The 56,020-nt window shown below is 39.5% G+C and overlaps 3 protein-coding genes across 3 annotated transcripts; 1 reads left to right on the top strand and 2 right to left on the bottom strand.

Moving 5' to 3' along the window:
• Positions 1-17,760: 17,760 nt before the first annotated feature.
• Positions 17,761-26,412, bottom strand: ints15 (integrator complex subunit 15). Its single transcript, XM_034103630.1, has 8 exons — positions 26,327-26,412; positions 25,500-25,700; positions 25,198-25,419; positions 23,550-23,715; positions 22,441-22,718; positions 20,903-21,134; positions 20,130-20,169; positions 17,761-18,176 (listed from the first exon to the last, which is right to left on the bottom strand). Exons 2-8 carry the CDS (start codon positions 25,692-25,694, stop codon positions 17,951-17,953), a joined length of 1,359 nt encoding a protein of 452 aa, XP_033959521.1. The 5' UTR covers positions 25,695-25,700; positions 26,327-26,412; the 3' UTR covers positions 17,761-17,950.
• Positions 26,413-27,171: 759 nt separating this feature from the next.
• Positions 27,172-38,777, top strand: rgs11 (regulator of G protein signaling 11). Its single transcript, XM_034104691.1, has 17 exons — positions 27,172-27,243; positions 27,489-27,585; positions 27,771-27,821; positions 29,318-29,424; positions 29,624-29,675; positions 29,971-30,029; positions 30,192-30,268; positions 30,341-30,422; positions 33,431-33,496; positions 34,734-34,757; positions 34,864-34,925; positions 35,198-35,311; positions 35,413-35,528; positions 36,900-36,987; positions 37,070-37,208; positions 38,012-38,094; positions 38,183-38,777. Exons 1-17 carry the CDS (start codon positions 27,181-27,183, stop codon positions 38,319-38,321), a joined length of 1,419 nt encoding a protein of 472 aa, XP_033960582.1. The 5' UTR covers positions 27,172-27,180; the 3' UTR covers positions 38,322-38,777.
• Positions 38,778-40,881: 2,104 nt separating this feature from the next.
• On the bottom strand, positions 40,882-55,750 carry pgap6 (post-glycosylphosphatidylinositol attachment to proteins 6). The gene is made up of 13 exons (XM_034104690.2): positions 55,600-55,750; positions 54,525-54,708; positions 54,139-54,340; positions 53,284-53,411; positions 52,627-52,892; positions 51,038-51,384; positions 50,127-50,223; positions 49,055-49,169; positions 48,406-48,548; positions 47,734-47,912; positions 47,128-47,274; positions 45,115-45,231; positions 40,882-44,997 (listed from the first exon to the last, which is right to left on the bottom strand). Exons 1-13 carry the CDS (start codon positions 55,661-55,663, stop codon positions 44,680-44,682), a joined length of 2,307 nt encoding a protein of 768 aa, XP_033960581.1. The 5' UTR covers positions 55,664-55,750; the 3' UTR covers positions 40,882-44,679.
• Between the last annotated feature and the right edge of the window lie 270 nt (positions 55,751-56,020).

Here is a 56,020-nt window from a genome sequence, read left to right as displayed (position 1 = left end):
GTTTCTGCAGCATTTACCGACCGCTGCAGTGCTGCTCTTCCACGGGAGTTTATTCTCCCGTTAGCTCCCGGTTAGCTCACACTGCAGCGGCCGCTCTAAAGTATTCACTGTCCGACTCACACAAGCAGCTGATGCATATCCCCAGCTCCCCTTAGCCTAAGTGAATGTGTGTCAGTCTGAATTGACACTGTTTGGTATCACAACGCTGTTATGAAAGTTTCTCTGGTATAAAACGGGTGATGTTAGCATAGCAACCGAAGCTAAACTGACTACTTGCATCCGATAGCTGCAATAATACAAAACAACACGTCTGCCTCTCTCCACAATGATCGATAACAGTGAACGGATGGTCAAAGTAAGGCACAAATAAACAGAATCACACGAAGCCTGGTTAGTGTTGCCTGACTTTATAAAGTGTGTTTATAGGCACTACTGCTTGTAGGCAGACATAACAGTCGACCCATGGGAGGTGGGTTTAGTTTCCTGCACGCCTCGACGTAAGAGAGACGTAAGCGACGTCACCAACACACTCTCACTCCCTAAGCGTCCAATAGCGACGTTTGGTCAGTGTCCGTGGCGTCCAATTGTGACGCTCCTAGGCTCCTTCAGCGTCATAAAGGGACGCAAATAGCTTTCAACTGATTGCAATGTATTCCCATCTGCGTCGGGATTTGACGCTCATGGAAGCACGGCATTCGTTTATGTCGGCTGCCCTTAAAGGTAATGTGAGCGTCCATTCCCAGGAGTAAAGGATGGCAGAAGACACTACACTACCCAGAATCCCCAGCTATCGTTTGGACTACACCATGTGCTCTTGACAAACCCCGTGATAGTCCTCAAGCTCTGTGATTGGAGAGTGTGCTCCGAGGGTTAAGCAGATTCTCGAACAGCACTTGAAATGGGATGGAACCACGGCAGACTGTCCAAAACTGGATTTTAACGGGTCCACCGCGTCCCCCCTCCCCCACCCCGTCCCCAGAACTACACATGCTGGCTATTCTGTTTCGCAACATGTTCTCTATGGCACGTCTCTACTGGGAGTTGTAGTTTTAAAATACGTTTTCGTATTTCCCATAATAAGAAGTTGCCAGTATTAAACTGTGTACATCCCTGGAGGTTTAGGGGACAGGAAACACTCACATTTAAAACATATAATTAATAAATGGGTGAAAATTGCTTGTGCCCAATATTGGCAGTATTAATATATATACCCACACGCCAGCTAAGGTCAGAAGAGCTTTATTTAACAGCTGGTCTTATGTGTGTGACCCCTGTGATAACATTACATTACATTAATTGATAAGCCTGAAACATGCACTTGTCAAGGTTCAGAGGCACATTTTGCAAATATGGCAGTAGCCATCGATCAGCTTAAGATAAGATATACTTTATTGATCCCAAGTTGGAACATTTGCGTTACATCAGCATGTGTAACAGTTAAATATGCAGTTGTGTTTATTTGAAAATCATTTAGTATAATCACATACATTCTGTGTTTTATATTCAACAATTCTGTGTTCTTTATTTATTGATTGTTCAATACCTGACAAGGCCGGAGATGAAATATCTACACACATCTTATAAGAGTAATACATTATGTATAATATCAGTTAAAATAAGTGCTTCAACATAGTTAACATTGCTGGAGGTATGCACAAATATTGATAGATGTCTTGTAATGCACTATTGAGGAACCTGCAACCCAAGTTTTTCATTCAGTGCAGAACTACACCACAGTTGTGCAGACCAATATGTCAATAAACCTTAGAAAATCTTGAAATCTTGAACGGGATGTGCAAAATAGTCATTACATACAGTCTTTAATTAACAATTAGTAGAGAATAACGAGTAATGAATATACTTTATAGGGATCGTATTAATATCTAATAATAAAAATATTGAAATTCAATAACATGCTTTAACCACCAGGTGTCCCTTGATATCAGCTGTGCACCTTTATGGTGTAAATACAGCCTATCTACCAATTGGATCAAATATAAAAGTGAGCCGAATTAGTGTTGATACTGCAAGGAGACGTATTGTGTGAAAAGAAATGTAAGATGTTGTTTAATGGCTGATATATTTATGATCCACGTCACGTTTTCAGTTCCTCATGTTTGTCTTCTCATCAGGGCTCTATAAATACAGAACTACGGCAGATATGTAATATGTAATGCAGCCAAACCGTGTATTACAATGCCGTTATGTGATGACTTTCAAAGAGAAAAGCAAGCACACTCGGAATAAGGTATTATTATTATTATTTTGGTCTGTTTCCGGTATTTGTTAATGACGATGTGCTCTGAGATGTGAGACTGGAATTGCACAGGGGGGAAATAACGTAGGCTATCTTTAGATGCGGATTTTGTTAAACTAATATGTTTAGGCTGTGGACCAACACTATACATTGACGGGGAAGGGGGTAGCAATAAAGATAACACCATGAAACAGTTACACAACATAACAGAAATAATATCGATAGCAGCGTCCCTAGCAACCACCTTGGTAACAATGAAAACGTCGCGATTTCCTGAAGTAATCTTCGTAATAACTAGCAAACTAAAGATCATGTACATCCACTGCACACATAATCTGAAATAACAACTCATATTTCTTGCATCAAATGACATCAAAACGAATTTTAATGGCCAAACTGACTTTAAAATAGGCATTTTACACCCAGAATAAAACGAATTTCGGCCATGTTTTCTTTTTCTGCAGGGAGAAATTTGAAGATCACGTGACATAGACGCCAGCCATCGGAATGAATGGTGAAAAAACGGGGTTTGTCAAACAGAGCACATGGTGTAGGCCAAACGATAGCTGGGGATTCTGGGTAGTGTAGTGTCTTCTGCCATCCTTTACTCAGAAAACATATTTGTTTCTCCGAATCGAAGGGGAAAAATACAAAAGCATTGCACACAATTTAAACCAATCAATGTTGTGTAATTAACAAGGATAATCTGGTGTTTTTTAGTCGATGAGTAGTGCAGATATCACTGTAAAATCAATCGACAGTAAGAGGAGTACTTACTTCCGGGTGTAAAATTCTCCGTTATCCAATGGGAATGGATGCTCACATTGCCTTTAAGGGCAGCCGGCATAAACGAATGCCGTGCTTCCATGAGCGTCAAATCCCGACGCAGATGGGAATACATTGCAATCAGTTGAAAGCTATTTGCGTCCCTTTATGACGCTGAAGGAGACTAGGAGCGTCAAAATTGGACGCCACGGACACTGACCAAACGTCGCTATTGGACGCTTAGGGAGTGAGAGTGTGTTGACGTCACCTCTTAGCTCCAAAGCTCTTGCCTCTGGACCGACAATTTTTTGGAGCTGGAAATGAAGCGGATTCCGGAGCTAAGAGCCGGCGCAGCTCCGGTGTGAACTGGAAAACCCAGCGCTTTTCAGGCTCTAGCTCCGAGCCGGAGCTGAAAAGGCGCTGGTGTGAAAGGGGCATAAGAGCAGCGGGACCGGCTTTACAAGGTTTCGGTGAGTAATATGAGTGCAATGTGTAACGTCAATGTCAGCTAGGCTAGCTAACATTAGCTAACAATGTACACTAACGTGTTTTGTTTCAGGAACTAGTTTTCTCCTTAAGAAATTCGTGGTCTCTGTGTATGCTGTGGATAACATTAGTGTTCACAAGAACAAGGTAAACTCCCGTGTTTTGTTTTAGTTGCTCTTCAGATTGAAGCGGCCAGTTTTATATCGACTATACTGTATGTGTGATCTCCTTTTACATCTCGTTGTGTCATTTGAGTGTATTTGCTGTGTGTAGATTCAAGGGTTTTGGTTATCTTGTCAATTTGTTTGGTTATCTAGGCACAGCTGTGTGTGACTCCCTCTGGTACACCGGTATGTGTTTTCCTAATGTAGAGAGCATTGATTAATTAATTAACTACACACTGAGTCTAGATCCTGACCAAGTCCTTTTTTATTGTTGATCAAATGTTTTTCAAAAATATATTCATACACATTTAGAAAAATACAATGTACAATCACAACCAGTACAACACAAATTACAAAAAATACAGAAAAAACAAACAATAACAACAATCAGACAAGAGGACAAAACTATGGAAAAATAACCCCTCCCACCCCCAGATACGGACCATCCTTGTATTATTGCTCATTCAATCTATTATAGCATGCTAACAAACATGGTATTTACTTTATTTGTACAGATCTGCATGGGAGACGACGGCGCGATGCAGAGCGCTGTCTGTGATTGTGCACGGGGGATGTACAAATGCAGCCACGCTGCAGCATTGGCAATATGTGCCATGTGGCAGATCAGCTCCACAGATGTTGAGTGCCAGTGGAGGAAGCCTGGCACTTCCAAAGTGGTCCAGCCGGTGTCTCAACTTTACCAACAGTGAGAGGAGACATACAACCCACTGGCCAGAGACATCGCCACTCAGGATGTAGACTGGTTCAGGTCTGCACTGAGGGGCGCACAGTGTGGCATGGCATGGCTTTTGTCACCTGAGCCAGAGCCGCGGCCTCAACATCAGGCCATTGTCACCGTGCCGGAGCTGGTGAAGGGGCATGGGGGTCGGGGGCTTGAGGCAATGCTTGCCTCAATGCGACTGAGCAGAGACCAGCAAGCTGCCATCCAGACAGTGAAGTGTCCACCATCATTATACATGATGGTGTATATAGGATATATATATATATATATATATATATATATTTGTATACATATCTGTAAATTGTATAATTTTATTTGATTTAAAAGTATTTTTGATCTCTCTGTCTATAAACACAAACTGAGTAAGATTGACAATAAAGTTGACTTTGAAAAATATATATATTCTTTATGAAAATAGTTGACTGTTGGAGAAATTAATTGATTTGATTTTCTGAAGTTAATTTAACTTTAGCGACCATGTAAGGTCATTATTAAAAAGGTACAATCAATTTGTTTAGGGTTGACTAAAATAATGATAAACATTTCATTTGGATAATTTACTGACAGAATAAGAAACTCAATGATGCTCTACTCACCTGTTCCTTTTTATAAAGTGAAACAGTTAAAACGATAGATTTTAGTAAACTTAAAAACAACCTTCTCAAAAAGCTATCAAGGAATATACCGAATACTTATTTTAGAACGTTATTACATATTATTTGTATATAGTTTGAATGATCCATAATTGACAGAAGCTTGTGTTTACACTGACCTGTTACTCATATATTAATGTCTTTGTAACTTCAGTAAACCACTACCTCATTCATCACGGTTCAGTAAACTAAGTGATACATGAACCAGTTTAATCATTATAATAACGTAGGATTGCAACTCTTTGAAACTGTAGGTGGCTCTTAAAAGAGCCGTTGTGTTTGGGTGTGCTGGTCTCAGGTCAGTCTAAGCCCTCTCTCCGCGGATGCGGCGGGCCAGCTGGATGTCCTCGGGCATGATGGCGACCCTCTTTGCTTGGTTCATCTTACTGGGGGCAGCTACATGGATGTCGGTGCAGTCCACAGTCCTTGTGCAGTTGAAGGCAGAATGGATTTATTATTGACTCAGAATGAAGCACAACTTCATGTCATACAATACATTGACTTTATTTGTAATTGTGTAAAAATAAAGCATTGATTAGCAAGCAGGACCTGCAGGAACAGAGCATGGTGATGGATGGAGCTGGGAAGAGAGAAGAATAAAGAAAACAGAACAACTTTATTATCGGATTTTAAAAATTCAATTTCAAAACAAGTTGTCGCTCCTACAGTTTTCTAGTGTGTAAAGATGATTTCACTTGACCTATGCACAATATCACACTCAATACATGTGTGTCTCTGGGGGGTGCATTGTGCCTTTGATGTATATAAATAATATACCATAACCAAATACTATTACGTACAGTGGAAATCAGGTTGCCAGGTCAGTCCAGTGTGCATGTTCCTCAGGGTCTCAGCAGTTACAGGTGAGGGAAAGGAAATAAAAGAGAAAAAGGTCAGTAACAACACTTTGAATAATTATCTCTTCTAATAATTTTCTCTCAGTAATCACTCAACTACTGTCTTTCCAACAAACAGATTGACTCACCCTTACTGTCATCACAATGAAACACGTCCAGAAGAATGTCATGCAAAGCTATCAGTACTTGAGATTATATTGGCCCCAAAAAGAACCTTGAAAGGGATGTGTGTTTGTGTGTTGGTCAGGGAGTGTATTGTGTGTGTCAGGGTGTCTGCAGTGTATGTAAGAAGGTTTATATATATAGGATTACTTTAAAACAGTCCCAAATAATACATGTTCACTTCAATACAGTTCAAGATAATACCTGTTTACTTTAATACAGTTTAGAACAATATCTGTTTGCTCTAGTTCACTTCATGTAATAAAATAATAATTTCATGGTAAGGCTACCATTACTAAAGTAATGTAATGCTAACTAACGTGCTCGCTACTCGTCGCTACTAGCTAACTTGACTGTGTTCCATGCACAACATGTGTATTACCTGATATGTCTGATCCGGCGACTCCTGGTCCTTTCATCAGACGGGAATCGATAGAACGAACAAGTGGTATGATCACTTATGTGATTCCAACCTGGTACAAAGCACACAGGCATCTTGTAAAAGTGAACTTATTTTTAGCAATCTCTTATTTATTGGAGGGAATAAATCAGTTATGAGATCTTCTTCTTCTTCGCTTTAATTACGAGTCGCAACCACTTGGAGCATTATCGCCTGTGACATCACTTACGCGAGCCAGAATGGGATTTGGGATTTGTAGTCTTTGTAGTCGCGTATTTTTCATAGTCTTATATTTCAACAGTTTTACGACAAAATGTGACTTTTTTGACATGGAACTTATTGTTTAAGATTGACAAACATCATATGTGTAGTTCGTGGCACAATTCAAACGGGATCAAAAGATACGTGTTCTCTCTCCATTGAATTCAATGTAAATGTTTCGCTTCCGGGGTCCCATGGGCCGGAAGTAGATGGGCGTGACTTCGCCTCTCTATTACGGCTTCTACAGATGACATTTTTTTATGGATTTTTTGTCAAAGCACTTAAGATATTCATTGCTATCGGAATGTTAAGAGCATTCCATGGAATATAACAAAAAGTGTATCTCGAGCCGGTTTCTGAAACTTACCTACCCCACCTTTAACAGATAAGATGTGATCATTTATTTTAAATCAGTCAGGCCTACAGCATGGCCACATATCTAAAAACAGAGGCTCTGTCCTAATTACCTGATTGCATCCACCTGGGTTGGCTCAACCAAATAACTTTATATAAGTTTACTTTAAACCACACTTAAAATAATAATATAATTATACATATGTAGGCCTACATGTCAACAGTATAGCAACTAATACATGTTTTAAATAAATAAACATTAAAATGTGCAAGACACCTTGAATGAATATTTAAAACTTACACAAAATCAGATTCTTGTAAAAATTAGAGTACATGCATTGTTCCATCTGTCAAGCTAAGATATACATATATCGACCAATGGGTTCCAGAGAAACGGAAAAAAAACGGCCATTTCCACCCAAATCACCTCAGAGGTGGAGTTTTTTTTTTGCATCAATCTTGATACAGGGTACTTATTATATGTTGTACTTTGGATTCCTAAAGCTTTTAGTCTACCTTACCATCATCCAAGGGTCGTTTTCACTATAAGTAAAAAATCATTTTTGGACAGACACTATAATTTAAAGTTTTTTACTATTTTCAATCTGAATTTTCTTTAAAATAAAAAACATCTATATTGATTCTGACTTTTCTACATCCAACTCACAGATGTATCATTACTTTGAGAAAAAAGATTATTAATTTTCCCCTTTTAGAAGTCTAGTTATGGTCATTTGTTCTGGAAATGTCATTTTCGAGCCTGAGACCTGAAATACAGGCTCAGTGCTTAACAGGTTAACTAAAGGTATGCGGCTGCTGTGGTGGGGGAAAGGTGAGGCTGAACTTATTTATTTAATGGAGACATGTTGAACGTTTTTGTCACTTCATGCCCTCAAGAGGCATTTTGTATAATTATTTTGCTTAATTTTTTTTTATCTTCAAGCTACGAGATGTCTTCCTACGTTTGATATGAAAAATTATGTCTCAGGAATGTAGGGTTTGGGAATTATGGCAGGTTTAAAAGAAAATTCAAAATATCTGTCCTCGAGCTGTGACATCACGCACTCTAAGAATTGTTTTCTTCAAGGTTGTGTCTTCCTGGTCGAATGTACTTATTGTAAGTCGCTTTGGATAAAAGCGTCAGCTAAATGCAATGTAATGTAATTAATGTAAAATCTGTAGAAGGCCTCTTTACCAAGGTCTGAACAACTTTTAATATCTCTAAAAGTAAGAATCAGATTTAAAAGTTGTGTTACACGAATAATGTCAGAAAGATGAGTAACATTTTCAAGTTGGAAAGTTTTGGAGTGAAAGTATGAAGGAGCAGTTAGCAGTTGAAGAAGGAGCAGTTAGCAGTTAAAGTTGCATGAAGATTGTTGAAGTCTGAGTTTCTCCATTGACTTCCATGTTAAAAATGGGATGTATTATGGGATGTATCTCTGCAATTATGAAAGTTATGAATGATAAAAGTAAAAAAAAAAAAAAAAAAATAATGTATTTAGGCCTATATTATTTTTTATTTAAAAAAAAAAAAAAACGTTTGCATTTATAATGTACAGCAAACCAAAACAGAAGAGCGGCGCTCAAAAGAGAAAGGACAAGAGAGAACAAGGAGATGTAAAGGCTAAACAGACAAAATTAGACAGTTTTTTTTGTTATACATCGTCCTCGAAATCGAACACTAACGTTGGTAATGTTGACGTGCAGCGGCAGCCGGAGCCGGAGGCTAACGATAGCTCACCTGCCTCACCATCATCTAGCTCCACAAGTGAAGCTTTATCCGTGGCTGTGTGACCTTCTTCTCCAGCCATGAGCCAGGAGGAGAGGATGGATTTGGCTGTGCCCGGCGGTGGTCCTACAGTTCCCGCAAGGGCCCCGCCCCCAACCGATAGGGGACTCTATGGCGCTATTGAGACCCCCCGACGCCAAGATATAAATAAACAACAGCTATGTGCGTTAGCTTCACCTTAGCATGTGTTCTTTGCAGATGTTTGTTGAGGTTTGATTATAACTGATTTTAGAAAAGTAATGAAGTAACGCGTGTCGGGGCAATGTTAGTAACTGTAGTGTGATTACTGAATTATAAAAGTAACGCGTTACACTACTCTGTTACCGACAAAGTTACACCCAACTCTGATTATACTATACTGCTCTTTTGAAGATCAAACAGATACAGTTGAAATAAGGTCATGGTTACTAGTGTAGTCGGGAAGTACCCATTGTTCCTTTGTAGCCTACACGTTCATTTTTTTTACTTACAAATTTGACCTACTTGTTTACTAGAATATTTTTATTTAGTAAAACACCTACTTCATTTTAATGGGAAAATAGCAATTTGCACTCCTCTAGATTGATTTAATGGTTTATTTATATTATAACCATTGCATGAAACATATATATTAAATAAATCAAAAAGTAAAAATATGTGCAGTTGACATTTCATATAATTTCCCACTTTTTGTAATACTATACTATACTAATATTATTTTAATAACATAATTAGAAATGTTATAATTACACCAAAATCTAGTTTAGAGAAAGCCACCTAAGTTGTGGATTACCTTGAATAGCCCCCAGTGCGTCACAGACAAATTGGGGACTTCCATTCCGAAGCCTTGAAATGAGAACAAACATAACACCAGTGTGCCACAGACTGTTCACTTTTCAGAAACAGACAGAGTTTTCTCTATGCTGCAGCTGTGAAAATATCTGCTTGGAAAAGGAAAGTGAGTGTAGGCCTTTTTAGTTTGGTCAGCAAAGATTTTTTCCAGTAAGGTTGTCTGGGTCTATTCCGGCTCCTTTTTCTATGATCCACAAGTAATACAGTAATATATAAGGAAAACTTAGTTTGCCATATTTTGAAAAACTTCCAACGTCTGTAGCCATCTCTGGTCAATTATTTAGCACAAAAGAGGATACATTTGATTTTACATAACAGAAAAACACACAACTCCTATTCCACAAGCTTATTTGAGACAATATCGATAATTCGGCGCCTTGCTGTGTCCATACAGACAGGGTTGACATATCAGCAGCTCCTGGGATTGGGCCTTTGAGGTGGGTCGATGCAGAGTAGGCGTCTGTGGTGGTAAATTATTAGTAAGTCTTTGTAAACACGTTGTTCTTTTACTTTTTTGATAGCTGGTTTTGCAATAACATTTATTTACCATCATGTTTAATTATTGATTCTTGGACCAAAACAGCCTTAGCAAGGTTGTGTGACCGTCCTTTTAATTTGGGGTACTTTCAGTAATTACATGTTTATGGCTATTCCTAAGCTGCTAATGTATATTTTGTGCAAACCATGTTATTGTCAGAGCTTGGGTTTTAATATTTTTCCCACAGCGTGATCTTCCCACAGTTTGGGTCAAATTCCCTGCTTACAAATGTTCAGACAAGCTGATTAAAAGATCTATATTCTCCATGTACATTAAACACATTGGTTCTTTACAAGCTATATGTTCTTACCCTTATAAAGCCACTGTATATCTTCTGCTAAACAAAACACTGGACATAATGGCAATTTATTCCTCTTCTCTCTTGGAAAGGATTTAGAGTTCTGAAAGTTTAACAGCATTGTCCACGGTGAGTCGTTGTCCTAGTTTTGTGCGGTCCCTAGGCCAAGAATGTGAAGTCCCAGTAGAAGCTGTCAGCAGGTTGAATGAATTTCTTTTCTTTGTAATTATTACTTGACACTCTGTGGCTGGTGTCAAGCAACAGGTAATAATGGCTTAGCCTGTGTTGTTGATCACTCTGGAGCAAATATGTTAGAGCAGACAGCACAGCTAACAGATTTCCGCAATATCTGTACTGTGTGAAAAAGGGAATGTTTTCTCACAGAACATTTAAATTCAAGGTGGAGGTGGAGATGGTTCTAATCGATGACAACAGAAGCAAAAGTGTATTTTTTTTAAGCACTTCCTATGACACCCATCAATTTAATGTACTATACAGATACTTATAAAGAGGTATAATCTACCTATAGCAGTGTATAATAAAAGTTCAAAACTTTTTTATATTCATTATGCGTTAGGATAATCTTTTTATAACATAATACTTCAAAATTACTGGTCTTGCACCGACAATTGTTTGCAAGGATAGAAGTTGACAATAATTCCAATAGTTGTAATACATTCTTAGTTTTAAAAATGTAATATAATTACAGTTATTATGCATTCTAGTGCTGTAAGTTTGTTTGTTTTAAAGTAATGAGAAAATCCTTAAATCTAGTGACCACAGAGAGACTTCTCTCAGTGTGATGTCTGTAATGTATTATAGCTTAGGCTTGTTATAAAGTGTTGATATCTGTTTTGTTAATGTCAACATGTAACCAGCTAAGTCATAATATCCCATCTGGTCAAGGAGATGTTCGAAAAGTTAACCATTAATATTGTTGAGGAACCACTCCATAACTGCCTACAAATTTGAATAACGTCTGCAAATAAACTTGATTTCAGAAACGATTTTATCCCGTACAGGAAAATACACTCAGATCCCACTTTTAAAGTAAATCTAATTCAATCCAACATAACTTTCTTATGAAACTCATATTGCTCTTGTTAAATGGGTCAACATTAAAAGTAGTGTAATAACAATAACTCATCTCTCTCGAGTTTTCTTTTTGTGCTTTGCCAAAAGCCACTGTGTCAAATGTCCTACCTGGGTTGCCGTACAGAGTTGTCCAATATGGCGGACCATCTGCAGATAGGGCAGGGGGACGGATCGGGTAGTGACAGTCACTACCCGATCTGCCGCCGTGCCCTATCTGCAGATGGTCCGCCATATTGGTACTGCGCATGTGCGAGATGGTCCGCCATATTGGACAACTCCGGACGGCAACCCAAGATGGACACTTGACACAGTGGCTTTTAGCAAAGCTCAAAAAGAAAACTCGAGAGAGATGAGTTATTGTTATTACAACGTGACTTCACTATTATTTAACAACTCTTTTTATTGGGTTATTTTATTTGGGGTTAAGTACATTGTCAGAATAAGTGAGAAATGGATTTAACTTCTGTTAGACAGCTATCATACTGAATACATATTTACTGTGAATGTATGCAAAAATGTATGACATATGGCTGTCTAACAGAAGTTACATTCATTTCTCACTTATTCTAACAATGTCCTCAAATGGGACTTCGCCACTCTATAGAGTGGCGAAGTCCCTCCCCTTCCGGTGGACCTCCATGGGACCTTATTTCTAAAAATGTATGTATTGAAGTCAATGGAGAGAGAAAGATTATCTTTATTATTGACAAACATCATATTCATGGCACAATTCAAACGGGATCGAAAGATACGTTTTCTCTCTCCATTGACTTCAATACATTATTTTTCCGAAATAAGGTCCCATGGAGCAGAAGTAGATGGGCGTGACTTCGCCACTCTATAGAGTGGCGAAGTCACGCCCATCTACTTTCGATCCCGTTTGAATTGTGCCATGAATTACACATATGATGTTTGTCAATAATAAAGATAATCTTTGTCTCTCCATTGACTTCAATACATAATTTTTTCGAAATAAGGTCTCATGGTCAACATGTGTTGTTGTGGGAGACCAGAGATGTAGTTCATTGAGCGTTTCACACAAACAAAAGTGTTACTTCACAGTTTTACGACACTTTTTTTTTTTTTTTACTTGCAAAATTATCTTTTAAATTGACAAACATCATATGTGTAATTCGTGGCACAATTCAAACGGGATCGAAAGATAATATTTCTCTGTCCATTGACTTCAATACATAAGTTTTCCAAAATAAGGTCCTATGGAGGTCCACCGGAAGGGGAGGGGCTTCGCCACTCTATATACATCCATGGTTAAATGCCCAGCATTCGGCGCCACTCGATGACGTAGTGTACTTGAAATAGTGGCTCTGCAGCATGTATACTCGACATTGAGAAACGGCCATTATACTTAGCAAATATTAACCGCTTAACATCTTCATGCTAGGAACGAGTGCAGACATTTTGAGGGGCTGTTGCTAGAAACTCATATAACCCCCATTTGATTTGAAGTTAAATCAATATTTAGGGCTGTTAGTGGCATGGTACTTCTCCTTGATGTTAGCTTGTCACTGTTAGCACATTAGCATGTATCCACCTCTCAGCATTGCTTATCAAACACACTTCATGGACCATCAAATATGCTTTGGTAAATGAAATACAATTCTTTAATGTGAAAACTGTCCTGCTGCTAGTAAAACCGACACTGATCTCAGAGAATCCTTCATTTTCTCTGAAGACGTCGGACCTGTGCGAGAAAGTAAGTCCGTTTCCCTCAATGCTTTGAAATCCCATAATAAAGAACTCTTCAAAAACAATAAACACTAAAGTCAATAATGAGAGCAGACTTTGCAGGATGTAAACTCAGAAGCAGTGATCCTTTCTTTGAGAAAAGCAAACAATGTTGGTCTCACATTATCGCAAGCTGGATTTAAAGTCTTTCATAGATCAAGAGTCCTGGTTGAGTATGGGACAGAAGAAGCTGGTAATGATACCTTATGCTTATATCCACATTCACTGACAGAACAAAGCCAGGTGAAGGAGATGTATGTCCTTTCTTTGTCTTCCTCCAACGAAGGTGTTGATGTCTCCTCATTTTTCAATCGATCACATTACATGATATTAAACGTTTTATCGAAAGCGATGAACATAAACGTAATACCGTCGACATGCGTACTGAGCAATTTGGGGTTAAGTAAGGACACCTTGACATGTTGACTGGAGAGGGTGGGATCCAACTGCTGACTACCTGGTTTGAAGAGCATCACACTAACCCTCTGTTCTGTTATACATGGCAGTGAGAGAGTGTTAAACAGTGAACACCTGTGATGGAGTCATGCATAATAACAACATGGAGGGGGAAGCAGTTATGAAAAAAGTGATATACTGTTCTCTATTTCTGCTTTTGGTTATCTCACGCAAAAATGTGTTTTAGAGTTTGTAGTCCAAACTGACGGTTAAGTTCTGAGGGACTCTAACTAAAGGTTCACCCATCTGGTAATGATTAGCTCAGAAAAGAGTTTGTTGAGACTCAGACTTTGTGTTTGGCCTTGGGTAAGGATTTGACAGGAAACCAAGATTTTGCAGCTGCACACTCCTGCAACCACATCACACACCTGCAAGCAGGAAGTGGAACCAAACTAAACGTCTGAAACTCAGACAAAACCAGCTCTGGCTAGCATGCTTGGTGCTGTGGTGGTACTCTGGCAAAGCAATGTTCTAATGTAGGCTGAGTTTCCAGACTAAATGGGGCATTGTTTGATCCCACCATGAGAGCCACATATGATCGTAACAACTTTACATATATTAGGTGGAAAATTAGATCATATAGCTAATATACCAATAAATAAGGCAGGCTTGTCTTGGGCATAAACTAGAGGCATACACGTTCCCTTTTACTTTTTATTTTCCTTATATTCTCCTATAGCCTGTAAATCTTTATTGTGATATTAACCTGAAAATGACCATTATAGATAATATTTGTTCACAGTTAATTGTGGTTTTTGCTTTTCCACAACGATATTCTAAGGACAGATGGTGTTGTATGGTGTACACATTGTAAAGCACACTGAAAAAAAGGTGTAATTTGTGATATAAGGCTATATCAATAAGATATGATTCATTTATTTACTGTCTTAAGATGTTATTTTGTCTTACATCACTTGTAAGCCCCATCTAGTCTGGGTCCACCTACTGTACACAGTTCCTGTAAGAAATGAACTCACTCTCTCGATCGCGCCTTTTTCACTCGAATATTATCTGTTGTCGCCTTCGAACAGCCGAACAGTAATGCATCACTTTCTCAGAAACAGATGTCCTTATCAACGTTCCACCCATGAGCCCTACTGAGCCCTGCACTGATAGTGCAATCTGCATTACGAGAACAGAACAACCTGCCTCTAACGGAACCCCACTGCACAATGTGTGAGAGACAATGGGAGGCAATATTGTCTTCGTTTTCCCCTCCTTACTTTGGTGTTCGCGGTCAAATGTGACCAGTCCTGTTTAAACTGCTATTACATTAACACAACAACAAAAAAAGTGTGTGTGTGTTTGATCTGATCCGGATGGTTACTAATTCCTTTTCTTTATGGCGGTCATTTTTGACCGGGAACACCATGGGTGTTACAAAGTTGACTAAATCATCCAAATGCAATGAAAGTGTTGATTAGCAATTTGATATGTTCAAATGTCTACTGTGAAGGATATCATGAAGCCTTAATGCAATCGAAAGTAAAACAAAAAAGTTAAGATTGATGAAAGTAGTAAATCGGTCAGATTTGACCCGAAGACAACAGGAGGGTTGAAGAGAGTACAGTTGCAGCATTGTATGACGTTACTAAATAAATAGGGAAGTAGTGATTTCTAATTATGGCAACGATACTGAGCACACAAAGGTACAGAAGAGTATTAGGGTCTGGAAAATGGGCAACAAATTGAGGAGGAACATTTTGTTTATTTTAGTTTCGAGAATACGTTTGAAATGTTGAGAATAATGTTCAATACCCTTTAGAACAGGGGTGTCAAGCTCAAGGCCCGGGGGCCAAATCCGGCCCGCGACTTCATTTTATGTGGCCCCATAAGAGCTTGCAAAGAATATAATGTGTTTATTATACGGCTACATGCTATTTTACAGAAGCACGTTGCCCATAAACTACATGTCCCACAATGCATCTCAAAGTTGACTTTTTTTCTCAGAATTTGACTTTTTTTCTTCAAAATATGCATTTTTTCTTAGAATTTGCCTTTTTCTCAGAATTAGATTTTTTTCTGCAACTGTCTTTTTTTCCTTTTTTTTTTTTAGAATGTGGCTTTTATTTTTAAATCATTTTGTGACATTCTCACTGAAGAGACTTGCAATGATTTGCCCCAGACTTCTGCTTTCAGATGTAGTTAATTATGAAGTTATTACCCTATCCGATAATAATCCAATGCAGAGGCAATAATGTAATATAATACATTATTTTATATATATGAATTATTTGTATATGTATTTTTATATAGTCTTAAAGTTACAACCGGCCCTTTGAGTGCAACCATAATGCTGATGTGGCCCACAATGAAATTGAGTTTGACACCCCTGCTTTAGAACAAACTCCCAAAAAATTGGAAAGTAAAAAAAAAAACACTTGGAGAATAAATTAGAAATCGTAGGGATTAAGTAAAATATTTTTGAAGTTTCCTACATTAATGTATACTCCTATTGATAAGAGGACCAATTTGTGTATATATAAATATATGTACCCAATAAAATATCAATTTAATTGGTATTTGCTATATATATGTACATTTGGGAACGCTTCATGGAGGGGGGAAGGGTGGGATTGGGGTTTTACAACTTCAATGCTCAAGCATTTGTGCCGTTATGAAAAACTGATAAATATGGTTTAAAAAAAGTATTGAACAAACTCTAAAATCACAGAAATAAATTGAAAAATAATTTAGAAAATAAACACAAAATGTTGGAATAAAATGAATAGTCAAGAATAAACTCGAAATGTCAAGGATTCATTTTCATCAATTCAAACTTAGCTCATACGGAACATCTGACTTTAATCTTGAAATTAAAAGTAACAAAATAAATCTCTGTTTGTTTCCTTCTCCGCGCAGGCAGAACACACACAAAGGTATATTATGAGGAAGTAAGGTAAAGAGGAAAAAGATGGGTGGGGATGATGCAACTCTCCTCCTGGATGAGAGCAGCTGGGGTCCTGGGGGGCTGCAGATGGATGATAAGCTATCTGTCTAATGGCAGCGCGTGTTATACAGATATAATATTCCTATATTTTAGAGGTAATACAAAGCATTCATTCATATTATTCTTAGCAAGCACAAAATATGTATTGTGTTCTTAATGTGGAGAAATATATGTTATGTTATATATATTTTTCCACATTAAAGGTGGGGTCGGTCATTTTGGAGAAACCAGCTCGAGTGCGCTAGAATTTGAAAACACACAGCCGGAAAAAATACAGAGCCCCTCCTCCAACACACACGAACGCGCACATGACCAATGAGGGCACGAGATAAGTTTGTGCACAGATGGAAGGCTGACAGGCAGGTAGGCCATCCAGTCCGTTTAGCCGGGCCGGCTCAGATGATTGGTCGTGCTTTTTACAGCGCTACGGCTTCCACAGTTTTATGTATTTATTGTCAAAGCATTTTATGTATTCATTGCTATCGGGATGTAAAGAGCATTCCATGGAATATAACAAAGTGTTTCTGAAATAAATTACATTCAAAAACTAACTCCTAAATGAGAAATCACATATAAATATTTAGGAAAATTCATTGATTATCATCAACTTATTTTTACAACCATATTACTCCGTTATTAGACCCCTATTACACCATTATTGTACATGTATTACACCTACGTTACTACTGTTATCACACACATGTTACACATATGTTACACATGGACACAGCTTGTCAAATTACCGTTTCCCCCGGGACACAGAAACCATTTAAGGTTTAAAAAAGAAACACATAAGATTTGCATAAAGCATAATCAACCTTTAGGGGAAATCCTCTCCATGCCATCTTGTATTTTCCAAAAATTCAAATGATGCCCCCAATAACCCATTTTGAAAGCTGGTGTGCTGTATTGGAGACAGCAGTGACACCTAGTGGTTGAAGGAACAACATCATCAGTTAGGTAAAAAAATATTTATTGGACAACGTTAGCCTCACAGACTTTTAGCAAAAGCAACTCTGCCTGTTTACATCGTTATAAATCACTCGCATCGTAATAAATCACTCACACATCATTCAACTGACAAAAGCACCTCCCGTCCACACACACATTAACACACACCTTCACATTGCAAACACATCATCTGCGTTAGTGGCTGGGTCTGAAGGGGAAAGACATCCCCGTCATGAAAGGCTGAGCCGGGTACTGAGGGTGAGAGGAGGGGTGTGTGGGTAGAGGTGGGTGTGTGGGTAGAGGTGTGTGTGTGGGGTGTGAGGCGATGGGGGAATGCGCTGCGTGCGGGCTGAAGGCCATTGCAGGAGAGTGGATGTTGTTGTAGTACATCACGGGGCCGGACAACACCAACTGGAGCAAACTGGGGGGAGAACAAGGACAAAAAGTAAGTAAATGTTTGTATGGAAGAAAAAAAAAAATATATAAATAATAGTACAATTTAAATCTGTTACGGTCTTGACTTGAATTTAATTTAATAAGTAATTTTTAGGTACAAAACAAAAAACAATGATTGAGAAACATCCACAATACCTCCATAAAAACAACAATTAGCCGTCAACAATTTAACGACTAATTGTTGTCTAAAGACGCTACTTTACAAGATCTAAAAATACTTGCAACTCGACTTGTACCTCAACCCCCGTGGTTTCTGACTTGAGCTTTTTGCTATCTTCCCCCAAGCCTAAAGATTAAAGAGTGTGACATGTGTAATGGTAAACTTACTATTAGGGTAGTTTAACATTGTCTTATTAGTGCAAACTTTATATTTGACCTTATATGGGCACATCAATTGCAACAGTTCCCAGAATGATGTGTTTTGCTTGTAACCTCTGTGGGCACTTACAACAGTTCCTATAATAATGTATTTTAGCTTAGAAACTTGTCAATCAGCACTTTCTCCTGTTTCCATAACGATGTTGTGACAGGCATGACTTTGAAAACGCTAGGGGATATGGGTCAGGTCATGTCCTCTGCCTACTGTATGAATGACATCTAAGGTCACCCAAGGTCTGAACTTCAGAAGGGGGGCTGGGTGCCAAGTACAGGGCGATGGGCAAGTTCCTGTTTAGCTTCTTTGTCTTATAATTAGGGTTGCCAGAAACTGACCATGATCAAAATCGATTATTCGGCAGCCCTGGCGAATAATAATCGATTATTTGTTTGATACTTCTGACTTGTGTATCTCCGCAGTATTTGCCCACCCCTAAGATTTCCATAACACATGAAATGAGTCATTCCCCTTCATTTCCTGTATCGACTATTGATAATACTATTTATTCTTAGGTCATGAAATGTGTGTTTTGTGACTCAAGTCCAAACCTCTGCATTTTAAGCACAGATGTGAAAGCTGGGGATCGTTTTATAGATTTCGTTGGGAGATTTGACGACAGTTCACCTAATTCCTCACTTCATTTCAACAAATGTGACAACAACCAATCAGGTTACTGGAGACCCCCATGAATAATTCATTTGACTGATAATGAGTGGGAAAAACTTCATTTGCATACAAAATGGTGGTCAACAAAAATGAGCAGGTGGAGACACAATGTTATTTGTTTACGACTTGAAACTCAAAACTAACGTCTTGTGACTTGCAATAAATGACTTCTCACCTATGATCAAATCTAAAATCTCATCAGGGATCTACATTGTGTAGGATCCTGTTCTAAACTGCACAAATATTCAATGGTCATTTTTATTATACACACATGCATTTCCAAACATTTGGACTACCTATGTTGCAAATGTATTATCTTTTCAATTGACACACGGCATCTATTGCACGTCTGTCCGGCCTGGGAGAGGGATCCCTCCTCTGCTGCTCTCCCTGAGGTTTCTCCCATGTTCCCTTTAAACTGTGGGTTTTCTCCTTGTACGATGTGAGGGTCTAAGGACAGAGGGTCTAAGGACAGAGGGTCTAAGCACAGAGGGTCTAAGGACAGGAGGTCTAAGGACAGAGGGTCTAAGCACAGAGGGTCTAAGGACAGAGGGTGTCGTATTGTCATACTGATATTCTGTACACACTGTGAAGACCACTGAGACAAATGTAACATCTGTGATATTGGGCTATATAAATAAACATTGATTGATTGATTGATTTTGAAAGAAAAAAGATTTGGTGGGGTACAGATGTGTTCAAATGGTGGTCAAACCCGAAAGACGTCGGGTGTTGGAGTTTTGCAGCTTTCGCCATTTCAATTAAGGAATACATTCTATTGTAACCCGAGCCACTCCTCTCTAGATCTAGATGAAACCAGGCGACCATGGACAAGATCTTAGGGCCAATGGGCTCAAGACAGAGGATGGTTCTTACTTGTTGTGTGGCAGGCGGGAGCAGATGGCTCTCAGGTCCTCTGCAGAGAAGGCAGCAGAATAAGCAAGATGAGACAATCCATATGACGAGGGATCAAACCTGTTAGTTACTTGTTCATTCATCAATTCAAATCTGTAGCTTTCCACACAGCTAAATCATTAGCCTAAAAATCATGTTGGTTTTGGTGCGTTTAATATATATAAGAAATGTGAAAATGCAATAGCTAGGAAACAGATAGAAGGGTGTAAGCAGATTTTAAACATAGCATGATTTGTGTAGCTTTAACTAGTTCTGTAAAAGGGCCTATTTGTTTTATGACACCTCACACGGATGGAATCTTTGAGGTCTTTATAAAAACACAATGTATCCCAAGAACATTCCTGGAAACATCAAAGATAAAGAAATGTAGATACCGGCTTCATTGAGTGTGATAATAGCATAACAAATACATAAAGACTTGGAAAAGTGTTTGTTGCTGTATGTGTGAAAATAACAGGATAGAGAGCGATGAGGCCACTGTGCCGCAGGGGGTCAGCAAGCATCGACCAATCAGAGGGTCAGGAGTTCGACCCCAGCACCATGTAGAAGTGTCCTTTGGGAAGATACTTAACAGCTTTGGATAAAAGCACCCACTAAACATTATGTAATGTACACTCAGCTCAGTTTTAATATTTGAGGCCCAGTAATGCAGCTTATTCTGCCTTTGAGGCCAACGATGACAAGTGTAATGTATATGTTATGAATGTCTTCTATGCTTCTACCCCTTCTCTCACCTCTGGAGCAGAGCAGCGCCCCGTTGGCCATGGACACCTGCAGAGCCTGAGCCAGCCGGTCCAGGGCAAGCTGAGGCAGCGCTCGGGTATCTGTGGATGGTGCGTGTTTGTCCGCCTGGTCCAACAGCCTGGAGAGGTCAGAGGTCAGCGAGGCCAGAGACTCCATCTGCAGCAGCGCCAGGCGACCGTAAAGACCCTTCTCATTCAGGATGTTCGGCAACAGCATGAGGACCTGAGAGCGGTGGGAGGAGGCAAGTTTAAAGATCTCATTCTGCTTTCAAAAGTTACATTGGAATTCAAGATAATGTATGTATCTGCATGCTCGTGTGTGTGAGAGGGGATGTCGTATTATGGGATGTCAACTAGGACTGCCCCTAATTAGTCCACTATGACTTCTGTGCTTTCACACGTCAGTTGGAAAACCCCTCAGATTTCACTCACTAAGGTTATGTTGTGTCTTTCTGAGCGAGGACAGGACGAGCCCACAAGGGGACATGAGGACTCCGAAGCAAAAAAAGTCTCCTCTGTTTCAAAGTCATCGGAGAGCAGCTTCCCGAGTGCCGGCTTTATAACAAAACACAGAGCTTAATTATCCCGACAACGTGTGTTCCCCTCTCAGACTCGGAGGGAAAACGCAGCCGTGAGTCCGGCAGTAGCTATAAGATGTAATCATTCTGACCTCAGAAAACCATCCATTCAGCCTTTCACTTCATGATGAGGGATTCTTGCCGACGCGCATATCTTCAGAGTTTCCGTTTCCTATGTAGTATTTATTGGGTTGTTATATTCAGATATGAAATATAGACAATAGAACTAAAATGCTCAGTGTGTGTGTCCTCGCTGCTTGTCCCGACACACATTACAAATCCTATACATATATTTGATGTAAGGCATAACGTACCCTGCTGTTAAAAATAACGTTCTTTATCAGCCTTTGAAACTGAAACCGTTTTCAGTTGAAAAAACAAGTTAATTTGTTAATTGATTGCCTGAATTGACGACTATTGGTCGACGAGAAACATCTTGTATCGAGGGCGCCCTAATGTCGACTGTTTTTGATCATCTGTGTTTTTTGGAAGACATTAAATCATGTAAGAGTTTGAAACATTAAACGTAAGACACTCAAAACTGCACTCACTGCACACAAAAATACAATAGAGTTATTGCACATTCCTTCTTCTTATGTTTGTATAAATCTTTTATTTTATTAATCCTTTACTTATACATTTTATAAAATCTGAAAATGTATATTGAGCAACCATTCTTGCCAACATAACGTAATTATATATTTCTTAAATGTAAAATGTAGTGGTATTTATAAACCATAGACCTGTACTTTGATCTTTCTGTATAAGTGCGTGTTGATGAAATGAGTAGCTGAACAGAAACTGCACATGGAAATGAGCCAATAGCTACTCTTTGAGATGAACGGATGCCTGGTCCTTGTTTGATAAAGACATCATGAGATGATCCTCATGGTGTTGGTGTGTTGCAGTCTGTACATACATGTGTACTGCGGGTAAATGGATCTCACGCACCTGTAGGACGCTCAGATGAAGAGCAGAGAACAGAGGCCCCACCTCCCCCTCTCTCTCTGTGCTGCTATTGGTCAAGGCCTGCTTCTTGTCTCCCTTGTATGCTAGGGGGGCTTTAACGCACCAGCGCATCAAGCCCCCTAAAGGTGTGACATCCAGTGAGCTGATTGGGTGATTGCCGGAGAGGGGCGTGTTCAGGAAGTTGATGAGGACTAGACGAGGGTCGTCTTGGATCCACGACACAATCATCTGGAGGAGTTCTAACGGGGGGGTGAGCTCCTCTGAAAACACACGCAAAGATAAGAGAAGTGAATAAAAAGATGAGAACATTGTGAGGAAACGTTTCAGGGACTTCTCTCGTTTAGATAAAGCTATTGCACATATGCAAGTTAACTGGAAGTGCATTCATTCCTATGGGAACCTCTGTGATCTTCATTGGTTTTGCCAAATTCCTCCTTTCATAATTATTTGTATCAAAAAGGTACCTGAAAAATGTGAGTTAGCTAGCATTTTGGGCTTAGCATTTGATGCTAATGTCTTGTGGACTGGGCTAATAGTCAAATAATGTTCCCATATAGCTGACACATACAAGTTCATTCAGTTCTATGCAAACCTCAGTCATCTGCTCTGACTTTGATCAACTGCCTTGAGTGGGTGCAAAAGTGAAGACTTCAGTGGCAGTTTAAGGAAAGACCATATGCTAAAAAAGTGTGTGAAATTGTTGAATTGTGTAATTGCATAATAAAACAAATTCAGCTAGTTTAATTAACACTTGAATTTAAATTTTTTTATTTTTGCTAAAATTGCAGATGGTTAGCACAGCCTACGCCACCCAAATCAAAGTTTGATAAAAGTGGGATTATTACATTAATTTATACTTTCTCTTGTTCTGTAGTTGTGGTCCTGTTTCTGTTTGGCAATGTTCACACAAGGGGGCGTACACCATACAGAATTACTGTCACAAAACTGTGTGGAAACACAGTGTTAGTCAACAAACAATTGACTAACTGCATTCCAGCCACCCCAAACAATATTTACAAAGGGAATCTCTGTTTTTATCGTTTTTTAGGGCCCAGTTTTAGATGTTTTTTGGTGCTTTGGTGTTGTCCCACCTGTGGTGAGGTCGTAGAGCGTGGTGACAGCCGTGATGAACTGGCAGCAGAAGCGCGGGCTGGCACTGTGGATGTTCTGCAGCGTGGGCCCCGAGCCCGGCACCAAGCTACAGTAGTCGTCTACGAGAACCTGAGCCAGCCGCACACAGTACACACGGTGCGTTCTCTGGGGACACAAACAGAGTCATGTTCAGTACATACATTTGGAGTTAGAAGGGAGTTGACATATCTCACATGACTTTGAGTACTCAATCAAGACAAGCCTCCGCCTCAAGGTCTAAGCTCTAAGACTAAAACTGCATAGAAGTATAAAAACTGTTTAAAAAAGGTATAACATGCAATATATATATATATATATTTAAATAAATAAAGCTATTTATAAGCTTCGCATCGGGCCGAACCACGCCTCTTAGCTGTGATATAATGACCATATATCACGGCCTGAAGTGTGCTATTGCTTTCATAAAACGGTTACAAATTATGGCAATATGAAAGAAAAATACACACTCCAATATAAATAGTTATTAGTAAATAATGATGTTAAAATAAAACAGTCCCTCCGTTGCCTTCTGCATAAAACATAATGCGAGGTGGTTGCTATGCAACAACACTAACAGCTAGCGAGCATATTAGACAGACAGCGTTGATCTTTTATTTGGCTATTTATTTACATTGCAGTGTTTCCCCTACATACAAATAGCGGCGGCCAGGCACCAAAAAATGTTTTTATAAATAATGGTACGTTTTTTTTTAAATAAATAATAATTGACCCTTTTTGATTTTTGATTGTTTGTTATGTGAATTTGTAGTATTTGTGTTACTGTATTTTCAAAAAGGTGTATTTTGCTAAATCTTGAGACATTAGCCGCGTTCACACCGAGTACTTTGCTGTACTTAGTTCCCGGCACTTAGTGCCGCTTAGCCACGTCAGTATTCTGGTTGTCTGCTACAAATGGTCATTAATATCATTTGTATCCAGTTTCAAGGCCCTTTTCACAATATGCTTTGTAGATATAAGTCATTTTCTTTGTTTTTATTTTAACCATGAGAATGATTTTAGTCATTGAAAGTCTGGATTTAAGTATTCTTAAAAACATGCAAAACAAACCCTCGCGGCAGCCAAAGATTGTAAGTGAAACTGATTTTTAATGTTGCATAACTGTCTTACACAAACAAGCTGGGCCATCATTAGTGGCAACTCAGCTAACAGCCCCAATTATCTGGCGAGCTGCGATGGAAAACGCAGATTTTCAACAACACCGCTTTATTTGGTGTTTTTACCAAATGTGATCAACTGGTCTGTTTGTTTTGGAGAGGAGACATCTACATTTCATTCACCCCTTGTTGAAAACCTCCTGAACAATGAACAGTTAGGAATACTAACCGACAGTGGTTGACTGCTAAGACAAACTCCCACAGTGTTTCCCATACATCGATTCATTTGTGGCGGGCCGCCACAATTAAATATCGTATATAATTGTTTTTGTGCCCCCAGAAATAGAATCAAATTCTGTGGGAAACACTGTCCCATGTTCCCATGCTTCCTCGTGACGTCACCAAACTGTCTTATGTTATTGTCTTGTGCCAGATATTTTCACATCGTGATTTAAATGCACATTTAAATATGTATGCATGTTTGACTCCTCACCTGTAACCACGAAGCAGCACATTCCAAGATAGGAACCCTGCCCACAGCAATTGCCATGGAGACCAGTTTGCCTAACAGCACCATCCGGCTTTCGTCTGCCTGGTTGCCTTGGAGACTAAAGAGGGCGGAGAACATAAGCTGACGGACAGTATCACGACTCTGCTCCTGGAAACAGCTGCACATGATCTCCAACAGCTGGAGCTCCTGGAGGGCACTCATCCTCTGAAAGAAACACACAGACAGTTAAATGGCTGCCTCTATGTGTGTGTTTATAAAGTGTATGTACATGTGGCGGTCATTACCCTGGCTGGTGTGTTTCTGTCCTTCGGTGCATGAAGAATGAACTCCTCCACCAGCTCCTGGGTTTTGGAGTCCACCTGGGGGGGCTGCCGGCCGGACTGCACAAGGTTACAGATGTAGATGTCCAGGTGGTACAGCAGCTCCTTGGCTGCACTCAGCACGTCGCGAGGCAGCAGCGACTGACGGATGTCGCCCATCACCACCTGAAAGAAACCCATACAAACTTCAGTTCAAAGGTTTTATTGTCATATGCACATAAGCTACAGTGTAGAAATGGCAATGAAATTCTTCTGACCCGAGCTCCTCCAACAATGCAACATATATAATAGAATACAATACAAATAAAATGGGACACATTTAAAACCATGTAAAATTGATGAAAGTTTAAAATGGACAAGTTAAAAAAACTGCTTAAAAATAAGAATGTAATGCTGTAGTTAACTGGGATTTTTAACATTTAATTAATTGGCATTATAGTCATATAACAACACAACAAACACAATGCATTAATCTTCAGCCATTGTTTACTTTTCCATTCACGTAAGACGAACAACGACTGTAAAACGACCAATAAAGAGAAAGTAATTCCAAACTCGAGTTTTAACGTTACATATCTATCACTTTATATCAGGGTTTCAAACTGTAGGTTGTATGTTAACTCTTTCCAGGCTGAGGAGCTCCACAGTCAGTCGCTCTCCTCCATCCTGCTACAGCTAGGGCTAGCAAGGTTAGCTAAAAATACTGGTTTGTAACCCGCAGCAGCTTCAATGCGCGTTAGTTATGGTCTGAGCATTTTCAATGAAACACAAGTATTTAGCTAAGCTCTTACCTCTGGGAAAAGCCCTTAATATACTCAATAAATTTGCCGACGTAGTGAATTGTCTCAGGGCGACGAGGGAACCACTTCCTGCTGTACGGAAGCCCGCGTGGGATAAAACTAGACGTTTTAACGCGCGTGATAAAATGTCAATACAGAAATGTATTTCATAATTAAAATCCAAAAAAGCGATGTTACGCAATAAAGAGATATTATTTATTTAAATTAAATAAAAAAACACAACTACATAACATTTTATATTTCAATGTAAAACGATTGAAATATGTATTTATTATGGCTCTACACTTACAATATATCCTAGTTTAGCAAACAAATACTTTAGGGTTAAATGTTTTTAATGTATTCATAGTCTTAAACGGGCATACAAAAAAACTTTGCTCATTAATTTGTATTAATAATATTTTAAAATAAAATGTATTAGCCTATTTAACCAAACAAAGTTTAAAAACCAAACTTTATGTTTGTCAAAAAAATACCTGTAAGTGGTTCTCTATATCTAAATGTGCTATTGATATTATTTGTATGCTAACTGTTTTTAAATATGTTTTTTTTCTCAGCATACTTGCAATAAGTAAACATACTATACTATAATAAACTAAATACTGAAACGGAGATATAAACACATGTTGTTGTTTTCATTCTGTACAGGAACTTTATATCATATCCAAATCACTTTGGCACATTAATCCTTTCTAATCTACACAGGGGCGCGCGCACCAATCACCGGACCGCCTGCTGAGGGAAAAAAGGAAAGAGAGTGCACGCTCTGCTGCGCGCTCCCGCGGACAGCACTTCGGTCTCCAGCACTTTACCGTCCCGTCGAGTGATTCAAAGCATCCCGCAAGATGACCATCAACACCATGGCTAAAGGAGGCTGGCACCGGGATCAAATGGAATGCTTTCGAAAGGTAACACTGTCTCCTTTAGTTTCATCATGTAAAACAATATACTGTATATCTATATATAACCCTGAGTAAATCCGACAGCATGGTGATGATGAGAACAAGTTATAAAAGGGTGGAACATGAATTGTTAATCTCATTTTCTGATTTATTTGAGTTTGAGTTACTTTTTGAGTTATTATTTTCTATTTTCTTTGCATCTGCATGTGCATGTGCATCTGTGTGTGAATTTGTGTCTGTTCCCTTGACAGATGGAGAAAGTGATTGTGGCCATGCAGGACCCTGACATGGGCATGAAGATGAGAAACCAGAGGCTCCTTATCACTGTCATTCCACACGCTATGACAGGTATGTGTGTGAGTGTGTGTCCCTTTTTGTCAGAGTGCATTACCTTCTGTGTGTGGGACATGCAGCTTGTGTGTGTGTGCCCCAGCGATCATGCATAATGCAGCAGTGATTTTGAGAATACTGTGTGCTTTTCAGAGTAGAGGAAGGAAGTTTCTTCTCATTTCGGTCTCTTTTTTTTCTTTCAGGCCGTGATATTATTGACTGGTTGATGAAGAAATCGAATATCTGTGAGGAGGGTAAGTAATAATACAATTTGTGTGAAGAGAGTATATTGCTGTGTGATTTCCGTTTCCCTTGCTTGTTGTGTGTCGTTGCTAGGTTATGGTGTTTTCTCTCAAGCTGACATGGTAATGCTTCCTGTGTGTGTGTAATGTAGGGGTAGCGGTTTCCAGTAAACAGAAATGGGGTGAGCCCCAGAGGATACAAGTTTGATTAACTCACCTGATGATCTGGGTTTGATTAGCATCCCTGTGGAGCTTTTTAACCTCAGGAGACTTTTCTGTACCTGAAGTAAATTAGAGGTTGGAAAAAATAGCCCATAGGTCCCTTTTGGCCTGAGAGCACACTTAAGGAGGAAAGAGAAGAGCCAGTCAGCAAGAGAGAGACTGGTAAGAGCAGGGCCGCCTTAATGCACGGGCTGACCTGGGCTGAAGCCCAGGGGCCTACGGAGATCGGGGGCCTATCATGAGCCAATAACCAATTGTTTTATTTTTATTTTAAATAAACAAAGTCTTGGCTTTCAGAATATGAAACTTTTATTTCTAAAATCACACGATAAATACATGTTTGAAGCTTGTAAAGGGAAGAAGACAGCTCTCCCTCGCCACTCTGCTCTTCCACAGCAGGCAGAACAACAGCCTGTGTTTCTAGTGAGGGTTTTCCCCGGGAAACAAACACAATACACACAAAAATACACACACACACACACACACACACACACACACACACACACACACACACACACACACACACACACACACACACACACACACACACACACACACACACACACACACACACACACACACACACACACACACACACACACACACACACACACACACACACACACACACACACACACACACACACACACACACACACTCGTGAGCTTCCCCCAGACCAGTAATCCAAACGAAAATATCTTCCCGTAGTATTTTGATCATTTGCTCCGCTAATCAATCAGATCGATGGATTCCAGAGATTTTTCTCAAAAATGATGACTCCGAAACAGTCAGTGCAGCACCACTTAACAGCCAATCAGAATGAGAATATGTTTCACATGTGACTTATTCAAATTGAATAAGTAAAATAACTAAAATATGGATATTCCCTTCTTGTCTCTGGTTCATATCATATTAAAGTGAATATTTTGGACAAACTAAGACACCACGTAGGAATCTGTGTATCTGGGATGGAAAAATGTCAACATTTCCGTAAGTTTCATAGACTTAAAGAGAGAGGTGAACATAATCGTTGGTGGCTGGTTTAATAAGCATGATTGATTTTCCATGTTAAGATGGTTCAATTTGAGAGCTTGTGAAAAATCTCTTTCATGAGACATCAAACAAAGAAAAACCTGGATATCCTCATATGTCATTACTTAGCGTAGCCTAATAATGTCTCCTATAAACAGACATCGAAACATTAACGGTATCCTTAAAGGTTGAAGTAAAAAGCTGGATGAATTAAGTGTATAGCCCCGATGAGTTTCTTCTGTGGTGTTTTACAGAGTCGCTGCACATCAGTGGCCTGCTGGTGAGGTACGGGTACATTTACCCCCTCAAGGAGCCCCGATCTCTGGTGTTACGGCCCGACGAGTCGCCCTACCGCTTCCAGGTTAGTCATTCGTTCCTCAGTATAATAAGTTCACCTGCTGGTAAAGAAAACACCATCAAGTGTAAATGCTGAATCACTTTTGGATATCCCTCCTTCTATTCCACTTTCTAATCCCCCTTCCATCTGCCCCTTTCCACTTTTAACGTATTACGATACATTTTTATCAGAAATCTGAAACAATTTTGCTTGTTTTTTTCAGACTCCTTACTTCTGGACCAGTACCCGCTGGCCTGCATCAGAGCTAGACTATGGTAAGGCAATCCAAAAACAAACTGAAGGGGTAAGAGGAATGATCAGTTAAGAACTTGTATGTATTTAAATAGGATGGAGAACATTTGTCACCCACCATCACATTTTAAAAATATAAACAAACTACCAATAATTCCAAGCAACAAAGCTTCCAGCTCAAATATAACTTTTAACAAAAGTTCTGATTTATACATAGATAACATTTACATGAGATGTATGCTAAACACATGGGCAAAACCCTCCTAACCTCTTATTTCTTTCTTTACTGTTTGTGTTTGTGTTTGTGCGTGCCATCAGCCATCTATTTGGCTAAAAAGAACATAAGAAAACAAGGAGAATTGATGGAATATGAAAAGGTGGGTAACATGTGAGTGTGTTAACGAAAGACAGATCATGTGTCAGGGCATCGTGCATTATGCAGTAGTCTGGGGTCATTTTTAACTCTTCACTATTCTAGTCCTATTCTCTCGGTTTGAATTTCTTATTCATCCCTGGTTCTTTCTCCTCTTCTTTTTTAGGAGAGGTACAGTGTGTTACACAAGAGGATCAACCACACCTGGGACTTTGTGGTGATGCAAGCAAGAGAGCAACTCAGGTACTCTCACACTCATACACACACATACAAACACATGAACACACACATCCTTACAGTGTGATTGATGTTTAGGGCATCCAAACAGAGGAGGAAGGCAGACCGCATTGTTCTAGAATGTCAGGAGCAGGCCTACTGGCTCATCAACAGACCCCCGGTACGTTATTCAACCTGTATGTGATGTATTGAACTATATACTACACTATACAATACTATACTAATACCATACTATATCTTTCTCCACCGTAATGGATTAGACTATACACTACTATACTAAATTACACTATACTACATTTTTCTCCAACGTAATGTATTAAAGTAAACACTATTGTACTACACAACACTAAACTAAACTTCTCGCTTCGGTAATTGATTAAAATAAACAGTACGATACTATACTATACAATAGGATATTCGATACGATAGAATGCTATACCACACTATACTATACTTTACTATATTGCATTACATACTAATATACAGCACGAAACAATACTATACTATGTCCTTCTATGCCAGGGGTCTTCAACTAAAATTCAACGAGGTCCAGTTAGAGAAAATGTCCCCATGCAAAGGTCCGGAACATCAAAATGTCTAACTTGCTTCATGAATTAGTGTGATATATATTGAAGTGACCTGTAGTTTTATCAACGTCTGCATGTAATCAACAACTGACTGCCAATCAAATAAAGAAAGTACAATTCATAAACAACAATATTTATTGTCAATTAACATTGAACTATACAGATATACAGTAAATACTGTGGATATGTGTAATGTTCCTCTCGGGCTGCATTTACAAATAAAATAGAGAAAATAAATAAAATAGCTTTTGAAAATATGTGCATCTTAAAAGTGCTTAATTTTAGATATATAAAATAAAGTGTAGCAGCAGCAGCAGCAGCTCGAGAGTCCCTTTTTCTTTGTTAACCGTTTCACATCATGCCTTAACAGTTTCAGACGATTATAGAACAATATCAGTCTTTACACATCATAACAATTGAACAGTTTTAAAGTTTCTCTTTCTTTCCCTCTTATATTGCAGTCCCTCACTCACTTTTTTTAAATTCAGTGCGAGAATTGAGCTCGAGCTTATCCTGCCAGGAGTTTGTAAATCTGGGCCGACATGGTGTCAGGGCCATTCTCATACACATGCAGGTGCTCATTGGTTACAGTGATGCAAACACAGGTATGGTGAAAAAAAGAGAGAACTATTTGAAGCAGAAAAACCTAACCTGGGCATGCTCCCCCGGGAGGATTTTTTTTTAAATATTGAAGTTAAAAGCATCAATCTGGTACACTTTGAGAGCAACATTAAGAGATCTATGGATACATCTCTCAACACCCATATGAAACAGAACTGTAAGCATATTTTTCTTTTCGGATATTTTACAAATCACTCCCATTTTAAACTCTATTCTTGTTATTTTTAACAACTTTTTTGTTACTGTCATATAGTATTTTATACCTGTTTTTCAATTAGTCTCATTAATAACTATATTGATCATATCAATGTGTGCCTTAACCTCACTGAGCTGAGGTTATTTGAGCCTCTCAGGAGAGAGCTCTCTTCCACCTGGTTGTAGAAAAGCGCTTTAAATTCGTTAGCATAGCTAGCTAACCAGATGCTAATAACAACAGATCGCCAATGTGCTTACAACTAAAGACACAGCCACGCAAACACTGCGGCATGTGTACGGCTCCTTATGGGTATTGCAATATTTTAAGGGCTGGAGCGGCGTTCCGGTGCTCTCCGTCAGCACTCCTTCCAGACGAGACATATACCACGTGAAGACACGTTACGCTCGTGTTGTGTTCAAGGAACCCGTCCTTGGCCAGGAAAAACAGGTACTCGCTTGTTTAATTATTTTTGCGGTCTAGATTTCTTCTTCTTTTTTGAAGTGAGAAGTTGTCCGTCAGTCAGACTGACGGAAGGACGGACGGACGGACGTACCCCCCCCCCAAACGAAAACTCTTCGGTTCTCCACGAATTACACAAATCACCCAAATCAGCGTTAAAAAAGCGGGAGGCGCCGAAAAATCCCCTATTAATGTATTGATTATAGCTCCGGGTCCGCCTGTTGCCGACCGCTATTCTATGCCATACCACACTCTTTACTGTGATATATTTGAAAACATACTACACATCACTATGCTATGCTATGTTTTTCTCCACTGTATTGGGTTAAAATAAATACTAAACTATAGTATAGTACTATTCATAATACAATATTATGCTATTCTATATGATAGTGCACTTACTCACTACTTTTCAAACCTGTTCTATATTATAGGCCTGCTATCCTGTATCGTGCATCACTAAACCTGCTTATATTATATTTTCAATGTACAATACTGTACTGTACTATGCTATACTATAATAGTCTTGACCATACTTCTATAGAAACGTGTTTTACAGAATTAAACTCTCTGAAGTCCCACTAATGTTCCCTCACAGTCCCTTCTGCCTCACACATGAAATATTCAACCCATCTGGTAAAAGCTTCAGCTGACAACAGGAGAGAGAGAGAGAGAGAGAGAGAGAGAGAGGGTGATAAACAGACATAGAGAGAGAAAGAGTCATCATATTCATCTTTCTTTATGCTGCCCTAACATCATAGCAGTCCATTTGTTTTAAGAAGGAGACAGGTAGAGAGAAGGACCAGAGAGAAGGGAAGGAAGAGTGGGTGTATGTCTGTAGGAAGGCAAGTGGAGGTACTGTGGGCAGAGCAGAGGTTGAAGCCGAGGGCAAGGGTTTGCAGGAGGGACTCCATCTTGTCTTGCTCTTATAAATTAGGGACAAGGACATGAAGAAAAAGAAAGAGAAACTCGAGAGTAAAAATCAGAGCCAGTGGAGTGGAAAGCTCAGGGAAGGATAAGTGCTCACCCACACGCACAGTCTCAGCGCACACACGAGCACGCACGAGCATGCGCACACGAGAGCGCACACACACACACACACACACACACACACACACACACACACACACACACACACACACACACACACACACACACACACACACACACACACACACACACACACACACACACACACACACACACACACACACACACACACACACACACACACACACACACACACACACACACACACACACCTACCTTAGGTAAGTGTGCTTATGTGTGAGTATTTGTTTTCAGCCCGGGGCACGTAATGTGTTGGACATGGGTCTGGAGAGACCAAATAACACCGCACGAGTTACACTGGTCAGTGACATCATCACGTTTTTTACTTCCAGTTCGACTGTTTATTCCCCTTTGAAAAACTCCATGTGATAACACCTCTTCTATGCATCTCTTCTCTCTTTCTCTTTTTGGCTGCTCTGATTTTTTCAAAGTAAGTTTCCAAGACAGCCATGCTATACATTGGACAATTACAGAATTGTATAATGTTTTAAAGAGGGGCCCCTTTTTGGGGGGCTCCCTCTCCTGTAGTGAGTAACATAGGTTTTTATCTAAAATCCCAAAGTTCAAGGCAGAGGGAGTTTCTCTCCCCCGTCTAAAATGTTTACTTCTGTAACATAGTGACATCACTATGTAACACGTGCGCTTCTATTGGCTAGCGCCCCAACACATTGTACGTGATAGGCTATGTGGGGGTACATCTCTAAGCGGTTAACCAATCAATCAATCAATCAATCAATCAATCAATCAATCAATCAATCAATCAATGTTTATTTATATAGCCCAATATCACAAATGTTACATTTGTCTCAGTGGACGTCACAGTGTGTACAGAATATCAGTATGACAATACGACACCCTCTGTCCTTAGACCCTCACATCGTACAAGGAAAAACTTCCGGAGAAAACCCACAGTTTAAAGGGAACATGGGAGAAACCTCAGGGAGAGCAACAGAGGAGGGATCCCTCTCCCAGGACGGACAGACGTGCAATAGATGCCGTGTGTAAATCGAAAGATAATACATTTGCAACATAGGTAGTCCAAATGTTTGGAAATGCATGTGAATCAATCACAACAGAGCCGCCCAGCTAACCAATCAGAGCAGACTGGGCTCTGGTTTCAGACAGAGGGTGAAAAGAGGTGCTGCATTAAAGCATGGAAATGTGTCAAACAGTAGAGGCAAAAAATACAAATATGAAACCTGAAATAAGCCCAATAGGGCACTTTAACATTTTAAATAAAGGTTACTTTATGCCATACAGAAGTTACGTCAGATTAAAACAATTACTAATAAGCAGCAAAACATAAAAATACCCATTTGTGATGATAATCAAACATATACTACTTTATGACACGTGTGTAACCTCCCACTGTGAATTTCCTATTAGCCAGAATATATAGGGTTTTAATATTTAAAGCCTGAACACATATAGAAAGCAGGAAAGCTGCCTTCTACTACTGATATGATTAAGTTTAAATGCATAATGCAGTTATTGTGTGACTTAAAGTGATGACACTGCGTTTCTCTCACAGAACTAGAACAGTGAGCACTACAAAAATGAGGTAAACATCATATATAATGTATACACTTTCACTTTAAGTACATCGAGTGTACATTAAAGCGTGCAATGTGTAAATTAACATGTCTGCTTCTTGCCTTTGTTTACAGATTGACACCTGTAAAAGGGCACTTGGAAGAAACCGTGTAAAGTCATCCATCTGCCTAGAAGGGTACGTGTCAGTTTGACGAACACACGTGCAGCACACACAAACATACACACAAGGACTAATGGACTTGAAGTCCTGCAGCGGCTGAACTCCAGCTCTCCAGCACATGCACATAAGGCTTAGTGCTCCCACTATAAGAGCCACTAATGGATGCTTCCTGAGCATGCTTCCTCCATTAACTGTTATGATCTCACTAATACAATAATACTGTGTGTGTCTGTTTGTGTGTGTGTTTTTGTGTGCGTGAATGCCTCTGCATTTGTGTGTACGTCCAGTTTTATGAAATACAGCGAGCAGTACCAGAACCACGACCCCATTATGCAAGGATGCCTTCCAAGCAACCCCTGGATCTCTGATGACTCCGCACATTGGACAATGAATTTAGAAACGTGAGGAAATCCACACTTCTCAAACAGAGTAATTTAGTTGATCATGTTTCAGATTTTTTAGCATCTCTTAACGTATCACTTTTTTGTGTTTGCGTGAGAAGGGTACCTACACCGACACGTCTCCGAGTGGAGCGTTGGAGCTTCAGCTTCATGGAGCTTCTCAATGACGAGATGGGGAGGCGGGAGTTCATGACCTACCTGGAGAAAGAGTTTAGTGGTAAGCAAGAGTGACACAAATGTTGGAATGTTAACCAAGTTCAAAATATCAAAAGAGAACACGGGTTGAACGTTCATGCTGATGATACACTGCTGTTCATCTCCTTATCATCCAATGACATTAGCCCTAAAACACTTAAATCATAAGACAGGTTGTAATTATTGGAGCAATTGTCCAGAGAGAACAAACCTAAAACAAAAAAAGTGCAACGGTTTCTATCCAAGGAAGATACCAATGCATGCTTTTATCTCTAGCAAGCTCAATTTACTGCAATGCTCTACTTTCTGGTGTACCTCTGAATGCTATAAATAAGCTACATATCGTGCATCACGTGTACTGACCAACACCAGAAGGAGAGCACATATCTAATCTCGTTCCCTTCATAGAACCTTTTAAGAATCTTTCATTTGTGTTCAAATAACTCAACAAACTAGTACTTGAAAACTTATCAGACATGCTGTCTCTGTATGCTCCCTCTAAATCCCTAAGGTCCTCTGACACTGGGCTTTTAATTATTCCCTGGGTGAAGACCTTAGGGGAGGTTTAATTTAGTGTGTGGTCCTTTCTTCTGGAATAGCCTGCCAGAAGAGCTGAAGGCACCACCATTTTTCAATAGCCTGAATAACCTGAAAATACATCTTAAAACATATTTTTTTAGTTTGGCATTGTCCTAATATTATTACTGTACATTTTAAATAACCTATCTTTACTGTGCTTTTTTTCATTACACCTCATATTGCAATTTTACAGAAAAAGCTTTATAAATAAAATAAAAAGTTAAATTCAAATCTTAAAACTTTTGGTTATAACGTTTCGAGTCAATCCAATATAAAATTCAAAAAAAGTCAAATCCAATTCAAACACAGAATATCAGATATCTCTTTCATCTATTTATATTCAAAGCTAATTTCTGTTTAACATGTTGAATCACTATTATATGGTAACAATTGGAGATGGAATACTGCAAACCAAGTTATAATATGGAGAAGCTAGAAATATTAATTGGATTGTTATCATAGGAAAATCATCTCAAATCTATTCTAACTCTTATAAGCATTCAGCATTTAATTAGTTCCCCTAGTAACATTTTCCAATCCCGGCGGTGATAATGGAACAGTTGAGGTAGTGGAAGATTAATTTCATGATATGGTTATTTGAAAGGATGGAAAAAATAGATAAGGAATAGGTGACATGAAGAAGAAAAGGAATCTGTTCATCCATGCATATGAAATATTGCCAGGAGCCAAAGTTTTCCGCAGAGGGCAGCGATGCTATAAAAAGTCGCTAATTGTTTGTCACATTTTCCTGCGTCATTGTTGTGTTATTCACCACCATATGTTCCTAACACCTGATGATCTGTCTCTCTGCTAGGGGAGAACCTGGCTTTCTGGCAGGCCTGTGAGGATATTAAGCATGGAGAAAGTTCAAAGATTGTTGAGAAAGTGGAAGAAATCTACAGGTAAGCGTAAAAGCAAACAAACAAGCTGAAATAGACACGTATAATAGGTCAGATGACTGCCATTCTTTCGTGTGTGATTCAGAAACTTCCTTGCTCCGGGAGCTCCCAGATGGGTCAACATCGACAGTAAAACAATGGATAAAACTCTATCGGGGATCAGACACCCACATCGTTTTGTCATGGAAGATGCACAAATGCACATCTACTTTCTCATCAAGAAGGTTTGACTACTGATCCACTGTAGTTTGGAACTTTAACCATTGGATATAGATCTTAAAATACTGCACAATTATAATTTCTTGCCTCTTTTTCCTCAATCAATTCTACCGATTATTTTCCAAGCCATGCTACCGTGTACTTTTTCCTCACTTCCATGCATCAAATGGCTTTAACTTAAATTCTATAGAATATAAAATCCGCCTTTTTTAGTATTTGGAATTATGTCATTTATGAGGACTTTCAAGTCTAGATTAAAACATTGTCGAAGTTAACTTTTTGTTGTGTAACAATGCAGTGCACCTAAATTATATTACAATGCAAAGATAATGTGACTTTGCCAAAAATGATTGCAGTCTTGGTATTCAGTGTGATAAAAGTAACGACCTGAGCAAGTTTCACAAATCTGTTAATTGTTTATAATACCATTCAAAAAGGGAAAATTGTTCAATTGTTGTTCGGGATGGGTTTAGGAGAAACATAGGTATACCTGTTTGTCCTCTAGCATGGGTATTCTGGATTGTGTGAATAAGAAGCACAATATGAACTAAACAACAGTGGTCCCAGTATTGACCCCTGAGGGACACCACATTTTGAAATGCCATTCATTCAGATAGAATGCAAACCAAGACCCTTTAATTTGGTTAAAACATACATTTTCTGTCACCTTTGGATAGATATGGTATATACTTGGCTGTCGTCTATCAACTAAAAGCACATCTAAATGGCAAATGTAAAGGTTAGCTGACAGTTATCAGAACATTTTTAGGTGATAATGGTGTATTTGTGTGTATGTTTGTTCTGTTAGGACTCTTATCCAAGATATCTGAAGTCTGACCTATACAAAAACATGCTGGCCAAAGGTATTGTCCCCCAGGAGACAAAGAAAAGGTAACATTAACCATTAACTACCACTTTCACTTTACTTACATACATTATTTCTCTAACATGAAACCTTTATTTCTCTTCTTCCTCACAGTGTGTTCCCCTTCATGAGACGCCAGCGCCACTCGAGCCCCTCCCCTGCTCAGGTTTCCACCCAGGCGACAGAGGAAGGCGGGAATGCCAAAGGGGCCGGGCAAGCAGGTACCAACTCTGCAGCTGGCTCCAATGTCTGATGCTGGGCAAAAAAAAAAAACAGTCCTCCTTTGCTTTCTTTTTCGAGTCAAACTGTCTGCGTACAAGCCAGAGCTTCACTTCTACTGCAACATTACAAAAGCTAGAATATCAACCTTTAAGCTTCCTCTCTGAGCACAGGTGTTAATGCATACCTCAGCACCGCCACATCTTATTCCCAGGGCAGTGAATTGCAAAGGAAAAATAGCTTTTACAGCTGCTGAGCCATCCTTTATCTAATATCAGTCCAAAAGGTCTTTCCTGTTGTTTTTGATATTGACTCCTTAAAACAAGTCTTCCTTTTTCGCTCAATAGCTTTCATATAGAATCTTCTCTGTATCTCATAAGCAGGTGTAGGCAGAGTGATTGTTCAAAAAGCAATAGAAATGTAAAATATGTATTAATTGAAAACATTGTCTCAGCATGTGTGTGATTATCGTGCAGTTTGCTTGTCTTCATCATTCTATCCTGGAGCTTCACATTGCAATGGTTGTTGCTGTTAATTTAGCTCGAGCATGTTTTCATCCCAATAAAAAAATGCCACAACAGCATTCTGTGTTGTGTTGTGCTCTCAGTGCTGCATGCTATGGTAAACAGTGTGTGTGTGTGTGTGTGTATTTGTGATCAGGCTTTTGTTATCCTCACTTTATTTCATGTGTCCTGTTTCTATAGCCTTGGGAGTATTTTAAGCACAACGCCTTTATATGTTGCATTCTTTTTTTGTGTGCATCTATTTAACTCGAGATGTGAAGGCTTTGGGCTATTGAATAATAGACTTCCAGTAACTCAGCCTATATGACAACTACTTCAAAAGGCTCAGGTCGGTTTCCATGCTGTTCTCTTTCAGTACTGTGTCTTAGTGCTTCTCCTACCAGACTGGCTCCATCTTCTGGCTGCATGAAGTCAAAATATCATAAATGTTCATACTCACTGTAAATAAGTGGTTCCCACCGGTTTGGCTTATGCCACTTCAAAGTTAACAAATGTCCCCTTATTGTAAGATTTAGCAATTTTGTGAGTTAGCGCCCCTACAGTTTTAAATCGCAATTAGCCTATAAAATATGTGGATTGCGATGCAATTTATATAAAACATTGACTTCAATATTATTCCCTGAGTAGTGGTTAGTCTTACTGTCTAGCCTACCTTAAGTTTCCATTTTTTAAATTAGAGTAATCCCATGGTCCCTTCTTAGTTTTGTTTGTTGGTTGTTGGATTGGCTGTTACAGTCATAGACACAACAGTGCCTGTCGAGACATTTTTAAAAAGGTATAATGCTACTTTGCTTGCGAAATGCTTAGGTAACAGGTTATGGTCGATGGTTCCCTTCAAAGATTGCCACCTTGGTGTTGATGACGTTACATTTCCATTCTGTAATTATGACTGACAACTGTAACATTACACATGCATTTTTTATATAACATAACTGTCAAAAACAAGTTGACAACTTTACAACACAGCCAAACATCAATCAAATGCAACAATAGAAGACATAGCTAGCCAGCAAATGTTACTCACCCGGTTACGTTCGCCCACTCACATGGCTTCCGTTCTGAAAACCTCTTCATCCCATGGGTTCAAAGCTCCTGTGATACACTCCCCAGTGCTCTGAGCTCCGAGTACTGACAGAATGGTCAACTGAAAAAAGCTTTACTCTTTGCCAAAATAGTACTAACCATTGCTAACAATAGCATCCGTCAGCAATCATTTAGCAACAAGTAAAGATTGATTTCACAATTAGTAAACTGCAAGAATTAAGGAAGAGGAGCTGTAAAATATCTATATCAGTATGATCCAGTTTGACCAAAATCAACTTACCGCCTTAAAACCTTACGCTTTTTCCATATTTGTATGCTATTGATTTAGGGTTAATAGTTACATAATTCTTCAACGTCATTTTGTGGGAAGAGTTTTTCTTCATCCATTAAAATATCTTGAGAACCTCTCCGATTAATCTCAGTTAGTGAATCACTGCTGTAAATGCATCACATAAAATCGCTGTCCACATACATAATTATACTGTAGTCTATCCTGATGACATATCACCACTATGACTGAGCAAGTTGACCTTTGAGGTGACAATTCCGGGTAAGCGGCACTCCAATGATTTAAACTAGATGATGATACATACTAGAGATTAAATGTCAGCTTGTGTTTTGACACACACACACTTCCTGGAGGCTTATCCTAACCAGACTTCACCCTAAAATGAATGATTCCCCTCATGGGGACCTCCATTTTGTCCCCATAAGGGAGGCGAGTCCCCACACGTGACGATGTAAACAGATGTAGGTCCCCACAAGTATAGACACACACACACACACACACACACACACACACACACACACACACACACACACACACACACACACACACACACACACACACACACACACACACACACACACACACACACACACACACTCTATATTTCTGAGGATTATCATAATCCGCTTATTCCCATTGCTCTATCCACTCTTGGCCTGAGAGTGAGTGTGTGTGAGAGAGTGCCTCAGGAAAAAAAGAGACTGTTCAGATAAAAAGCAATAAAAAAATAAACACCATTTCTCTTTATACCATAGATTTATTTTTAGAAGACTGAATGCGGTTTGGATTTTTTAGCAGATTGAATAGTAGCCTACCAGTACTAGGAAGACATTTTTTTGTTTACAGAGAACATTACATATCTTCCTCCTAATGCATAAGAGATATAATATGTTGTAGTGGTACAATACCTTTCATATTCCTACTTGAATATGACATGTAAATTAAGTGATGCACACTCAGATACAAGGGGAAAAAACAATATTTCAAAAAAAAGAAAGGAAAATGTGACGGAAACATTCAATTTGTGTAAAATCTCTAATGAGAAAATCATCACAGCATGGGAAATAAACATACTATATGGCTTACATTTGAATGCAAAATGCTCAGTAGGTTCACAGGTGCAAGAGACAAATCACACATTCACAAGTGCGTAAAGTGCACTCATTCACAGAAAACACGAAGACAAGAGGAGGCACTGGACACAGTAACCTAAATATACAATCGTAGTGATACTACGCATACTGCCTATGTACAGTACATCACAGTACATAGCGTAGGGATTTTTTCCTTACAAAGTGCTTAAGAATGAGTGTTGACAAAAGTAAGAACTGATACGGTGTCAGAGTAGAAAAAACAGAGGAGATGATAGTGCCAAATGATACTGCCATTCAGATTCATTACAAGCTACATTTACAACTGAACATTGACAGCCTTCTGCCATGTGCATACAGTGCATACAATAGTGGATTTTTAGAAGGCATGATACACGTGGGAGGCAGAAAGAGACGTTGGTTTTTAAAGGGGCCCTATTACAGTCATTTTCAGGATCATATTTTTATTTTGTGCCTCTGCTGCAGTATTTCTCAAAGTAGGGGGGCGCAGAGGCATGACAGGGGGGGCGAGAGAACAGGAGGAAAAATGCTTGTGGAAAAAAAAAAAAAAAATCATAATTTGGAAAATTATTGATTCAAAAATAATATGCTACAGTACAGTACAAGTATGCCTGGGTCTCTGTGTTTCATTCAAGCCCGGCTCCGTGTGTGTGTGTGTGTGGAAGGAGCCATTTTGTGTGCGCGAGAGAGAGAGAGAGCGCACTGGTACCGGAGATCGTTGTTGTTAGCTTCTGCTGCTAGCGAGCTACGCTAACGGATATAAGGAGCTTTTTCCACAACAAGGTGGAGGAGAGTCCTCTCCTGTCAGACTGAGTGGCTCAGTGAACTACTGAGCCACAAGGACTCTTGAGTGTTTAGATAGTTAACTTTAGTCCAAGTTATCTCAGTGGGTCTCAAACGGTTTGGTCACGATTAATTTAAACAATTATTTCCGAGGCGCACGTTTATATGATCATTATAGTTATAAAAAAAGAGAATAAATGAAAAACAGGTATGAAATACTATATGACAGTAAAACAACAATAAAGTTTAAAAGGGGAGTGAGTTGTAAAATATCCATAAAGAAAAGGTAAATCTGTTTACAGTTCTGTTTCAGGGTGTTGAGAGATGTATCCATAGATCTCTTCATTTTGCTTTCAAAGTGCACCAGATTGATGCTTTTAACTTCAATATGTAAAAAACAAATCTTCCCAGGGGAGCATGCCCCCGGACCCCCTAGAGGAGGTGAGGACCCCCCCTAGAGGATGTTAGGTCCACACACCACCTATAAAAATACCACTTTACCCCTGCTTACACCTATATGCCGTGAGCTGATTATCGAGCATTCATTGTAACTGTCGCGGGTGTACTGTGTATTTGCGCGGGGATTGTTGCAGTAGAAAATTCAACTGTAGCGACCGGTACATTAATGGGAAACCCTACATGTTTGAGCACCCTCTATGAAACGTCAAGCTACCCCACAGCACCCCCAAAAGAAAATCTCTGAAGAAATGTGCAGTGCTCATTGCAGACACTAATTCTATGATAAGACACACTTTTTGGCCAAATATCAGCATTTTTTTGCACAGATTATAAAGTGGCAAAGTATTAACTTATTGCTATAGCAAAGGGATTGCACAATTCTATTTTTTTCTTTACCACACAGACTTATGGAGCATTGTTTTATTATCACTGTTCTAGCAAAGTGATTTTTAAAAAATCTTTTAAAAGGAATGCTCACGTTCATATTGATCTATTATAATAAATGTTAACTACGTGACTATTTATGTTGGGGGGGCACCGACTTTTTTTCTCTCTCCAAAGACAGAAAAAGTTTGAGAACTGTGACATGTTTACTTGCTTTAATGTTCAAAAGCTCTTTATTTGTTTCATAATGCCTGTGCTGCAGCACCTCTTTTCACCCTCTGTCTGAAACCAGAGCCCAGTCTGCTCTGATTGGGGAGTGTGTGGGAGAGAAACTCATGGAGGCAACTTTGGGATTTTAGCCCTTGAAGACCATTTACATGCACAAAGACCTAAATAACAAACGACAGGTAAAACCCCCAAAAGCATAATAGGGCCCCTTTAAGCAATTTATTTGAACTGTTTTGATCACTTTTATTCAATGATTCATTTTGCAGAAAAAAAGCTTGAAATAACTAATCATTTTGTTATTAGCTAGTAAATATACAATTTTAAAGGCTGTTTAAACCACATGGCGGTTAAAATAGAAGCATATCTTAAAATAGATCATAAAGGTTTAGCCCAGGCCTGGGTGGAAAAAGACAATATAAGAGGATAGAAGAATGAGGAGTGTTTAAATTGACTATAAATATGTTAAACTTTATCATACAATAGGCAGAATATAAAGATTTAAATATTTAATATAATTCTTAATAAATATTCAAAATATACATTTTGTAGCCAATATGTACATACACAATATGTACAATTGACCGTCATGAGGTCCAAGGTCAGTTGGTGTGCCACCTGACAGTTTGGCTGTTTATACCCTCGCTTGTGGAAGGGACCGCCTTAGGTATTAGCAGGTTCCATTTGGATTAAATGTGGTATGTATTTCCAAAACTTCATTTGAAGAATTTTACAAACCTTTTTTAAGGTATTTTAGTATTTAAACATACTGTGACACAGTGAAGAGTCAGAGTCATAAAAGGAAAACTCCAGTACTATTCAACTTGAAGTGCCTTATGGGGACTTAAATTGTTGTTAATGGTTTAAATGGGCAGTGAAGTAATAATATCGGGCATCATGAGAAAACAAGAGAAATAAAATGTTTTCCTTACATAATTGTGCAAGTCTTGCTGAAAGAGAAGTATTGTTCTGATATCTTGCATCGCATCAGAATTCACTGAATTAGCTAAATACGCTAACGGCCCGTCTACACTACAGGCATCGAAAAATGCTTTCAACGCTTCGCCCATTCATTTGAATGGGGTGACGTAGAAGATTTTTAAACTTCGCCGAACTGCATTGTAGGGAGCATGGCATGGCTTTGCAAGCATCACGAGCAATCGCCAAGCCTCAGACACGCCCAGCTTCAAGATTTTGTGATGCCTGTAGTGTAGACGGGCCGTAACCGTATCATGTGAAAAGCATTGCACTTTCTGAAGGGTCCTTTCCATAATGTTGTCAAATTGAGCATGTCCGTGAAAAAAAAGCGAATATTTTTTGTCTAACGATCTCTGAAGTTTCGGATTTGCCATGAACGATCGTTGCAGACCCCGCAAGAAAGCTATGGCTGCCAATTAAAAAAAAAAAATGGTGTTCCCATCCCACTTAGACAGAAAAACAAGTGTAAATAGGATGCAGTTAAAAAAATGACAGAGGTTACCCTACCCGTGTGTCTTTTTACCTTTTGTGATTGTTCGCAGTGCAGTTACACTATCAATGCTTCGTCACTTCCTTACAGTGGTTCCTGTCCTACTACGTGACAGTGTAGAGTTCGTCCTTGTCATTCTGACATAGCGTGTAGCCACAGACTTGGGGTCTCCAGCTCCAGGTCCAGCCTCTGTTCCAGCCCAGCGCCTCCCTGTTTTTCTCCTTTGGCGGCAGCAGGAACACCACGCAGCTGGCCACCAGGATGTGCCACAGTGAGTGTGTGTAGTAGTAGTTGTCTTCCGTCTCAGCAAAAATGTACAAACAAACCCCAACAAGAGCGCAGACTGCTCCGGGGATCAGGAAGAGGACCCAGCGCCTCCAAGAAGGTGGGTAACAGTGTCGGCGCCGCACCCCTCGGTACACCTGTAAGAGAACTGGGTTTAGCACAACTCAAGAACACAGCTTTATCATCAATCTTCTGTTTTAGTAGCTAACAGCAAAGTTAGCAGCGAATCTCATTCACTGAAGGACATGTCTTACCCAGGTAGTGACCATGAGCAGTATGGCACAGATGACAGGGCCCAGCAGGTTCCACAGGCCTTTTCGGTCCAGCTGCATTGACATGGCTATAAGCAGAGCCCCGAGCATAAACAGAGTCTGCACACGCAAGGTGTACAAAAAAAACAGTTAAAATATCATGATCTTCCTGAGTTTGAGGGAAAGTTTGGAATTCTGAAGTGAGGTTGTATGAGGTAGAGTTGGAGGAACAGACAGTCCCCAGAAAATGAGCCAGGCAATTATTGCCATGTCAGTCAATGAGGTTAAAAAATACCTTTTCTCATTGACGTACAAACTAGTGTATCGCTTTTTCTTACGTAAATCAATTTCACAGTACGAACACCTGAATAGGTTGTTTTTTTAAACCAATAGGACCGTAAAGTTGTAAAATGCGCTAAAAGTCGAAACTTGAGTTATTTTCCCTCTCCAATCAATTGACCGGATGTGACAGAGCAGATTAGAGGCGGGGCTAAGGGGAAACGCAAGTGCACATGCTCTATGAGCCCAATATTAGTTAAGGTGCATGAATATTTTCATGCCTTTACCATCAGAGAGCCTTTTCTGGGAACTATGGTCCTTTTCTAGGAACTATGGTCCTTTTCTGGGAACTATGGTCCTTTTCTGGGAACTATGGTCCTTATCTGGGAACTATGGTCCTTATCTGGGAACTATGGTCCTTTTCTAGGAACTATGGTCCTCATCTGGGAACTATGGTCCTCATCTGGGAACTATGGTCCTCATCTGGGAACTATGGTCCTTTTCTGGGAACTATGGTCCTTATCTGGGAACTATGGTCCTTATCTGGGAACTATGGTCCTTATCTGGGAACTATGGTCCTTTTCTAGGAACTATGGTCCTTATCTGGGAACTATGGTCCTCATCTGGGAACTATGGTCCTCATCTGGGAACTATGGTCCTCTTCTGGGAACTATGGTCCTCTTCTGGGAACTATGGTCCTTATCTGGGAACTATGGTCCTTATCTGGGAACTATGGTCCTTATCTGGGAACTATGGTCCTTTTCTAGGAACTATGGTCCTTTTCTAGGAACTATGGTCCTTTTCTAGGAACTATGGTCCTTTTCTAGGAACTATGGTCCTTATCTGGGAACTATGGTCCTCATCTGGGAACTATGGTCCTTTTCTGGGAACTATGGTCCTTATCTGGGAACTATGGTCCTTATCTGGGAACTATGGTCCTTTTCTAGGAACTATGGTCCTCATCTGGGAACTATGGTCCTTATCTGGGAACTATGGTCCTTATCTGGGAACTATGGTCCTTATCTGGGAACTATGGTCCTTTTCTAGGAACTATGGTCCTTTTCTAGGAACTATGGTCCTTTTCTGGGAACTATGGTCCTTATCTGGGAACTATGGTCCTTATCTGGGAACTATGGTCCTTTTCTAGGAACTATGGTCCTCATCTGGGAACTATGGTCCTCATCTGGGAACTATGGTCCTTATCTGGGAACTATGGTCCTCATCTGGGAACTATGGTCCTTTTCTGGGAACTATGGTCCTTATCTGGGAACTATGGTCCTTATCTGGGAACTATGGTCCTCATCTATGCTCCATCATTGACAAGCACAATCATTTGACCTCAGCAGAACACAGAGGTTGCCAGTCTAATGCTTGCTCTAATAGTTATTTTGTTTGTGTTATTGTGTGGCGTCGGTGTTTAAAAGGACGTAGTTTTGATTCATCAAAGTCACACAGTTTTTATCAATGGAATCTGATGGCAACAAAAGGCAGAGAAAATATTAAAAATATAGTGTACATGTGAAATGATGATTGTTTTTGGTGGGCCTTCTCTTTAGGTGGATGAGCACTTTGCTGAGGACCTGGTGCCAGGCGCCATCTACTGTTATTAATACACTAATTATAGATAAGTACTTCCACAAATCAAATGATCCAAACTATCCCTTTAAATGTAATAACTAATGATAATATAAGTGTGCATAATAGTATTATAGTAATAAACAATAGTCGGTGTCTTACATATTTGAATATGTCTTTGATGCGGGCCATGCACAGGATGGTGACCCAGATGGAACAGATTGACCCGAGGAAGTCACAGTATTGCAGGGCATCGTAGTCCATTATACACATTACTGCTACACCCGGCTGGTCACAAGCATGGTAGAACTGAAATATAAAAAGAACAAGAAGTTACATACAAATATATACTAATATAAGTATATCCAAATGATCTTATTACAGCATAAGTAAGAAAGAAATCCTTGAGGTGAAATCGTGTGAAATGCTGATCTAATCTTGCGTGGGTTCATTTGTTTCTTTTTGAACTCAAGACATTTATCATCATAGACACAGGCTCTATTCATACCTATTATTAAAACAAATAAATAGTCAGCGGACATAGTCAGCATATTTAATACCACACATCGTAATAGTAAACAAAATCAACATGAAGTCTGGAGTGTCCTGAAATACATAAACTGAGGGACAATTTAAGCCAAGTGTTAACACAATGTCAAACCCTACACAACATTATATCAAAGGGCCTCAAGAGGATGAACAGCACTCGAGGAACATGGCTAGAATGCAACAGTCCCACACATGTACGCAAGACTGTGTTTCTGTTACCGTGGAGAAGAACATGGTGAAGAGGTAGACGGAGGCCTCGGCGATGAAGCAGCGTTTGACGGCCACCACGGTGGCGGGCAGGAAGGCCAGGTTGCTGAGCGTGAGCAGCAGAGTGGCCGTCAGCTGGCGACCGTACGACTGAGCCGAGGAGCCATCGGTGCAGCCCCACCCGCTCCACCCTGCACACACACACATTACGTTTAGAGAGTTACTTATGCCTGCATCAATAGATTAGAAAACCGGCTTAGCTAGTCCTCTCTGTTTGTGGTTAGACGCCAGGGCAGCAGTGGTGTAAAGTATCTAGTGTCTAGTAGTACTGTCATTAAGTAACATTTTGAGAAACTCGGGCCAATCTGCATAATGAGTACTTTTGTACTTCTACTTGAGTAACATTTTGAATGCAGGACTTTTATAGTATAGTACAGTATTTCTACACTCTGGTACTTCTACTTTTCCTTAAGTACAAGATCTGAGTACTTCCCTCATTTCTGCAGGGGAGACAAACAAAGCTGATGACAGGATTCTTTTCAAGAACTATTAAATGTACATTTTCAAGACTTTGCATGAACCTTTTTGTTATTTAACTGAAAGCAAGAAAGTATCTGTGTGCGTGCGTGTGTGTGTGTGTGTGTGTGTGTGTGTGTGTGTGTGTGTGTGTGTGTGTGTGTGTACCAGTCTTGCAGACACAGCTGGCGTACAGGTAGCTGTAGGATCTGAGCAGTCTACATTCTCCATATGTCCCACAGTCGTCCACACAGGCACTGATGAACACCTCGGGGACCACAGACACCAAGGAGGCATTACCACAGTCACTGCTGCAAGAACAGAGAACACATGTACATATCTAACACCGGAACGTTCTAGAATTAGGGTCAGGCATGTTTTTTTATACAGTCTCGAAATGAAGTCTCTCAAAATACAAAATAAAAAAGATTCCTCCTGTGATTTTGTTTCTGGATGCGTGGCACTAGTACTGAAAGTTAGACATTATTCTTGGACATTTAAACTTTGTTCTCAAATGGAAGAAAAATGTCAAATATCCTCCAATATTTCCCCCCCGTAGGTCTTGCCTTAATACTCATGCTGTAACCCTAACCCGATGTATGTTTTTATAACAGCATAAAGGGTGGGATAATGTCTGTAATGATAACATGAACAACTCTACAGAGGCCCTTTTATCTGTCGAGTGTTCAAGGATGTGTTTGGGTGAATTTCAAATAGCAGTGTTATCGGAAAGATGCACAAAGAGAGAGAGTTTGTGTGTGTGTGTGTGTGTGTGTGTGTGTGTGTGTGTGTGTGTGTGTGTGTGCGTGCGTGTTACCTGTTGCATGTGAGCTGCAGGGTGAGGTACCATGTTGTTGACTGAGGGAAAGGCAGCCTGACCACAGCTTTAGGATCACTGACGTTCACACGGACTCCGTACCCTCCGAACAAAGCTGCAGATACACACAGGAGGATTTCATTTCCATATCGCAGAGGCAACTTCCTGACTTGCTTTGTTTACCGTCTACACACGGCCGCTAAGTTAGACACAATTCCTTAAACGCTTGGACGTTTTACTTTGACTTTTTGTTGCGAGTCAAAGCATTATTGAAACCTATCCCAGCATGCACTTGACAGTTGCCAGGAAAACATATTTGAAAGATTGACTGTCATATGTTATACATTTCTAATTTGACTTGCTCCATTATTTTTAATAAGATGAACTCAATTGTACATTCCCTTTCCTTTTTCAATCATCAATGCTATATCATATATATTTCCTGCTATTCTTATATTATATAATACATTATATTTGATTTATCTTCCATTTTATTCATTCTGTAATGTAATGGAACGGTCACGGAAACTAATTTCCCTCATTAAGCCCTGGGTTCTAATAATGATAAATAAAAAAATAATAAACAATGGTTTGATGCTCCGAAGGCTTGTGCTGTAGGTTCAAGTCCAGATTGAACAATAATAACACAGATTTGTGATACTGTTGAGGTATCCTTGAGCAAGGCAATGCATGCCCAACTGCCTCCTGGCGTCTAATGTGTATAGGTACTGTGCGTAGTTGTGTGTACACATAACTTAGAGTGAAAACCTGAATTGTCCCTCGGGGATTAACAAGGTGGCTTCTACCTCTAAGCAAGTGGGTGTTGGTGCTGCTAAATATGGTTTAACTAGGGGTTGCTTGTGCATGTGTGTCACTGTCCACAGTACTGATTGGACGGGGTGGAGGAGAGCGACAGAGACACAGATGGAACACGTCTTAGCCCTCGTTTTCGTGCTTGTTAATAGAGATAAAAGAGCCTGAGAACCACTGCATTATGATACTGCAGTTCTATCCGTGTCTTCATTGCATGTTTGTGTGAGTTTGCATGTGTAAGTGTGCTTCTGTGTGCTACCTGTGCGGCAGGGCTGAGAGTGGTTCAGGTCGAGGACTGGAGCCCAGGGAGAGAGACAGGCCACCACACTGCTGCTGTTCGCCACGGTTATATTAGTCTGAAACACACACACACCAAAGTTAAACCTGAACACAATGGCTTGTCATAAAGTATATGTATGGACGCTGGATTGCACACAGCCCTGATCGACTACATTCTGGAGCTACAGTCAAGATCATGTGAAACGAATTTCAAAGGAATTCAGCCTTGTCTTGGTAGATTGTCTGAAAGTGTACAAAAAAAGCCTGCTAAATTAAGCAGATTTCTTTTAAGTAAGTTGGCCAGGAACGACATAAATCTATAAAATCAAACGAGTCCATTGTTGTCAAAGTGATCCCGATAGCTTCTCTGGAGGCGCATTAAAACAACTACAAAGTTAGCTTTTTGTGTGACATGCGATGGATTGAATACAGCCAGGATAGCCTTTCCTTATTTTCAAAATGCTGTAGCAAACTCCTTTCCACACCAATAGGGACTATACCACAGTAAGCAATAACTTGCGTGCATTCAATATTTTATTTCACAATGTTATAACTGGTTGCTCCTTTTTTGTTTTGCACTTATAACAGTGTGTTGATAATGTAACAACAATGTTGCCAAGATAACACCGTGCAATACTTCAGATCATCTTGTAGCCTACTTTTGTATTTCCAACTACTTTTAAAATGCTGCTACCTATTTATTTTCTTCTTCTTTGAATGTATACTTCTTTTTTTATTTTCCTACTTCTTTATTTAATATGTTAGTATAATGTTTATTTTTTTGTATTTATCTGTGAATTTTCCCGATGTTGGACAAATATGATATAAAAGTAGAAGACCACAAAAGATGACTTGAACATCCTCATGTGTGTGTAATGCAGTAGTACTCACAGTGTTGAGTGTGAGCTGCAGGTTGAGCGTCCCCCCGGTTGCCTGTGTGTGCAGGGGGTAGGTGAGCAGCGTAGGGTGTGTGTCAGTGACGCTGACGTTGGGTCCGTTAGCGGGAGTGAAGCGCATGGACAGGACATCCAGCTCCTCGTAGAGGATGGGGATGCTCCACACGCACGCCGACGCCAGAAGCGGCGTCAATGGGGATGCCGAGTCGTTGCTCGGGGCGACCGCGTCCGTAACCACCGTGTCGTTGTCGGCTGATGTTGAGTTGGTGAGGTTGCTCTTGCTGCGGAGCTTGTTGATGTCGTCATCTACTTTAAGGCCGACGCTTTTTGGCTTACACCCCACTGAGGAACGCACACAAGCAGAATAGAATACTTACACACGGGTCAGGAAGTGGATTCAAACAGAATACAGCTGCAAAGATAACATAAATAATAATAGGTGAAAAAATGATGTTTTTGGTTTTCTTTAAGCTTATTTTTTTAGCCAATTGTAGCCTTTCTTGGAGGGCTAGATTAAAAAGGGGGAGATAGTGGGGACCACATGCGTAACGGGACCACATGCTGGATTCTAACCTGCGTCCTTTGCTTCAGGGTCTAAGCCAAAGTACATGGGTCACCAATTGTGAATGCTGCGGAGCATAAACAACTTCGGCAAACATTTGATTAATGCTTTAAAATAGTTTTTAATTGCAAAAATGGGAGAAAATGCTGTTTCCAGCTGCTCAAATATAGAGATCATGTGGTTATATCTTTTTTATATCGTACTGAACTCAATATACTTTTGGGTTTATGAACTATAAACCACATCATCATCTTAGACTTTAGGAAGTTACGGCAGACTTTGTTTTTCTTCACAATTTGAAATTTGAAAGCAATGAATCTTCAAAATATCTATATTGAAAATAATAGAATACATTACGCACACAGGTCAGGAAGTGGATTGGAATAGAGTAAAATAGCAATCATTAGATATCTTATAGATAGAACAAATAAAACATTTGATCAGTTTTAGTCTATTTTTAGAGAGATAGATTTTAAAGGGGGGACAGATGGGCGACCCATCATCAACTATTTTGGAAAAAAAAGGCATAAAATGCTGTTTTCAGATGATAAAACAACATATGTTGGACTTTAGGAAACCGGGACCAACTTATATATCATGTTCTGACATTTGAAACGACTAATAAATAAACCTAAACAATCATAAGCAAACTTATCAATAAAGACAAATATAATAACTTCCACACACACATGTTGTGAAGCGGATTAGAACAGAGTAGAGAGATGTCAATTACTTTGATAACAGATCAATCATTAGTCAAAACATAATGTCCCTAAGTCTCTCAAATATGGACATTTCCCTCCCAGGACAATTTCATATTATTTTTAAACTGAATATCTTTGGGTTTTGGACTGACAAAAAAAAACATACAAAAAAAGCGTTACCTTTTATAGAACAAAGAAGTAATAGATTAATCAAGAAAGTATTCAGCAGACTAATCAATAATGAAAATAATAATTAGTTCCAGCTCTTTAACACATAAGTGTGTACATGTGTCTATGGACATGTGTTTCTGTGCCCACCTGTGTAGTTTGAGACGATACTAAAGGTGACGGTGCGGTTGCCTAGGCCGCTCTCCACAACAACGCGTAACCAGGTATCCCAAGGCGGGTTGGAAAGAGTAGCTGAGCAGCCAATCCCTGAGCAGTTCACTGTTACCGGGCGCTGCTGCAGGGAGGTGGAGCCCAGCCGGAGCACCAGGGAACAGTTCCCATCATCTGCCGCCTCACCAGAGGAACAGTCCGACACGGAGACCGAGAGGGAGGACGCAAACTCTGGAACATACAACCTAACACAAACACATTCACCAGACTCACATGTAAGAACATATCAAACAGAACACAGGACTTGGGATGGGACAATTTGGGACTTTATCTCAACAAAAAACAACAACAAAAAACAATCATAATAAGTTGATCTTGGTAAATGTCCATTATTGAGGTAATTGAGAATATCATTATATATAATACAGGAATATTTATCCAAGACACAATGTTGCCATGTTTTCAGTATGTTTTGGTGCCATTTTAGTTTCCGAATTGTATTTATTGATTTTGCGTATTTTGATGATTATCGATGAGAAAAAGATGAATGCCAATTATTTAGGCATGAAATTGTGACATGAGATTTTGACATTGCCGAGATGGAAAACAGGAAGTAACCACAAAGGCAGTTCTTACTTAAGGCGTGCAGGTGTGTCAGGAGCTGCGGTCTGCTGGAGGAATGTGCCCTGCTGCATGATGGGAGTGTCCACCGCTCTCCTGATTGACAGCTGAGGTTGGAAGAGGTACGAACAAGATGGAAACCCCTAACAGAGAAGAGATTATTATATTAAATATTAATATACTGCCACATATTTCTGTTCAATTGATCAACCATTGAAGTGCCAGTTCATACAGGCACTTCAAAGTGCAAAACAACTGCACTACTTCAGTAAGACTCAGTAAGTCAGCAATATGAGCCAAAGTAAAGAAGGTGAAGAATGTGGCACAGCTAGATTCCCCCTGCTCAGGTAGAACAGGTTGGGTTTAAAGGGAAATGATGGGAACACTTTATCATGGCCTTTTCATTTCAACACATTCGAGAGTGCACCGATCTCTCCATGTTCAAATAACAAATCGAAACTCACCTCTTCAGAACTGATTTTATTCTGGTATTAATGTTATGTTCTGTATATCTCCAGTGATCATTCTTTACATAAAAAAACCGTTTTTAAAAAGTACCTTGAAGTGGCGCTTTTTAAATGAAATGTAATCAATTCAGACAAAATAATGGACAAACGTTAGACTGAAAATTAGACACACCCAATCAACAGACAGTTTAAAGAGGCCATATTATGCTTTGGGGGTTTTCTCTTTCCTGTATTGTGTTAAATAAGATTCGGTGCATGTAAATGGTCTGCAAAGGCCAAATACCCTGCGTTCCCTCCAGAGTTTCTTCCACACACTCCCGAGGGGGGGGGGGAACTCATGAAATCAGGACTAAAACAACAGACACATCAGAAAGTAAAATACTGTATATGACTCCATACAAACCTTCTGCTCAATACGCCCATCATGTTCAGGCAGGTGGGCACCAACGAACCAGTCTCCGGGAGCAGGGTTGGAGAGGTTAAAGGTCGTGGAGCTTTGTGACGTCACCGGTAGGATCAGAGACAGAGGGGGGCTCCATAGTGTCGCATTGGGAAACACCTTCCCTGTTGGATTTATGACTGGAGGAGCACCGTATTGGATATGGCTACAGACAAAGAGAGTTCCAAAGTTAGTTTGATAAAAAACTGTAAGGTAATTGGCTTAACATTCAGCACACAACTGCTTTATAGAGATGAAGAAGAGCCAAAACGGGAACAGAAACTAAAATACATATCATAGACAATGGATAGACGAACACATGATGCTGGAATAAGTACTGTGTATCTTACATGGTGACATTGTGCTTTCCACAGTTGAAGTTGTTGCCCTTGGTGACGGAGAACAGCCAGCGGGCGATGGCAGTTTCCTCTGGTATATGAAACCTCTGCAGCCTCACGTTGCCATACCAACCGTACTTTGACAACTTCTGAGCCGGTTTGGACGAGAGCTCTGAGACAAATGTCACCTGTCCATCTGTAGTGGGTAAGATAAAAGACAGTTATTTTCTATAAACACCTGATTAAATATAACACTAAGTAAGTATTAACCCATTGATGGCCGCAAGAGCAACTTTCTATCAGTCAAACCGTTTGGCTCAAATGAGTTGTTTCACTTATTCTATATTTCATCTTCGAGCACATAGTACAACTGTTTTTTTATTTTTTGTAATGAATTATATTGATATCATATTTTTGTATAGTGGTCTTATGTGCCCAAAAACTATATGTAAACTAATATGTAAATTATCTCAGAAACTACAATAAACTCAATCAAGGAGTGTGTAAAAAAGTGTAACAAAATAAACTCCTGCAGAAGACCACGATTAAACAGTGTAAGGGTTTCCTTCGCGTTTCTTGATTATTGATGAGTTTCACTTTTATTGTGATCAAAACGTGTCATATTGTATTGGTCTTAGCACATATCAAGACTTTAACCAGGCAGAACAAATGTTGTTGCGTTTCCCAAATCAAGCAAGATATAATCTTTGGGTTAAAACAATTACAAAATATTGTGGTAATCTTAACTACAGAGATAAAGAGTAACGTATACAGCTCATCTGACGAAATTAATAGTTTACACTAAAATGCTGACACACTCATAACGGGCTAAAAAAGTCTAAACATTGGTGCATGTCAACGCTTCTAAGCACATCACCAATTAGCAGTATGGTACAGTGAAAATAATTATATTAACAATAATAGATACATTGTTTAAACAAAAATGTTCAAAGTGTGAGACTATTTTACAGAGCACAGACTGCGCTAAAGGTTTCTGTCAGTCAGCTAAACTCGGAGCAAACATAGTAGCAAACATGCTAACACCAGTTATATCTGACTTCGTCCCTTTGGCTTAAACAACACTTACCGTCTGCTAAAATCCAAGCTGACAGGGCGACGAAAAGTAGAGCACGTAGAAAACACATTTCCATGTTTTCTTTGCCAGCTTTTGCACCATTACATTGTTATTTATCCACCTGTAATGTCCACTAATGTCAAACAAATCTAACGCTACGGACAAATCATTCCAACTGCACAGCACTTCCTGGTTTCTGTGTAAATACACGACGTCACGAATTTAACGGGTGCTGCCTTTGCTGTCTGTCGGAAAGATGAATATCATATACAGAAACGAACAAAACAGTGATAAATCCGCCTGTCATTTGTAATTTAACTCATTTTGAAAGATATAATCTAATATAATAAAGCACCTGTAACTACACATTTGTGTTAATAAATGAAATATAATACACACAATTAATTACATTTAGGTGTTGTAGTTATATGAT

Source organism: Pseudochaenichthys georgianus, chromosome 17, assembly GCF_902827115.2.
Source record: "Pseudochaenichthys georgianus chromosome 17, fPseGeo1.2, whole genome shotgun sequence".
NCBI classification, from domain to species: domain Eukaryota; kingdom Metazoa; phylum Chordata; class Actinopteri; order Perciformes; family Channichthyidae; genus Pseudochaenichthys; species Pseudochaenichthys georgianus.
This window is presented reverse-complemented; position numbering and strand designations above follow the sequence as displayed.

Excerpts from the sequence above, each read along its gene's own strand:
- ints15 (XM_034103630.1), bottom strand. The coding sequence starts at position 25,694 with ATGGGCGACATCCGTCAGTCGCTGCTGCCTCGCGACGTGCTGAGTGCA. Across the intron at positions 23,716-25,197 it reads GTGCTGCTTCGTGGTTACAG|AGAACGCACCGTGTGTACTG; the intron begins GTGAGGAGTCAA and ends TTGTGTCCCCAG. Across the intron at positions 21,135-22,440 it reads TTCATCTGAGCGTCCTACAG|GTCCTCATGCTGTTGCCGAA; the intron begins GTGCGTGAGATC and ends CACCGCTCTCAG.
- rgs11 (XM_034104691.1), top strand. The coding sequence starts at position 27,181 with ATGACCATCAACACCATGGCTAAAGGAGGCTGGCACCGGGATCAAATG. Across the intron at positions 30,423-33,430 it reads GGCTCATCAACAGACCCCCG|CCCGGGGCACGTAATGTGTT; the intron begins GTACGTTATTCA and ends ATTTGTTTTCAG. Across the intron at positions 34,758-34,863 it reads GTGAGCACTACAAAAATGAG|ATTGACACCTGTAAAAGGGC; the intron begins GTAAACATCATA and ends CTTTGTTTACAG.
- pgap6 (XM_034104690.2), bottom strand. The coding sequence starts at position 55,663 with ATGGAAATGTGTTTTCTACGTGCTCTACTTTTCGTCGCCCTGTCAGCT. Across the intron at positions 54,341-54,524 it reads GGAAAGCACAATGTCACCAT|CCATATCCAATACGGTGCTC; the intron begins GTAAGATACACA and ends CTTTGTCTGTAG. Across the intron at positions 53,412-54,138 it reads ATGGGCGTATTGAGCAGAAG|GGGTTTCCATCTTGTTCGTA; the intron begins GTTTGTATGGAG and ends CTTCTCTGTTAG.